Source organism: Alosa sapidissima, chromosome 14 (assembly GCF_018492685.1).
Source record: "Alosa sapidissima isolate fAloSap1 chromosome 14, fAloSap1.pri, whole genome shotgun sequence".
Lineage (NCBI taxonomy): Eukaryota > Metazoa > Chordata > Actinopteri > Clupeiformes > Clupeidae > Alosa > Alosa sapidissima.
The window spans coordinates 35,156,223-35,208,183 of NC_055970.1; the positions used below are offsets into that span (position 1 = coordinate 35,156,223).

The 51,961-nt window shown below is 38.9% G+C and overlaps 1 protein-coding gene across 1 annotated transcript; it reads left to right on the forward strand.

Annotated features, from left to right (window-relative positions):
• Window positions 1–18,915: 18,915 nt before the first annotated feature.
• gfod2 (glucose-fructose oxidoreductase domain containing 2) lies at window positions 18,916–51,260 on the forward strand. The gene is made up of 4 exons (XM_042061066.1): window positions 18,916–19,257; window positions 42,331–42,639; window positions 50,103–50,281; window positions 50,363–51,260. The coding sequence occupies exons 2-4, from the start codon at window positions 42,387–42,389 to the stop codon at window positions 51,023–51,025; spliced, it is 1,095 nt and encodes a 364-aa protein (XP_041917000.1). The 5' UTR covers window positions 18,916–19,257; window positions 42,331–42,386; the 3' UTR covers window positions 51,026–51,260.
• The last annotated feature ends 701 nt before the right edge of the window (window positions 51,261–51,961 follow it).

Consider the following 51,961-nt stretch of genomic DNA (forward strand, 5'->3'; position numbering starts at 1 on the left):
TCCTATGGCAGGTGTTCGGGCCACCTGGACCAACTGCCAGTCTCAGGCTTTAAGCATACAAACTGGCCCTATTAAGACTACACATCCTGTTCAACTGCTTCCTCTGCCAAAAACTGTTTCAAAATAAAAGTCCTCACTACAATATTTCACTGTTAAACAATTCAACCCTTTAAACTACTGAACTTTTTAACTGTTCAGCCATTGTAACTGTTACTTGTCATCAACTATGACTCCTACCCACTGTAGCTAGTTAGCTAAGTAACATGGTTAGCATAGTTAGCATGTTAGCATGTTAGCATGCTAGTTAGCATTTTTAGCAAAACTGCTTAAAATGATTAGCTAAGTTAGCTAAGTCACATGGTTAGCATAGTTAGCATGCTAGCATGTTAGCATGCTAGCATGTTAGCATGCTAGTTAGCATTTTTAGCAAAACTGCTTAAAATGATTAGCTAAGTTAGCTAAGTCACATGGTTAGCATAGTTAGCATGTTAGCATGCTAGTTAGCATTTTTAGCAAAACTGCTAAAAATGATTAGCTAAGTCAGCTAGCAACCACCTTAAGTACCCTAGCAACAACCTAGTAACCACCTAGCAACCACTTTTATAGCATAGCAACCACTATTATTTCCCTAGCAACAGCCTAGCAACCACCTTAAGTACCCTAGCAACAACCTAGCAACCACTTTTATAGCATAGCAACCACTATAATTACCCTAGCAACATCCTAGCAACCACTTTATAGCATAGCAACCACTATAATTACCCTAGCAACCAACCCAGCAACAACTTTGCATGCACTGTATTTCCTTCAGGAAATGCTTTTCTAGTTATTATTATTCTTCCAGGCCCTAATTTGGCTTGAACCGCTTATCGTAGAAACTTGGTTCAAACTTTGATTTTGGTAGCTCTTGAACCAAATTTTCGTTCTATGATTTTTCATATTTCTACGACTTTTACTTTTTGAGATATTAAATAAAAACTAAACTTAAAATCTCCATAGACTTAACATTAGCTTTATGACATCATAATAGGCTATTAAGGAATTAGAATGCAATCAACTGCACCTGTGCTCTCTCACTGACTGCCTGCAGCAACTTGAATGGAACCTCTTCCTGTGTGTCCCTCTCCATTCAACTGAATAGCTCACTTCTCATCCTAACTTTCTTTCACTTCTTTTTCTTCACTCTCTCTCACTTTCTCTATCTATCTATTTCTCCCAATTTCAATTCAAACTTTTAACTATTCTTACTTTTTTTACTATTTACACATTTTCCACCGAGTCCACCGAGCAAGGACACAAGCAAGGCACCTCTCAGATAAGTTTCACTCTTGTCTCACCTTGTCTTGTTAGCTGACAATCCTTCTAATAATGTGCCTTCAACATATCCCTGTATCCGGTCAGGTTAATAAGCGTACTGGTGTTGAAAGGCAACAATCAGTTCAGTAGGCTTTTCCTACTTTTTCTGTAGGGTTGTGGAATTGCCAATCTGCAGTGAATAAAGCGGACTTCATTCCTGCTCTGGCCTCACAGTTATCGCTTCAATTGCTTGCGCTTACAGAGACGTGGATTAGGCCGGAGAATACTGCCACGCCTGCAGCGTTGTCGACCAGTTATGCTTTTTCGCATACCAGTCGTTCGTCTGGTAGAGGAGGCGGGACAGGCTTTCTCGTCTCTGATGATTGGAGGTTTACACAGTTGCTGCCTGCTCAGGTCCACAACTCGTTTGAATATCATGCCATCATGATAACTGAACCATACAAATTATACTTGGTTGTTATTTATCGCCCTCCAGGACAACTTGGGAACTTTGTGAACGAGTTGGACATTCTACTGTCTGCTATTCCAATTGATGCATGCCCATTATTAATCCTTGGCGATTTTAATATTCATTTGGATAACTCGTCTTCAATTGACTTCCTGTCCTTACTCTCCTCATTTAATATCACACGTGTCCACAGTGCTCCTACTCACAAGGCTGGTAAAGATCTTGATTTAATTCTGGTACGTAACTGTAATACAGACAACGTTTTGGTTAATCCATTACATGTATCAGATCATCACTTTATCAGATTCTCTGTGCGTCTCCTGGATAACCCAGCAGCTCCTCCTCCGATAATTTCGTTCCGGCGTAATCTCAGAAGCCTCTCAAGCGACCATTTTGCAACATTAGTAACATCTGCTTTACCTACTCCTAGCTCATTCTTGGCACTTGAGGTTAATGACGCTACAGAGACTCTCTGCTCTACACTGGCATCTTGTCTGAATGCAGCATGTCCTCTTTCCTCAAGACCTTCTCGTTCTAAACCTCGCCATCCATGGCTGACGAACAGTATAGTCTCAGTACGAAAGGAACTTAGAGCTGCTGAGAGGAAATGGCGTAAATCCAGAGATGGAAATGATCTTTGTAACTACCAGTCTTTGCTGTCATCCTTTTCATCCACTGTTACACTTGCAAAAAAGGCATTCTATCAAAGCAAGATTGAGAGCGCCACTGACAGTAGAAAACATTTTTCTACTTTCAAATCTCTTCTCAATCCTCCACCACCACCATCAACTACTTCACTGTCAGCAAATGACTTTGCAACATTTTTCACTGAAAAAGTTGCTAAAATAAGTGCTCAGTTTGATGCTCCTATAAGGAGGGCTTTGCCTTGTGTTATTATGACCGCATCATTTGACTCTTTCTCTCCTCTTGATGAGGAAGCAGTCTCTCAATTGCTTCAGCGATGTCATCCAACAACATGCCCATTAGATCCTGTCCCGTCCACTCTTCTACAGTCTATCTCACCCGCTGTTCTACCAGCAGTCACACATGTATTTAATGCTTCACTCAGTTCTGGAATAGTTCCTTATTCTTTTAAACAGGCTAGGGTTACACCTCTGCTAAAGAAAAGTACACTTAATCCAACTGAGGTGAAGAACTACAGACCTGTCTCCCTTCTTCCTTTCTTGTCAAAGGTTTTGGAGAAAGTGGTCTTCAAGCAAGTTTGTGACTTTCTTCATCAGAATAATCTACTAGACCCTATGCAGTTTGGTTTCAAGAGTGGTCATTCTACTGAAACTGCTCTTCTGTCTGTGACTGAAGCATTGAGAGTAGCTAAGTCCTCTGCTCAGTCATCAGTATTAATTCTACTAGATTTATCTGCAGCCTTTGATACTGTTAATCATGACATTCTCCTATCTATACTATCTGAACTGGGAATTTCTGGAAAAGCTCTTGACTGGTTTGAATCTTACCTTAAAGGGCGTTCTTTCAACGTGTCTTGGCAGGGACAGGTATCTAAGTCTCATGACCTCACCACAGGTGTGCCTCAGGGATCAGTATTAGGACCCTTGCTTTTCTCTATTTACACCACTTCCTTAGGTGATACCATTCGCTCCCATGGATTTGACTATCACTGTTATGCAGACGACACTCAACTTTACCTGTCTTTCCCACCTGATGACTCTAGTGTTTCCCACCGGATTTCTGCATGCCTTAAGGATATTTCAGCCTGGATGAAAGATCAGCACCTTCAGCTTAATCTCTCAAAAACAGAGTTTTTGGTGTTTCCAGCTAAAACAGCTATTCCCCAACAGATTAACATCCAGCTTGACTCAACTTCACTGACCCCAAGTAGATCGGCACGAAACTTGGGCGTTGTAATTGATGACCGACTTAACTTCTCTGAGCATATAGCTTCTATTGCAAAATCATGTCGGTTTATGCTTTACAACATTAGGAAGATCAGACCTTATCTGACACAAGATTCCACACAACTTCTTGTTCAGACCATGGTCATCTCTAAGCTGGACTATTGTAATTCACTATTAGCTGGCTTACCCGCTTGTGTAACAAGATCATTACAGCTGATTCAAAATGCTGGAGCACGCCTGGTCTTCAATCAGCCAAAGACATGTAACTCCTCTCCTAGTTACTCTCCATTGGCTCCCTATAGTAGCCAGAATTAAATTTAAATCTCTCACTTTGGCCTATAGGACACTAACTAGATCTGCTCCTAGTTATTTTAATTCAATAATCAAGCCTTACATCCCCAACCGCCCACTGCGGTCTTCTGGTGAGCGTATGTTGTGTTGACCAGTCATGAAAACTGGGTCTAATTCCAGACTCTTTTCTTCAGTGGTTCCATGTTGGTGGAATGAACTGCCCAGTGCTCTCCGTTCCTGTGGTAGTTTTGGGTCGTTTAAGAGGGGTCTAAAGACATTCCTATTCAACATATACTTAGTTGTTTAAGCGCTTATGTGTTATGGTTTATATAATGTTGTTTTATTTTAATTGGGCTGTTAATTAATTTGACATTATTGTTTATTATTGATATTCTCCTTAATGTAGTCTTAGCATGTCATTGTTTTTATATTATTGATTGAATTGACATTATTGTTTTATTATTGCCTTTACCCTTTTTTACATTGCTTTTTATTAGGCTATTGCTTGAATTGATATTATTGTGTACTACAACTATTCTCCTTACTATATTTGACCTACATTTTAATCTGTTCCCTGTTAATTTTTAAATATTATTATGTTGTTTTGTATTTATGTGTCGTTTTGGACAAAGGCGTCTGCTAAATCCATAACCATAACCATAACCATTTTATAGCATAGCAACCACTACAATTACCCTAGCAACAACCTAGCAACCACTTTTATAGCATAGCAACCACTTTCATTATCCAAGCAACAGCCTAGCAACCACCTTAAATACCCTAGCAACAACCTAGAAACCACTTTCATAGCATAGCAACCACTAAAATGACCCTAGCAACAGCGTAGCAACCACTTTTATAGCATAGCAACCACCATAATTATCCTAGCAACAGTGTAGCAACCACTTAAGTACCCTAGCAACAACCTAGCAACCAATTTTATAGCATAGCAACCACTATAATTACCTTAGCAACAGCCTAGCAACCACCTTAAGTACCCTAGCAACAACCTAGCAACCACTTTGATAGCATAGCAACCACTATAATGACCCTAGCAACAGCCTAGCAACCACTTTATAGCATAGCAACCACTATAATTACCCTAGCAACCAACCCAGCAACAACTTTGCATGCACTATATTTCCTTCAGGAAATGCTTTTCTAGTTCTTCTTCTTCTAACGCATTTAATGCAGCTTCAACCGTTTAACGTAGAAACTTCATTCAAACTGGTTAGCATAGTTAGCATGTTCTCCAACACACATCCTCTACATACTTACAGCACACTGCCCCCACCTACCCACACGCACACTACACACACACACACACACACAGTCACTGCTACACTCCCCTCCCGCCCACACACACATCTTCATCACTCACATACATCATACATACAGTACTCTGCTTGCAATAGTAAGTCCCTTCACCATACTTGCAGTGCACTGCCCCCCCCCCCCTCCCCTACATACACAGCACATTATTTCATCAGGAAGCTTCTCCAACACACATCCCCAATATACTTACAGCACACTGTCGTCTCCCCCCCCCCCCAATACACAGCACATTGTCTCATGAGGAAGCTTCTCCAACACACATATTGCACACTGCCCTCTCCCCACATACACAGCACACTATCACATCTCCCCTGTCATGCCCCCCAACACACACACCAAGACCCCTAGCAGTTGGGTTAGCCCCTTGAGCCGTGGATCTGCCCAAGGTTTCTTCCTTGGTAAGGGAGTTTTTCCTTGCCCCTGTTGCTCTTGGGTGCTCCTTGTTGTTGCCCCCCCCCATTCCAATCCTCCCTCACCTTTCTTATGCAGCCCTTGCCACTTAATCTACTAAACTGACACCAGACATAATTTCACTGCATTTCTTACTTCCAGTAACTATATGCATGTGACAATAAACTTTCTTGTATCCTTGTAGTTAGCATTTTTAGCAAAACTGCAAAAAATTATTAGCTAAGTAATATGGTTAGCATGCTAGTTAACATTTTTAGCAAAACTGTTAAAAATGATTAGCTAAGTTAGCTAAGTAACATGGTTAACATAGTTAGCAAGATAGTTAGCATAGTTAGCATAACTGCTAAAAATGATTAGCTAGGTAAGCTAAGTCACATGGTTAACATAGTTAGCATATTAGCATTGCTAACATGCTAGTTAGCATAACTACTAAAAATGAAAACATTAGCTAAGTTAACTAAGTTAAGTAACTTGGTTAACATTATTATCTTTGATAACATAGTTAGCATAACTTCTAGCAAACATTAAAGCCATTCCAACTGTCAGTTATCGTCAATTATCTACCTAAATAATTTAACCATTTAAATTATCCACCTATTTAACCGTTCAATCATTCCAACTATATTAAACCTTATCTACCAAGCAAATCATTTAACCTTCTATACCCCGTAGCGGCCGTCGACAGCCGTTCTATATTCTCCTGTAACGGCCGCGGCCGGCCGCAATTCTTAAAGAGACATCTGCTACAGTATAACCTTCATACATGAAATAATACAGCATTAGTGGATACATAAACACCAGACTTTTATTTTGACACACTTAAATGGCTAGGTCGCTATTGACATTTCTCCGGTATTTTTGAGTTTAGCCTGTTGACTGACCGGCTGAGGACTTACGGTGCCTCTGGAGTTATGGCTTCTAACAAGCGTCCGCATCTTTTCTCATTAGATGAGATAGTATTGATGTGCATCCACCATGTTTTGATGTAAGTGACGATCATATTGATGTAAGAAAATGACAAAATAAAAACATGAAAGTGTAATATATTTAACGTTAGCATCCTCCCGTTTGTCATGACTGACTTAGCTGCCTCTCTGGCATAAAAAAAATCGTATGGCTGTCACTGTGAAAGTCAGTTTGAGTTTAGCTAGCACCAGCAAAATATAGGCATAATTCAGTGATGGGTCATGGCCTAATTAACAATAAAGTTTATGATAAACCCATGCCAGGTTTATTTGCAGTTATATCTTAACACATAACATTAACATTACCCCTTTCTGGCATGTACAGTAAAGCTAACATTATCGTTATCCCACTTACAGATAGTTATTGCAAACTACTACTTATGTATGTTTTTCTAAATTAGTTTTTGTTGACTAATAACCAAAGCGGGAACCATTGTGTTTTCTGCTTATGGATGTCAGGAAAATGTATTTGTATACAAGTAGGCCAATGTCTCATCATTGTGATTACAAAAAAGCCTGCTAATTTGCTACCTTGACTGATGTAACGTTAGTCTGAGACTCGTGATGTTAGCACAGGATAGGTTGAAGGTTAGTGAACGAGTGCAACAGGTTCATTATCATCAACTGATCAAGTTTAGACAAATTATAAAACATGATGTGCATATAAAACAAAACGTAAATCCATGTCAGGTTTAACAGTCCCTGTTCTTGGTGACATGCTTATCAAATGAGTCACGATTTCATGCGCTATGCTTCTGGCCTACGTTAATTCATATCCTCATCATTTTTTAGCTGTAAGGCTAATTGTATCTTGTTTCCCAGCCTCTAATACAGAAATATGTGAACCATATTTATAACTTTTTTGTTAGTGAAAAACTTTGAGACTGTAAGTGAGTAGGCCTATGGCCGTCTATGGGAAACATGAATATACAATTCTTAATGGATCATATATCATTTGAAAGAGCCATTTCTAATCTTTAAACTGAAAGAAACTTACAATTGACACTTTTCATTAGATTTTTAGTTATTCTTGGTTATTTGAAATGTTTCTCAAATTGCCCTTTTCTCTTAGAATTCCCAGGAATCTGGGGCATTGTTGTAGAATTCCACTGGGGTATAGAGGGTTAGCCATATAAACTATCCACCTATTTAACTGTTCAGTCATTCCAACTATATTAAACCTCATCTACCTAGCAACCAATATAGTTTGTTTTTAGTCTGTATGATATTTTACATCATATTTTTTGCATTTTCATGCACTGTATTTCCTTCAGGAAATGCTTTTCTAGTTCTTCTTCTTCTTCTAACGCGTTTAATGCAGATTCAACCGTTTAACGTAGAAACTTCATTCAAACTATGTTACGTAGGTCTTACTTAGGACAAGAGTGCTATGTATTTTTCATCTTTGTAACTTTTATACTTTTTAAACTATTAATTAAAAACTATCAAAATTTCCCCATTGACTTAACATTGCCCTTTATGACATCACAGCAATTAGAATCTTCTGCCAGGTGGCCAGGCCACCTGGATCAACTGTCAGTTTCTCAGGCTTTAAGCATACAAACTGGCTCTATTAAGACTACACACCCTGTTCAACTACTTCCTCTGCCAAAAACTGTTTCAAAATAAAAGTCCTCACTACAATATTTCACTGTTAAACAATTTAACCCTTTAAACTACTGAACTTTTTAACTGTTCAGCCATTGTAACTGTTACTTGTCATCAACTATGACTCCTACCCACTGTAGCTAGTTAGCATGGTTAGCATAGTAGCATGTTAGCATTACTAACATTGTTAGCATTTTTAACAAAACTGCTAAAAATGATTAGCTAAGTTAGCTAAGTCACATGGTTAGCATGCTAGTTAGCATAGTTAGCATAACTGCTAAAAATGATTAGCTAAGTCACATGGTTAGCATAGTTAGCATGCTATCATGCTAGTTAGCATAGTTAGCATAACTGCTAAAAATGATTAGCAAAGTTAGCTAAGTCACATGGTTAGCATGCTAGAATGTTAGCATGCTAGTTAGCATAGTTAGAATAACTACTAAAAATGATTAGCGAAGTTAGCTAAGTCACATGGTTAGCATAGTTAGCATGCTAACATGTTAGTTAGCATAGTTAGCATAACTGTTAAAAATGATTAGCGAAGTTAGCTAAGTCACATGGTTAGAATAATTAGCATGTTAGCATGCTAGTTAGCATAGTTAGCATAACTAGTAAAAATGATTAGCTAGGTTAGCTAAGTCATATGGTTAGCATAGTTAACATTTTAACATTGTTTACATGCTAGTTAACATAGTAAATTGGTTAGCATTATTATCTTTGTTAACATAGTTAGCATAACTGCTAGCAAACATTGGAGCCATTCCAACTGTTAGTTATCGTTAACTATCTGCCTAAATAATTTAACCATTTCAATTATCAACCTATTTATAGTCATTCCAACTATATTACACCTGATCTACCAAGCAAATAATTTAACCATATCAACTCATCATATTTTTGCATTTTCATGCACTGTATTTCCTTCAGGAAATACTTTTCTAGTTCTTCTTCTTCTTCTAACACATTTAATGCAGCTTCAACCGTTTAACGTAGAAACTTCATTCAAACTATGTTACGTAGGTCTTACTTAGGACAAGAGTGCTATGTATTTTTCAGCTTTGTAACTTTTATACTTTTTAAACTATTAATTAAAAACTGTTCAAATTTCCCCATAGACTTAACATGGGCTGATGACATCACAATAGAGCACTTAAGCAATTAGAATCCTATGGCAGGTGTTCAGGCCACCTGGATCAACTGCCAGTCTCAGGCTTTAAGCATACAAACTGGCCCTATTAAGACTACACATCCTGTTCAACTGCTTCCTCTGCCAAAAACTGTTTCAAAATAAAAGTCCTCACTACAATATTTCACTGTTAAACAATTTAACCCTTTAAACTACTGAACTTTTTAACTGTTCAGCCATTGTAACTGTTACTTGTCATCAACTATGACTCCTACCCACTGTAGCTAGTTAGCATGGTTAGCACAGTTAGCATTGCTATTTTTTTTTAGCATTTTTAGCAAAACTGCTAAAATGATTAGCTAAGTTAGCTAAGTAACATGGTTAGCATAGTTAGCATGCTAACATGTTAGCAAATGATTAGCTAGGTTAGCTAAGTCACATGGTTAGCATAATTAACATGTTAACATGTCAGTTAGCATAGTTAGCATAACTTCTAAAAATGATTAGCTAGGTAAGCTAAGTCACATGGTTAACATAGTTAGCATATTAGCATTGCTAACATGCTAGTTAGCATAACTACTAAAAATGAAAACATTAGTTAAGCTAAGTTAACTAAGTTAAGTAACTTGGTTAACATTATTATCTTTGATAACATAGTTAGCATAACTGCTAGCAAACATTAGAGCCATTCCATCTGTCAGTTATCGTCAATTATCTACCTAAATAATTTAACCATTTAAATTATCCACCGATTTAACCGTTCAATCATTCCAACTATATTAAACCTTATCTACCAAGCAAATAATTTAACTATATAAACTATCCACCTATTTAACTGCTCAGTCATTCCAACTATATTAAACCTCATCTACCTAGCAACCAATATAGTTTGTTTTTACTCTGTATGATATTTTACATCATATTTTTTGCATTTTCATGCACTGTATTTCCTTCAGGAAATGCTTTTCTAGTTATAGTTCGCCTCATTCACACAGAGCACCTTACCATACCTTACTATGCACAGAGAATCACAGGCTCAGTCCCTGCCTCAGTCATTGCAAGCGCCTCTGATTTATTAATCACCACTATGTGGATACTGTTTTTTAGAATTTATTAAGTGTTAGTTAGTATAATTTGTATTTTTGTCATTTGTATTTTAGTATATTTTTATATATTGTATTAAGTGTTAGTATAATTTGTATTTTAGTATATTTAGCATATTCTTTATCTTCTACTCTCCTTACTGCTTAGTTGTGTTTTTATATTATATACTTTAATTACTCTTTCTGCTGTTAAAGAATGTGTTTGTGTTGTACAGTATGTATGCTGCTGAGACCTTGAATTTCCCCTGGGGATCAATAAAGTATCTATCTATCTATCTAAAGTGTCTCATTTTCCTGTGGTCGCCCTACTATTGTCGTCCCTTTCCAGGAACTGTGCCACAGCTATATCATCAGAGGTGGTGAAGGCATTTGACTGTGTTCTCCGGTGGAAAATCAAGGAGCGAGGTCTGGTTTGCTCTCCTCATTTTTAATGAGTATCCAAACTGTTGATGAGCATATTTTCCAAGCCTGTACTTTTTAATTATCTTTCCTGCAATCAGTTTTGACAAGATCTGTTTGTCTTTGGCGCTGGTAAGTGATTTGCTGCTGTCTTTCAGCTCTTCCATAACAGCATTATGAAAAAGTAGCACCTTTCTAATATTGCCACGGGATGTGTGACTCTGTCGGCTGGCTTTGCGGCGTGGTGAGTCAATTGGATTTAGATGCTTTTTTAAGCCTGGAACATCTTTTCTTATATTTTTCCACTTTTGCCAATGCCTTCTTCAGTTTGATATTTGCATTAGTGAGCTCTCTGTATGTTTTTATTTGTCTATTTTTCACTTTTCTGCGCCCTCTCTTCTGAACAGATTGTCCAACCACATTTGGTGAGGTAGGCCTACTATTAGGATCTTGGTGAGAATTCTCAGCCAAGATAGCCACGGCCAGCTCTGGGGAGTCAGGTGGTGTGTTTGTAGCTACAAACTTCTCTGATGCCTCAACTACTTTCTGTTTTGCCCTCTGGTCTCTTTTACTTACTTTCCACTGTCTTCTTTTCTGATTCACCTCTTTCAATCAGTCTTCAGTTGTCCACTTTCCTTTCTTTTTTTGTAACGCTCTCTTTCCTTTTGAAGATACTCTTTATGCTTTTCTGGGTTGTTCATCATTTTTTCTCTGCTTTTCCTTGATCTTTCTGTTGAATTAGGTTTCATCTAGGGTAGCAAATGTGATGTATTACTATTTTGGTTGATATATTGGCAGTACAAGTAGAAAATGAGAAAAGTTAGAAAAACACCTTTTAATATAATGCACTGAACTTATTTACTTATATCAATAATATTATGTATATATATTAGTCTATCAGTCATCTATTATCAAATAATTTCATAAAAAAATTAAACATATATTCTAAGCATCCTGAAAGTAGAGTCCTTGGCAAAAGTGCTGCAAAGTGCTGCGGTAAAGACATGCTGCGGTAAGGACATTTAAGCTAATACTGCAGAAAAATGACACCTAACAAGGTCTGTTGGGTTAGCTATTTCTCACACTATCTGATATACACTAGTTACATTTTAATATGAATTTATTTTTTAAATTTAATGCAAAATACAGAATAACTAGGCTGCCCAGTAAGGACACACAATAAGTACTACATAGGGAGTTATGATCTTTACCTTGATTTCTCCACAGATTGTGGAAAGTCAAACCATGTGCCCAATGTGGTCTCCTGAAGTCTTCTGTTTCCATGGAAACTAGATTTGTTTGGCTTGAGGAAATATGTTTTTCTATGGCATTTCATAAGTGTTGCGGAAAAGACTCAAAAGTTAGGGACAGGTGCATTTTAATTTAAAAATCCTATAAATAATGTTGAAAGGCAAAAAAGAATCTTGAATAGAATACATTTTTAAAATATTTTTTATTCATTGAATAAGCCCTTTTAAAATGTTTAATCATGGATTTTATAGTCCAGGGACACACCCAAAAGGGGTGTTTTGACATATTAAATGACTTGGAAATGTTATTAAATCACATTTTTTGGGGATTATTATTTTTTGCAAAGTGTACCGAATACCAATCCACATACATTTAAAAAACATTTCAGTACAAATTTTGAAATTTATGTTCATTTTCATCCTGGGGACTTAAAAATTCCCGTAGTTGCAGAACGGCCCTTTTGCGAGTTACGTTTGTTTAATCACTGTTTTTATGTTAGCTCGTTACACAATGCATATTACCTGCTACAGTCTGCTAACGTGGCTGCAGGTGTAGCGGCGTTAACTAGTTAGCTTACAGACCTTCATGGTGAATTGACAGAATGAATTTTAACGTGGGTTACCTGTTTGATTGGCAGGAGCTGTGACGCGACTGCCTCGCTCCCTGCCTGATTGTGTTTGTTTTGTCCTATGTTCCAGGTATGCCATGTTTGTTTTATGTACTTTTGTTATTGTCTTTTCACATGTACTTTTATGGCGATTCACGTCGTTAACTGCGTGTCTCCCGTGGTCTTGCCGCTCTCTTTTGCTACTGGCAGAGGAGCTGTGACGCGACTGGCTCGCTCCCTGCAGAGAATGTCTAATGAGGGTAGACGGGCTCTGCTCCCTGCCTGATTCTTCTTCTTCTTCTTCTTGTGGGGTTTTTTGGCGGTTGGCATACACACGGTTGCATTTACCGCCACCAACTGGACATTTATATAACTACAGGTATGGAGTTTCAACGGAGGAGTGACAAAGAAAAACTAGAAAAGCATTTCCTGAAGGAAATACAGTGCATGAAAATGCAAAAAATATGATGTAAAATATCATACGGAGTAAAAACAAACTATATTGGTTGCTAGGTAGATGAGGTTTAATATAGTTGGAATGACTGACCAGTTAAATAGGTGGATAGTTTATATGGTTAAATGATTTGCTTGGTAAGGTTTAATATAGTTGGAATGATTGAACAGTTAAATAGGTGGATAATTTAAATGGTTAAATTATTTAGGTAGATAATTGACGATAACTGACAGTTGGAATGGCTCTAATGTTTGCTAGCAGTTATGCTAACTATGTTATCAAAGATAATAATGCTAACCAAGTTACTTAACTTAGTTAACTTAGCTAATGTTTTTATTTTTAGTAGTTATGCTAACTAGCATGTTAGCAATGCTAACATGGTAACTATGCTAACCATGTGACTTAGCTAACCTAGCTAATCATTTTTAGTAGCTATGCTAACTATGCTAACTTACATGCTAACAATGCTAATAACCATATGACTTACCTAACTTAGCTAATCATTTTTAGTAGTTATGCTAACTATGCTAACTAACATGCTAGCAATGCTAACTATGTTAACCATGTGACTTAGCTAACCAGCTAATCATTTTTAGTAGCTATGCTAACTAGCATGCTAACAATGTTAAAATGCTAACTATGCTAACTAACATGCTAGCAATGCTAACTATGTTAACCATGTGACTTAGCTAACTTAGCTAATCATTTTTAGTAGCTATTCTAACTATGCTAACTATGCATACATAGTGTTACATGCTGAACTATGCTGAACTATGTAACATTTCAAAAGCACACAGTCACAGGCGTTGCTCGCCAGCCATGCAAAAGGGGTCTTAATTAATAGATTTGCAGCCGCCCATTGAGTATGTATGGCTGTCTCCTGGCACGTTTGAGAGGGAAGTACACAGGAGTGCAGCGTAGCGTTTGGATTGTTTATGTTACATAGTTGTCTATGTTACATAGTTCAGCATAGTTCAGCATGTTACATAGTGTTTAAAAGGTTAAATTATTTGCTAGGCAGATGAAGTTTAATATAGTTGGAATGACTGGACAGTTAAATAGGTGGACAGTTTAAATGGTTAAAATATTTTCTAGGTAGATGAGGTTTAATGTAGTTGGAATGACTGAACTAGGTAGATGATGTTTAATACAGTTGGAATGACTGAACTAGGTAGATGAGGTTTAATATAGTTGGAATGACTGAATGGTTAAATAGGTGGATAGTTTAAAAGGTTAAATTATTTGCTAGGTAGATTATGTTTAATATAGTTGGAATGACTGAACTAGGTAGATGAGGTTTAATATAGTTGGAATGACTGAACAGTTAAATAGGTGGATAGTTTAAAAGGTTTAATTATTTGCTAGGTAGATGAGGTTTAATATAGTTGGAATGACTGAACAGTTAAATAGGTGGATAGTTTAAAAGGTTTAATTATTTGCTAGGTAGATGAGGTTTAATGTAGTTGGAATGACTGAACTAGGTAGATGATGTTTAATACAGTTGGAATGACTGAACAATTAAATAGGTGGATAGTTTAAAAGGTTTAATTATTTGCTAGGTAGATGAGGTTTAATATAGTTGGAATGACTGGACAGTTAAATAGGTGGACAGTTTAAATGGTAAATTATTTTCTAGGTAGATGAGGTTTAATATAGTTGGAATGACTGAACAGTTAAATAGGTGGATAGTTTAAAAGGTTTAATTATTTGCTATGTAGATGAGGTTTAATATAGTTGGAATGACTGGACAGTTAAATAGGTGGATAGTATAAATGGTTAAATTATTTTCTAGGTAGATGAGGTTTAAAGGAACCGTATGTAAGATTGTGGCCAAAACTGGTACTGCAATCACTTTCAAATTACTGTAGAGCGGTGTATCCCCTCCCCCCTGACTGGCAGAGCTGGCAACCGGATCCGGATGCCGAAACACTACTGACTTTGTGATTAGTAGATAGGTGGAGGGTGACTCCGGCTAAAACACAACATGACAACATCAACATCAGTTGAGGGCTACAACTTCACATTTTAAATGACAATATCCTGGCCGGACTACTGTTGTGATATAAGTAGGCCTATTTGAAATGAAGATGATTTCTTAATGTCTAGTGACATATCAGGGCCATTTTATGATTAATTGAAATACATTTCTTACATATGGTTCCTTTAATGTAGTTGGATTGACTGAACTAGGTAGATGAGATTTAATATAGTTGGAATGACTGAACAGTTAAATAGGTGGATAGTTTAAAAGGTTAAATTATTTGCTAGGTAGATGATGTATAATATAGTTGGAATGACTGAACTAGGTAGATGAGGTTTAATATAGTTGGAATGACTAAACAATAGGTAGATGAGGTTTAATATAGTTGGACTGACTGAACAGTTAAATAGGAGGATAGTTTAAAAGGTTAAATTATTTGCGAGGTAGGCCTAGATGAGGTTTAATATAGTTGGAATGACTGAACAGTTAAATAGGTGCATAGTTTAAATGGTTAAATTGGTTGTGGACAGAGGAAACAGTTGAACAAGATGTGTAGTCTTATTAAGAGAATGAGACTGTATGCTTAAAGCCTGAGAAACTGACAGTTGATGCAGGTGGCCGGAACACCTGGCCTAGGATTCTAATTGCTTAAGTGCTCTATTTTGAATAGTTTTTAATTAATAGTTTAAAAAGTATAAAAGTTACAAAGATGAAAAATACAAAGCCCACATGTCCTTAGTAAGACCTACGTAACATAGTATGAATGAAGTTTCTACGTTAAATGGTTGAAGCTGCATTAACTGCGTTAGAAGAAGAAACAGAAGAATAAGAAGAAGCCTAGGAAGAACAGTACAGTGCATTTTCATGCACTGTAATAAATAAATAAATAAATAGATGAATAAATAATAATAATAATTGAGGAAAATAAAGGAAAAAGAAAAAATAAATAAATAATACTCTAAGTGAGTAGCATTAACTAAATCCTGACAAAAAGTCCTGTGTTCTTCAGAAATTTAAATACAGATCTCCAGGCAGACGGCACAGAGAAGGAGAGTAAGGTGTTCTACATAGGGAGGGAAAGTGAAAACCAGCGCCCCAAGTGGTTTCGTTCCTATCGAAGAGCAGCTCCAATGTTAAGTCCCACAGACCTATTTTTTTTTTTAAATACTGTGAAGCCAAATCAGCGATCTTATCCACCAAAAATATTTTTCAGTGTCTATACAGTAATAATCTTCTAACTGTGAAAATGTCAGACCATATTTTGCCTTATTTAAAAAAATCGAAATTGGTCCTTTTGTTTCATAAACGAACTACAAAAAAGCCACGTGATTTTACCCTTCGACGTTACTCATGGTAGCATGGTTTGTTTATTAGCCTGGTTAGCATTGCCACTTAACACTTACTGCCAGCTCTTCATGTGAGTAGAAGCACAACACCAGTTATCCAGACATAAAGGTTATCACCACGCGGTTTACATCACCTTCCGTTATTACAAAAATATGTAAACCAGTTAAGCAAATTGCTGTATTGATCAGTTAGAGATTAAGCGCCCAAACCTGTGACGTCACATGCAACTGTAGTTTGTTATCACCATGTTACGACAAAAACTCAAAACAATTCAACTGATCCTAAAAATAAGGTATGACCACTTGAAGCAATAGAGGTGACCCCAGTGCCTAACATATGGAAGGCATTAAATTAAGATCCCAATGTGCACCGAGATATATTTTTTCAAAAAAAAAATCCCATCCCCTCCGCTAAACTCTAGGAACGCAACCACTAGATGGCGATGAGATTACTTTCCCTCCCTATACTCAACGCACCCGACCGGTAGCGTGACACCGAGACGGCAAAATGACGTAGATCTTGCTGGCGCGCCAGGATTTTAGCCAGGTAGCGCACCACTCATTTTTTTTCAGACAAGCGCGACAAAGCGGAAACAGGAAGATGGACTAGTTTGAGGGCAAGCGAGAGTTGCAGTGTTTTGTTACAGTCGTGAATTTGTAATAGTTTGCTGGATAAGTTAATAAAGTTACCAGCGAGAGTTGCAACATGGAATTAAGAGGAAAGAATAGAAACGATTTATTTTCAAACAAAGGATATCTATTAAGGCCTGAACAAAATCTCTTTCCACTTCAGGAAATTACACAAACTCAGCCAGCTGTTAGCTAGCTAGCCAGCTAACTAAACTGTTTAAATTATTAAAATTTCCCTCGGGATGACTAAAGTATCTATCTACTGTATCTATCTATCTATCTATCTACCTGTGCGCACACCTTGGAAACTAGATGATAATGATGGTGGTAGTTGTGAATAGTAGTAACCAAAGTCTGAAGTACCATCACAGAGGCTAGCTAATAGCAGAGCCCGTTTACATTCTCTGCTACTAGTGTTTCTCATAGACAGTAAAAGAAATGGACGAACAGACTCCGTCGTTTTCAATGGGAGGGCACTGAGTCAAATAGAACGATTTTTCAGTTGGTCCCCCCAGTACTGCGCAGACTCACACTTAACTTCGTGACGTTAGCCATCGAACTGAATCTTGTAACTCATATGATAGATACACAGAAATTCTTCTCACACTTCCTTCGCCTTCAAAGTCATCAAAGTTAAACATTTATTTATGTACTAGTATTAATATCATCCTCACCAAGTCGTGTTAATGTTGAAGCTACCATACATGATCATCTTCAAAAACAGTCAACAAAACAAAAAAGTTATAGCCTTGAAGCTAATCTTCTTTCCACTTTTCCGACCTACGGTCAATCCATCGAAAACCTCTGTAATGATTAGTGCCGTTTTAAAAAAAATTAGGTTTACTTTTTTATTATTATTAGGTTGCCTCTGTGTAATGCTTTACCTTAACATATGGTCGTGTATGCTAGGTTTTGCTTATGAGTTACTGTCATAGACAGTAAGGTGGACTGAGCTTCTTATCCAAACAATACGGTTATCTCCCTACGGCGTGAAAGAGAGATTACGTCAAAGCTAGCTTCCCTCCAACCGAACAAGCTAACCATTCTTCTTACGGGTAACCAACGTTACGGATGAGGTAGTGGAGTCTGTTTTGCCTTTGTAGTGTTTATGTGGATTACACAGAAGCTACAATATCGGCACAGGATATATGTTATATGAAGTTATGGTATTTCAAAAAAATCCTAGAATGAATGGACTTCTATGGGAGTTAGCAGAGAGGTGGTCCCTCCAGCCTACGTCGATTCTTCTACTTCCGGGAATTCGCCTGCCCCCTTGGTGTTTCTTAATGCAGCTTCTTCTGCTGTGTAACGTAGTTAGCGTTAATCTTTTCACAACAGCGACACCTCTGTTCAGGAGAATATTGCAACTAGTGTCGTGACCACGACGCGCGAGTATAAATGGTTACGGCGCTTCTGTGACGTCACATTGTCGCGCTACAGGTCGGGTGCGTCGAGTATGTGGCGCACTTAAACCCTCAAGAGAGAACCTGGCCTGCCCCGCTGCCTGATTTGTGTTTGTTTTGTCCTATGTTCCAGAGAGCAATAAACAGTAAAATCAAGGTCGGTTGTGGCGTCCATCCTTTATACACAACGCAGAGTGATCGAGGGAGGGGAGAGACGACCTCTGTTACACATAGGCCCTATTTTATTTTTAGGCAAAGTGTAATACAAAAAGTGTTATATCTTAATATGAAGATTAAACTGGTAGAAATGTATGAGGATATCCATAAAGGAAAAAAAGTCACCTGTAGTGTGATAAAAGTGTCACCTATTTGCCTTATTCACCCAGGGTACACTTGTCATTACACCTCAGTCCAGGAGATGGTGGTAATGCACTCCGTTTGCAAAATGCCAAAAAACTCACTAGACGAAGAAGAAGGTTACTCTGGCAGTTGAGAAATTCTCCGCTAAATGAAGTGCATACAAATCGATACAAATCTAACCCAGGCCCTAGATGAATGTGAGACAATGGGAGCCGTAAATCTGAGACTAGCGGTGACCAAATAATATTTTGCCGGATAGCGTGATGGTCTATTCTTTGATGGCACGCACGTAACATCTCGCACCCTAGGCCTACTTCCGGCTGTTAGAATTACTGAGGGCTTCGTGAGACGGTAAGTCTTTGGAGCAGTATCGTTAATGTTTTTCATTTGAGTGATAGATGGATAGAAGAGAAACAATATATGTATGTGTCGACTACGCGAAACACCCTATTGGAACCCGTTTGGACGGTCCTCTTACAAGCTAGGGTGGATGAAATAAATATCAGGAAGCTAGGTTTTTGCGCAACAACATTTTTATGGTTAACGTACATTGCTGAATAACCTACTTTCATTGTTGAATGTCATTACATAGTTTGTGCAAACAGCTACGAAAAGTGGAAACTACCAATGCCTGATTATTAATGCATTCACCTCGGCTGTCGTCATAGGCTACTGGTAACTTCCATTAGATAGAGCTTTCGACTATCTGACAGGGTTCGATTGCCGAAATATTTAACATAACCCCCGACCATACGAAACATTCCTGATATTATACATGTCAGTGAAGATGGATGAGCTAAGCTCGCGGCTATACTGCCAGTTTGTGGTGTGGGTTTCCCTGTGTGGAAATCAACTTGGCTACTGTTAAATGTTAGCGTGAACTCGAACAAATATAATTTTATTCGCTGAACAAAACTTTGGACTTGTAACGATATCGTATGTTTTGTATTGCTCATTCTCACAAAAGGCTATCTCCTGGTGACACTGGCTAGTTTGTTTGCTTGCATTGTAGTTTAGGCTACCTCCCGTTTCCCCCGGGTTTCTCACGTTCCCCAGCTGTCTTCCCGTTTTAATATCTTACTATAAAATATGCCGTATTTTAATGGTCTCATAACATTTGCCCTACCATCGGGCATGTCTCTGTGATGTAGGTCTACTTAGCTGTAGTGGCATAGCTTCTACGGTGATCAACTCCAAATGTTAATAGGCTACACCACTGCCCCTTTCCGGGTGTAATGTCATATTTAACTACCATATAGCCACCCTAGCAAAAACACTGAGAAAAAAAATAGGTTTCTTCTACAGAAACAAAGCCAGCCTCCCTATGGAAAGTAGGAAACAAGTTGTTGAAGCAGTTTTCATGTCAGTTTTAGACTATGGTGATGTGATATATAAAAATGCTACTGCTTGTTCACTTAAAGCCCTGGACTCAGTCTACCATTCTGCCCTGAGATTCATTACTGGTGATGGCTATAGCACTCATCATTGTGTCCTTTATGGTAAGGTGGGTTGGTCATCTTTGACAGAGAGGAGACAAAATCATTGGCATCTGTTTATTTACAAAGGTATTGTTGGGAAATTACCAGGTTATATTTCAGACATGCTTGTGTGGAATTCTGGTCCCTATCAGACCAGATCAAATGACTGTTTGATGCTCAAGGTTCCTCGTATCCAGTCTGAGTTGGGAAAGTCGGCCTTTTGTTATAGTGCCCCTACTACCTGGAATAATCTTCAGTGTAATATAAAAATGAACTCTATACTTTCCTATAATCAATTCAGATATGCCATCACAAACCTTCCTATGTATTAAGATTTTATGTATTTTCCCCTTCCTCCTCTATAGTGTAATGTATGTTATCTTATTATTTATTTATTTTACTTTGTTTTATTTTATTTATAGGCCTATACCTATACCCAGGGTATGAATTTCACGGCGGCCACGACGGCCATGGCCGCCGTTGCCCCTTGCATTGGCCGTGATGCCCCTTTAAAAAATCTGAGGTTTACAGCCCAATTAAGACCTGTTGCTGGTATGCTTGTACAATCTAGTGTGGATGTGAATGGGTTTGTAGTCGTTGGAATTACGATCTTTCACAGAGGTGGATAAACTGTGTTTACTTGCGTTTAGCCTCCACTACAACCCTGCCCCTATCCCTTCTAGCAAAACAGCTATGTTTTCAAAGCATTTTTTGCTTGCTTGAAGGAGACCAAAGTGCGCTGTGCATATTAGGACATCCTCAGATGGAAAGGCATCAGGTCTCAGGAAAACCTCTGTGAAGTTTATTGGACAAGCGCCACAAAATCGTCATTTCCAGGGAAGCCTGGCATCTCTGGGAGTGAATGGATAAGTGGGATGGCCCGGACACCGAGCTTCTGTATGATGATTGGAGGAACCGTCATAGAGGCTGGACTCTTTTTGATTGACAGCATATGTCACAATCTGGCAGGAAGTGGTTGAAGTTCAAGGGATGCGTTAATGTTGGTGTTGGCAGGTGAAGTTGAGAGGCAAGGCAAGTTGCAGCTCAAATTCTCATAATTTGTGAGCAATAGCCCACCAGGGGAGATTAAAAATAAAACAGCAAGGCAGATGAACACACAGAGAAATAACTCTAGAAGGCTAGCCTAAACTCCCCCCAAGCTGCCATGTCTGCCATGGCAACTCTATAGCCTACTGTTTGGTCTACTTTTAAAGGGACACCAGGCAACGTTTTCATGTTAATTAATCATCTTCGTAAGTCGGTATATGGTTAAATGACTCATTACGGGGCGAATGAAGGCTCTCTCGCCCACCCCTACTGCCTGTAGAAAGAATATCCCACTTGCAAGTTCGGTGTATCCTACCCGCCAACCGAAGCAGGATCAGTTTACAGCACAGCGGTAGGCTAACGAAACGCTAGAGATTGTTGCAAACGTGTGTATAATGGCAGAGCCGGCGAAGAAGCAGCGAAAACCATTGACGGAAGACGCAAAGAAAAGGAAAAGAGCTTCAGACCGAGCTAGGAGGAGTTTCGTAGAGAAAAAGCATCAGGCTTGCCTGGTGTCCCTTTAAAATTCAAGTAAACATTAGCATGTAGCCTACACCGTTATATAGCATGCTACCTAACTTAGCCTAAATACATTGAAACAAAAGCAAGTCACAAACTCTAACTCCACAAAACGGTTTATTTACAGTATGCTATTTACAAAGACAAATAGAAACTGACTATTCTGGGTTTTGGGATAATTTTTGCCCAAAGAACAATATAGCACGTTAATAATATTAATTTAATAATTGACCATTTTTATCAGAGCTTCCCCTATTCCTAAGAGCAGCAACCGCCACCGGTGCATGTATGTGTGAGAGAGAGAGAGAGAGTGCATTAGGACAGTCCTACCTTGTAGCTCCTCTCCTCATCATCCTCTACCAGCATCAACCCAGCATCAAACATTCTTTTTTTATAACCCCCCATGGAAAAAATTCCACGAAACTTGTTATACCCCCAGAGGATGTCAAGTTAATCATACACATGAAATTTGGTGCAGTTCAGAAGATAGGGGCGATTATAGCAGTATATTATTGCATTTTCATTCTTTTCCAGGGGGATGCAAATTACAAATGAGTGGTTATGGTTATGCAGAGTGGCGGCAGTCATAGAAGAACTGGTAGGCTGACTTGGTTTGGATGTCTTTTTTTTTGGACCTGCTGTCTGTCCACAGTCTTAGGTGTGGTTGTAGTCTATCTGCCAACATAGAATTCAGATGTGCTTCCCAGCCATAGGTAAACCGGGTCCCATGCCTGTCATTGCATTAGGCCCACTCAGCAACACCGTTTCCCTGGGTGTATTGAGGGCTAGTAGTAGTGTGGATTATCCATAGCCTAGAAATCTAGGTGCACCCTAGTGGCAGCAAATGTAATTTGCAGCCAGGGTAGTCTAGCAACTCCGTTGGCTTGCGAGCTGGAAAAATGAAACTTCTATCAGGCCAATCACATTGTGTATAGAGTCTGCGACGGTTCCGCATGAATTTCCTGCTACTTGAAAACAAGTAGATGGATGGATGCTGCTGCTTTTGGCGAACAGTAATCTTTGAATTGTGACTCGAGTTAAGCTTTTTTGAAATTGGCAAAAGTTTGATCAGCTAGCCAACTAGCTCCGCTGGTTGGAAAATGCATGGGACTCATGAGTTGTAGCGCTATCCTATTGCGTGCAGAGGAAATTTGAAAGCCAACCGTTTATCCTGCCCCTCTGATTGAGCAGTGGTAAGTTCCTAAACCCTACATCTTGATGTGGGTCTGGCTCGTCAGGCTAGATTATCCATACTTTTGACTAAAGTCCTTAAACTCTGCAGATGTGAACTGTGTGGCGTTGTTACTCACCAGCTCCAGTGGAGTTCCCCATGTCACGAACAAAGTTATTTCAATGTCTTTAGAGTACTTAGCCAGTCACGATAAGGTAATTCCCTTTCTTTAATTGGCACAGATCCACATGCTGCCAGCGACGCAAGCCACTCCTCACCACAGCCTTACCTTTAGATTCAATGTTGTGAGATCGACGCAGACTCTGACGCAGAGTTTGTCTTTCATTGGCTTCAACGGCTACCATCCTGGAACATCAGGCAGTCGGTTGAGTCACTTTCCATTTTCTCTAGCTCTTCACAAACTTTGTCTCTCAGAGGTAGAGGAACCCTCCGAGGTGTTGACAGGGCAGGGGTTCCCAACCTTTTTTGGCAGGTGACCCTATTTTGAAGTCACAAAATGTTGGCGACCCCAGTCATTCACAACATGTGAGAGAGACCGCATTTCATCTCTGCTTTAACATCCCGTTCAGAACGGTATTTTCCCGAAATGTTCTAGCAAGCATTTGTTTGTTTGACTCGCCTGGTTGTTTTGCTACTTTGTTTGGAAAGTGGATCAAGCATTATTACCCATGATGATCTCATGCTTCATGTTTCGTATGTTTATTTTTACATAGCTAGATTGTAATGAAAGATCCGACTTGTTACTTAACTTGGATATCATGGGGGTTTTCTTTTTTATGTATATTTTTAAATGAACTGGTCAATTGTAAGACCCAATATCTCAGCCAACCAATTTGAATTTCAGGCGACATGAGGTCCCAACCCCAAGGTTGGGAAACAATGGCATAGGGTATTGCCCCCTTTTCTATCTCAATGTGGTATGGCTGACCTTACCTGAATTTGGACACATTTTGCGTCTGTTGGCCATATAGCCAGGGGTGGCCAGAGTTTATGTTGTGTTGGCGGCCGCGGCCACCCCTTGGTGGCGCCCTGCCCCCATTGCATAAAGGAGCACATTCACCTGATATGCTTCTTCCTTTTCATGCAGTCCTGACTCAAGGTGGAATCTTTCAAATCTTCTAATCCATTTTGTCCAGTCTGATGGATTTGAAAAGTCGAATGTCTCTGGGTGTGCTATTTGAACTGAAACTGCTATGACATCTTTTCCCTCATAGTTTTATGTTCAGGAAAAACTTTTCCTCACTTGTGTGCATTGTGTCAACTCATGCACTCATTCACTCACTGGCTAGGCTCTCTCCCACTTCGTGAGCGTGCCGTGACCGTTCGTCGCAGTTCTCTGCGTGTAGCCTATATGCACATTTTTCCGCTGTGTCTACTCACTGACAGCAACAGCAGTCCATAGCAATGCATAGTGCAGAGATTTGCATTCTTTGTCACTTTGACACCATATATAATGATGGCAGTATCTCACAAGTAACTTGTTTACTTGGTAAAGTAACTTGTTTACTTGATTCTGATCAGCATCTTTTCAGCAGTATGACATTGCAGAGGCGAACCACTCTCGAAAGCTTCTTTGTGCTGTGATGAACTACGAAGTTGACTGTGATGTATTGAATTACTGTCTGTAGACTAAATAGACTAAATCAGCTGATGAGCTTAACAGTGCTATTTGTTGCCATTAAACCTGAGGAGGAACATCCGAGTTTACCCGACTGCTGTTCCCGCAGTTCATGCTCTCGCAGTTTTTCTTTTTTTCATGCCCGGATAGCTCTGCTCCATCTTCTCGTTAACAATAAAACACTGGCTAACTTGATGCAAGACAGAGGCAAAGGGCCTAGATTAATTTGTGGGTCCCTATGCGGGTAATGTAGGGGTGTATAAGGCGATCCGGATCTGTAGCCTACATGTCAGGTCATCATGTAATTTTCAGGGCTGTGGGGAAAGTCAGCGGGTAGTGAAAGTTAAGTTCTGCTGTCACACAGTGCAGGTTGTTGGAGGGCACAGCAGCTTACAGAAATCAGCCCGGCACTAAAAAAGCCACCGACCAACCGGGAATTGTCCCAATTCTCCCGATTACCATTCCGCTATTGAGAGCTGAAGAAAATCAGTGGCTGAGTACCGCAGGGTCACCATGGCCAGACACAAACTCCAAAACACAATAAGTTGAAGCACTGTCCAATGTGTGGAGTTGGCAGGCTTTTGCCACATCATGCTAGCCTGGTTAAAACTATTGACTACTGGCTATTCACTTTGTGAATAGAGTATGGGGACTAACAATTGGAAAACGTTTCCAACACTAGGATGGTGACAGACGTAGACATAGCGTTAACTTTGAAATAATTTGTCCAGGCTAACCAATCACTTTGATCAGTGATTCCTAACTTCGCCTAACCTTCACAAACTGACAATAAACAGCATCGGCAGTCAGAAAACAATCTATGTAGGCCTACCTTTGCTGTAAATGAATTTACACATTCTTCCGACTGCAATTTTTAATGTTTGCAGGCGTTACTACTACTGTTTATCACTGCCACTTTCGATTTCGGAACTATAGAATCATTCATGTTGCTGATTGGTCAGCGCCTCGGACAATGTGTGCAGAATTATTAGGCAACTATTTGTGTGAAGAATTTTTATGCAACTAAATTAAAAAGTAAACATTTCCCACCTCACTAGTATATTTTTATTTATTTGAGTAAGAGTAACATATGAACAACTCGCTTCAGACATTTTTAAAAAGATATTCAATAACTGTCATGAGCCTTCCATGGAGTCTGTTAGTTTCTTGATCTGTTGATCAGCTTTTTTGCCCAGCAGCAAACACAGCCTCCAAAATGCTGTTCAAAGACATGTATTGTCTTCCCTCGTTGTAAATCTAATTATGAAGGGCCCATAAGTTCTCAATAGGGTTTAGGTCAGGTGAGGAATTAATTTATCTTTAAGGCCTTTGCTTGCTAGCCATGCAGTGGAGTACTTGGATGCATGTGATGGAGCATTGTCCTGCATAAAAATCATGTCCTTTTTGATCGATGTAGGTAGGGCTGCACAATTATGGCCAAAATGATAATCACGATTATTTTGATCAATATTGAGATCACGATTATTTATCAAGATTATGAATTAATTTTAGCGACAAAAATATTTTTTCCCTAAACATATTGGACTTGCTATCTGGCTCACCCAAATTCTTCCCCTCACATTTACACCCCTAAATTACTGCAAATATAGACTTGACTGCGACTTCCAAGCAAATTCCAAATAACTTTTTTGTGCATGCTACTTTGTTAATATTTGGGGAAACGTTAACGGCCCACCGGGAATCCTCCCAACGCTCCCCATTAGCCACTTAAGCTCTGCTTCTTGTTCATGAGTTTAATCGTTTAGTCCAGGGGTGTCCACATTGGGTTTTGAAAATTGGCACACAAATAATACTACTAATAATAATAATAATAACAATAACTAGATGTACCGCATAGCGGTACAAAATATGACCGCCTACTCTTGAAACTTTTGTGTATGCTTGTTTGGCATGCCTGAGTGTGTGTGTGCGGCTGCACAGAAAGTAGCCTACTGGTGCTGAAAAGGTGAATAGATTGTAGAATAGCCAAAGAAGATGTAGCATTGTTATAAAACCTTTAAAATCTCAAGTAGGGCAGTTCATCACAGTTCATCCATTGCAACTGGATTGATGAAAGGTCACTTACACCTGTAGGCTACATTGTATTTGGGAAAAGCAAAAGGTATCAGCATAATTTTATTTATTTATTTATTTATTTATTTATAAACAAAAACATCTCTGTCAGTTCCATGCCGTTTTCAACAGCTATCAGAAACAAAGGTCATTTTTGGATGGATGGATTTTTTGTGAATGTTTCTTCTTCTACATAAGATTTTAGTCATCTTTATTGTCAATGCACAAATTAAGTAACAGTAGTCTGAAATGTTATTGTTAATCAGTGATGGGCAGTAACGCGTTAGAAGTAACGCGTTACTGTAATCCAATTACTTTTTTCAAGTAACGAGTAAAGTAAGGGATTACAATTGCAAAAACAGTAATTAGATTACTTTTACTTTCCTGCAAGCAGCCTGCGTTACTGCGTTACTAAACCGTGATTTTGCCATAGACAGTAAAAGAATTTGGGATTTTGCCATATGGATTTTGTGAGACTAACTCGTGACAATGATGTAGGCTATAGCTGCATGATATAGATGTAAACAACAAACACACGTGTGCAAGACATGTAGTGCAGGAGAGAGCGCGAACATGGAGCATTTAATTCATTGCAGTTCAGACATTAAGAAAAAAACATTAACGCTGTACACTCTTCGTGGGAAGAAAAATGTTGTCTACAGCGAAAAATTCCACCTCAAATCTGAGCAAGCACCTAGCAAGCCGGCACCGGAATGTGAAACTCATTGAGACACCCCCAGATCCCGACATGACGGCTGCAGCAACAGGTGAAAATAGAAGACGTCGCGGGTTCCCTGTAGCCTACTGGCCCGTTATAACAGGAGCCAGGGCATTATAATATTCTGCCTGCATTCACTGTGATTTGGAAAATGGGCAAAATATAATGTGGTCTTTGTCTTTTTGTAATGGGGCTGGTGAGTGTTGAAGTCTTCAATAATTTGTTTCTCTACTGGGTCGCGGAGACATGCCAGGTAGGCCGCGAAAAACAGGAGTTTTTTTAATTTATTTTTTTATCTGTAGCCTAGGCCCAGGTAGCACCCGATGCGCAATGGACGCACTGTGTTATTCATAGGGAAGTGCTCGTGTCAAGGCAGCGTGAGCGCATGTTTGAATCTGCAAGCACGTTCACTAATGAACATTTCTTGAAGCTGGCCTATCTTAGCGATATATTTGGAAAGCTCAATGAGTTAAATCTCCAGTTACAAGGCAAAGACAAGCACCTACCTCACCTAGCAGATAAGATTACTGCATTCACCAAAAAACTTGAGGTATGGGACTGGCGCCTCGATCGCAACAGTATGCCTTTGAGAATCTGAGTGAAATCGCTGAAACGTCTGCTTCGGGAGCCACTCTTGTGATCACATGTATTAAACAGTAGGCCTACATCACATCCCTGCTAAGTTTATTTCAAAAATATTTCCCAACCAGCAGTGTTCAGTATTATGGATCCATTTAATGCAGCATGTTGGTATTTCATTGAATATATTGTACAATGCTGTAAAATATTGGCCTATGCTTCCTAATATGTTGCTGGAAAACAGAAATATGTGTGTTTAATTTACAATGGCACATTATGTATTTATTATTATTATATCTGCAGCACCAGCTGATTTTAGCTCTGCTGAAGAGGATATATTTAGAACTTGTCATTATTTCAATACATTTGTCAATTTTAAGCTTGACCTACCACTTTCTTAGAGCGATGAGGGACAGGTGGGGCTCAAAGGCCCCCTTGATCAAAGTGGGGAATGAAAGAAAAAGTTTGAGAACCACTGCCTTAAACTAAGCATTTACATGAAGCACAGTAGCCTATGCCGATTGAAACACATTCCACTCAGATAGGTGCTACAAGGGCTCATATAGGCTATCACTTTTAATTGCAAACAGAAAATGTCTAGCTATCTGTTTATACCAACTTAATATCATGACTATTGCTAATATAGTGCCAAATGTGGAGTTTGTGGACTAGCCATAGGCTTATATTTGAATGGAGCTGATCATTATGAGAGTTGTGTAGATTTGTGTAGAGTTGTGTAGATGCTCTACACAAAAAATATTTTAAACTAACAGTTCTGCTTTGGGCACCAAAATAGCCAGCAGCGGCACTGCACACACACAGTTCAAACACATACTCTTCTTGACATTAGAACAGCCTAAATGTGGCATGCAACAGCATTTTCTGTTTTGGTAAATGCATTACTCCTCTCTGCACTGCAACTGTTAAAAGATGTAAATGTTAATAGAGACTTTGGTTTTAATAGTTTTTTGCTGTATTTTATTTACATCTATTCGAATGAAGGAGTATACACACCAAAAAGTTAAGATTGAAACTAATAAAACCAAGTTTTAAAAAAGCGTATTCAGGTTGTGTATAGCTAGTGTTACTTTCTTGGATAAGTAATCAGTAATTAGTAACTAATTACTTTTTCCAAGTAACTTGACCAACACTGCTGTTAATGCAAAAATTAAGTAACAGTAGTCTGAAACGAAATGCTGTTTTACATCTAACCAGTGGTGCAAATAACCGACATGTCCAAATGGGCTTTGATGAAATGCGTCGCTAGACTGTTCATACACATTTTAACGGGCCAAAGTTGAATAGCTGTTGTCCGTTATTGTTCGTGCAAATATAGGCTGATTCATGTTCCCTTGCATTGTGTAACTGTTACAACATAAATTGTCAATAGGCTATGCTGGCGATAAAATCTCCTTTGGAAACCAATGGCTTACGCCTTACAGTATCAAGCGGACTTAAATTGCCATATCGTGGCGAAAAGTTGTAATAAAATTCACGCAGCTCCATGAGTCAAGGAACCACTTCTAAATGGGACTCACTAGCCACTTCTAAATGGGACCCACTACACAGTAGCTTAAGGTGTGTTGCTAAAGCAGCCATAATGAAATGAAGGTGTCATTGTTTGGATACTTCACACACACGTGCTTTTTAATTTCACAGACTACAACTACCAAGATGGAATCAAAGCACATCGATTCCCCTCTCACACCCTGCCCGTACTTAAAACAAATAAACATGCGTCTCAGTCTCACGCATGTATAGGCAAAACTGTATCAGACCGGTGTAACGTTGGTAAATCTTCCATTGCACAGAATGATTTTTGTAGCACGTGCAACAAATGACAGTCGAAAGATACAATTACAGTGCTGCTATCAATTTTCTTGGTATAACCGCATTTATAGTTTTCTACAAATGCAATCAATCAAATTGGCCTCCATCACTCAACCAACGCTAACGGTAACATTACCTAGGTCCTTATTGATATTATAAGATTAACGTACCTGCAGTAAAAACCAAACATGTCCGATAAACATCCTCAGATTTATTTCGGCTTCAAGAAGAAATGGGAATTACATTTCATGTGAACATCGTCCTATCCTTATTAGACGTTTTCTGCGGTAAACTACAGTCCTTGTAGGAAGCGTCCATTGTTTTTCCAACCCACTTTTAACTTCCAGCAAAATTACGTCTCACTGCAACGATGCGCCATCTAGTGAACAAACGACTACTTATCGCCAATACTGGAAATGCAGCTATGATGAGGAATATTTATTTTGGCTTTCTTTTAATCCTACTGAATTTGTAATTATGTATCGGCCGTTCTAATACCGTTAGTATGTGGGTGCCTGTGTGTGTGTGCATGTGTATATGTGTGCACCGCCATCTACAGGCCAATGAGTGTACAGTCACTAGTCACTAAATGTACTCATAACCTCATTTTTTTTATACCCCCCCCCCATGGATGAAATTTTACGAAACTTGGCATACCCCCAGAGAATGGCAGGTCAATCATACACATAAAATTTGGTGCAGTTCTGAACATCTTAACTGAAGATAGGGGCGATTAAAGCAGAATAATATTGCATTTTCATTTTTTACCGGGGGGGTGCAAATCACAAATGAGTGATTATGGGCCAGATTGATGTGGGCCCTTGAGACCAACATACCATAAAAGATTCTTCATCCTCAGTGCCACGGTTCAGGTAGTTATTTAGGAAAAACGGCTTTTTTTGCGATTCGTGGGGCCCAGCACGGGGGGGGGGTGGGGGGGAGTGGCCCCCTGGGACGAAACAAAATTTTTCCATAAAAGTCTAGTGGGGCTACATACCCACCAAATTTCATGTGCCCCGGTGGTTCGGTGTCCCGGGTATCGTTGACCAAAAATTCAGGAAGTAGATGACGGGGGGGAAAAAAAAACCTTTGACAATCCCTATATGACCGCTTCGCTAGCGGCGGTCATAATAATACTAATAACGTTTTGTACTATTTATTTTTGTTGTAGAAAATTTATTTCTTAAGAAATACTGTTAATTTGATGCTGTTTAATTAATTTATAAATGGTGCACTGTCACTTTAAGACTCTTTGCCAGCTCCACTCAAATATAGCCTATGGCTAGTGCTTGGCCTTCTACTGTGCCACACATTTGATTTTTGATCGTCGTTTTTTTGTATAGTCTAACTAGCCTACTAATAGTTAAAGGGAAACTTGGCAGGATTTCCCCCTCTGCTGGAGAAATTGTGCATTATGCTATTTCAAACTGTGGAAAAAGGTAACGATAAAGCACATGGATTTGTTTACAAGCTAGCAAAACGGTTAGCATAAGTTCGCCAGACAATGTGGATGTTACAAGGTAAGAAACACGATTTAAAACGAGTTTCTTGTTTCTCACTTCTCTTTCCGGGACGGTAGTCTCAATGTTGCATGGTTGGTTTTCCGCCGGGGGACGCTAGTGGCAGTGGGAAAAGTCACCATTTTCACCGGAACAGGTCATTTAACCATCCAAATGATTTCTAAACGGGTTTATTACGTTGAAATAGTTGCCAAGTTCCCCTTTAATTAGTTAATACTACTAGTCCACAGTGCATCCAAACTGAGCAGTGCATCAGGCTGAGCAGTTCAGGGAACAGCTGTCATTGGTAGGCCGCATGCAGGCACATGGTCAGACAGGTTTAAGGAGCGCTTGATTTGTTTTGTAGCGGAGTGTTCTATGGGTTGCCAGGTTGGTTCTATGGGTAGAGCACGCATTTTTAATGTTGCTCGATCACGCAAATTTGATCGTGGAAAGCCAAAATCGTGGTCGTTATTAAAATTCAATTAATTGTGCAGCCCTAGATGTAGGTGTAACCCTGGTTAGTCAGCCTGTTAAACAGTAGTGAATAGGCATGACATCAGAGCAGGTAGAAGCACTGCAAAAAACAATTCTAAAATTGATCTGCAACTAGATAAACCACAAACGTCCATATTAGAATTAGTTTTAATATTTTAAAAAAAATTTAGAAATGTATTTCTTAATATTTTCTTTTGAAAATAAGTCTATCGCGTGAGCTGATAGTCTTATGCGAGACGTTAGACTCTACTGAACTACTGAACTTTTTAACTGTTCAGCCATTGTAACTGTTACTTGTCATCAACTATGACTCTTACCCACTGTAGCTAGTTAGCATGGTTAGCATAGTTAGCATGATAACATTGCTAACATTGTTAGCATTTATAGCAAAACTGCTAAAAATGATTAGCTAAGTTAGCTAAGTAATATGGTTAGCATAGTTAGCATGCTAGTTAACATAGTTAGCATAACTACTAAAAATGATTAGCTAAGTTAGCTAAGTAATATGGTTAGCATAGTTAGCATGCTAGTTAGCATAGTTAGCATAACTGTTAAAAATGATTAGCTAAGTTAGCTAAGTCACATGGTTAACATAGTTAGCATGTTAGTTAGCATAGTTAACATAACTACTAAAATGATTAGCTAGGTTAGCTAAGTCACATGGTTAGCATAGTTAACATTTTAACATTGTTAGCATGCTAGTTAGCATAGTAACTTGGTTAACATTATTATCTTTGTTAACATAGTTAGCATAACTACTAGCAAACATTAGAGCCATTCCAAGTGTCAGTTATCGTCAACTATCTGCCTAAATAATTTAACCATTTCAATTATCAACCTATTTAACTGTTCAGTCATTCCAACTATATTAAACCTTATCTATCAAGCAAATAATTTAACCATATGAACTCATCATATTTTTGCATTTTCATGCACTGTATTTCCTTCAGGAAATGCTTTTCTAGATATTATTCTTCTTCTAACGCTTTTTCTGCGTTTAATGCGGCTTTAACCGTTTAATGTAGAAACTTCATTCAAACTGCGTTACATAGGTCTTACTTAGGACAGGTGTGGAATGTATTTTTCATATTTGTAACTTTTATACTTTTTGAACTATTAATTAAAAACTATCAAAATTTCCCCCATAGACTTAACATTGCCGATTATGGCATCACAATAGGGCACTTGGAATCCTATGCCAAGTGTTCAGGCCAGTGCCATATGGTTCCGGCCACCTCAACTGTCTGTCTCAGGCTTTAAGCACACAATCTGGCTCTCTTAAGACTACAGATCCTGTTCCTGTTCAACTGTTTCCTCTGCCCACAACTGTTTCAAAATAAAAGTATCCACTACAATAATTCCCTATTAAATAATTTAACCATTTAAAGTATCCGACTATTTAACTGTTCAACTATTCCAACTGTCAGTTATCATCAACTATGCCTCTAGCCTACTATATTAAACCACCACCTACCTAGCAACCAATTTAGCAACCATTGAAATTACGCATCTATGTCAGTTTCCATAGCAACCAAGATGATTATACTAGCAAACCACTGTAGTAACTCCTTTATTTCTGATAGTAGCCACCATGGACACCCTAGCAACAACCTAGCAACGACTTCAAGTACCCTAGCAACAGCCTAGCAACCACATTCACAGTTAAAACCTAGCAACCAGCATAGCAACCACCATAACTACTCTAGCAAAAGTCAGTTGTCATCAACTTTGACTTCCGTCAACTGTTTCCTCTCCCCACAACTGTTTCAAAATAAAAGTCTTCACTGCTATAATCCCCTATTAAATTATTTAACCATTTAAACTATCCAACGTTTTAACTGTTCAACTATTCCAACTCAGTTGTTGACTCCCGTCAACTGTTTCCTCTGCCCAAAGCTGTTTCAAAATAAAAGTCCTCACTACAATAATTCCCTATGAAATATTTGAACCAATCCAACTGTCAGTTGTCATCAGCTATGACTCCCGCCAATTGTGTCCTCTGCCCACAACTGTTTGGCAACCTGGGCTTTTCAGTCAACTAGTGTGATCAACTCCCAATCTACATTCTACTTTTAAACTATCAACTTTTATTAAGCTGTGCAACCACCATGTCTGTCCTAGTGTCATTTTCATGCACTCGTAATTCCCTGGAATTACATTCTCTAGTTATTATTATTATTCCGTCATGGAAGTCTATGGCAGCCCATAGAACCGTCTGGTAAAAAGTTGTAAAATTTGGCGCACAAATTAGGCACAGTCCCATGATTAATTTCACCAAGTTTCAAGTTGCCACCTCGAGCACACTAGCGCCACCAACAGGCCAAAGTTGGACGTGCGTTCATATAAGTAGCTTTTGACCCGTTGGCTCGATTGTCAAATATGAGGTATCGTTGGAATCCTTGGACCAAGCCGAGTTCAACGCCTATGACGTCATTTTCCGCCATGATGGATTTTCCGGCATATTGGATTTAATCAAAAACACCTAAAAGTTTTCACAGGTTACAAAGTTTGTCCGATTGACACCAAAGTTGACACACAATCTTCAGTCCAAGCCTCAAAAAAGTTATCCCTTTTTGTCTTCAAACCTAAAACCGTTCGCCCGTAACAGCTAATCAAAATTGGCGGTGAAGCCACCAAACAGGAAGTGAAGGGATATCTCAGCAATGCTTTCACGTATCAAAACCAAACTTGTTACATGGGCTCAGGACCCAATTAGGAGGAGGCTCAAGAAATTTGGTAATTTTGACCACTGTGTGGCGCTATAATCACAGGAAGTAGGCTCATATCTCAGCAATGCTTACACATATTGAAACCAAACTTGGTACACGGACTTGAGACCCCATCCTGAAGATGCACAATAAATTTGGAGTATTTTGACCACTAAGGGGCGCTATAATCACAGGAAAAAGGGTCATATCTCAGCAATGCTTTCACATATTAGTGTTGCACGGTGTATCGATACTAAAAAGGTATCACGATGCCTTCACGCAAAAAACTATATGATTTCAGACGTTTTTAGAATCGATACTTTATTAAAATAATAAAGTTCTGTATCTGTGTGAACTGCTGCTCTCACTGCTCCTTGCACGCATCTAGGCAAGTGGGCGTGTCAAGCAGGCAGCTCTGAGTGAGTGAGTGCGCAGCCAACGTCAACATATTTCTTTGCCGACAGTTCTAGGCCTTGTGGATAAAACAAAAGGTGCAGTGAAATTTGCAACTATTTCGGATACATCGCGAATAGTGAAGGCAAGCCATCAGGTACACAGAGGCCCGTTTGTAAAATATGTTTCAAAGTCATTTAAAAGCAGTCGGCTACGCATGGAACTTGGCTAAACACCTCGCAGACATATCCCAACATTTTTAAAGAGTTCAAAGAACGACAGGTTAACGAATATGCTATAGAAAACACGATTACATGGTTAGTGCCAAGTTCTTCTCTTATGTTTTAGTCTAGCCTAAGTGAAACGAGTATGGTTCTCTGGGATAAAGCGAACCTTCCTTCATCAATGAATTTTGAGACATAACGAGCTGTAATCATTTTGACGAGACATAACGAGCTGTAATCATAGGGTGCTAACGTGATGAAAGCGCAATGTTAACGCCAGAATAACATTACCATAACTTGTAAACGATCTATTTCATGTTCGGTCAGTACTACTGGTAATATTTGTCATGGCATGTAGACCGCTAATTAAAGCCCACAGCATACCACCAAAGCGTGTTGAGTCCTAATAATAATAACATATAATTATAAAATAAATATGTAAATATAAAAAAATGTAAATAATTATTGTTAACAGTACGTGGTAGCAAATCATGTTATCAAAGAAATAGACGTAATGTAGGAATGCACACAGATATATTGCAACAGGTAATGGTGTAGGCCTATCTGACGAAGTCCTGGTTAGAATGTCGTACTTGTACACTGGGCGCAAAGAAGACTATCCTCACATTTTCCCCTTTGCAACTGTCAAAGAAATCCCATGAACACGGGAAGGCCTAGGGTAGCCTATACTGTACATCAGATGGCCTAAAGATTAGGCCTCTCTGCATAGCATTCAGTGATTTGCATGCAGTAATTTTAACACTGACCTTGATCTAGCCTAGTTTGGCTATTTAAAGCTACTTTATTGCCAAAACACAACACAATGTAAATGAACTATAACAAACAATAAAGGACTTAATCACACAAAGTATGCCTACTATTTTACTGACTATAAAAAAAATAATAATTATGTAGGAAGTTTAGAAGTTTAGAACCCAGAATTGACCTGCACACTACAAAAGTGCACCAAATTCAACACAACGCTAGAGATACAAGAAATTAGCTCATATCTCAGCAACGCCTTTATCTATCAAAACCAAACTTGGTACATGGACTCGGGACCTGATCCTGAGGACACACAATACATTTGGTATACTTTGACCACTAGGGGCTCTATGATTAGCAACACTTTCACCTATCGCAACCAAACTTGGTATTTGGACTTTGGACTACATCCTGAGGATGCACAATTAATTTGGTGTGCTTTCACCACTAGGGGTGCTATAATTATCAACACTTTCACCACTTTAAACCAAACTTGGTATGTGGACTTAGGAGTACATCTTGGGGACACACAATAAATTCGGTGACCTTCGAATCCAGTCCAGTCCAATCCAATCTAACACAACACAGTCAAGTCCAGTCCAGTCCAATCCAATCCAATCCCAGCTCCTGCTTAACTGCCTGGCCCCCTCATTGCTGCTTGCAGCTATATTTTTCAGAGTTAGTACATTTCTCAGGCTTATTTCAGACAAACTATTTCAGGTTTGTTGCTAATTGGTGTCTATTTTTACATTTTGGCCCTTTGAATCAATGGAAATGGTTGTTGAGTCTTTAAATAGAGCCAGTGTGTTTTTGCATGTAAGTGTTCCACAATGTTAAAGTTGTACAAAAAACACATAGTTAAGCATTATTTAGCCTAGGAAAGTGTTTTTGGTGGTCTGATTTAGAAGTCACTGAATCATATACAGTATAGGCCTATTGCCCGGGGGTTGACTGAGAGACTGTCTGTCCAATCAGAGGGGCCTGTATGATGCCTCTTTACTTTACACAATTTTGGCTAAAACAGTAATCAGACAGCACAGTATGTTTATGTAAGTGAATGAATGAAGGAAAATTGTAAAGGCAAAGTTGAAGATGGACATGATAATGTCCAAATTCGACAGAAAGGTGCAGATAACTGCAGCTAGCCTCCAAAGAGGTGACTGTTGTGACGTCTGGCAAAAGGTGGATGCTATACTAATAAATATTTAAGATTAATAATTAAAATGCATGCCTATGCATGGGTCATGGTTTTACCAAAATAATAGAACAGCCAAAACTATACATATTCTAAAAGCATATGCCCTATACATGAAATATAGCATTAATCAACTTATGTCCCATCTTCCTCCATACCATGCATAATACATACTCCTCTATTCTGTATAGGCGAATCAAGTGAACAGCTGATACATTTTGGCCTGCACTATTAAGGAAAACAAATTAAACATCATAAACTATATATTTTCTAAAAGCATAAACCCTCCAGAGGAGATATAACACCATTTAAGATATTTCCCATCTTCCTCCATGCCATGCTCATACATTGCCCTATATTCTGTATAGGCGAATCTAGTATAAAGCGGATACATTTTAGCCTATACTGTCTATGAAAAACAGATTAAATACCCTAAACTATATATTTTCTGAAAGCATATTACTTGTAGATGAGATATAACACCAGTTAATACATGTCTCATCTTCCTCCATGCCATGCACAACACATTGCCCTCTATTCTGCAAAAGCGAATCTAGTGTACAGTGGATACATTTTGGCATGTACAGTCAAGGGAAAACAAATTAAACACCCTAAACTATATATTTTATGAAAGCATATACCCTCTAGAAGAGATATTACACAATTTCAGACGTTTCCCATCTTCCTCCATGCCATGCACAATACATTGCCCTCTATTCTGTAAAGCTGAGTCTAGTGTAAAGTGGATACATTTTGGCCTATAATGTCCAGGGAAAACAGATTAACCACCATAAACTATATATTTTCTAAAAGCATATGCCCTCTAGATGAGATATAATACCAGTTAAGTATTATCTTCCTCCATGTCTTGGACATGATACATATTCCTGTGTTGCATTTACTCTGTATTAAAACACATTAGTGTTAATTTCGTCAGACGAGACGAGAGGAAATATGTTCGTCAACGACCTTTTTTTTCATGACTAAGACGAGACGATGATGAGACGGCAGTAATGTCCTGAAACACTGACTAAGACTTATCTAAGATGCATTATTGTTGACGAAAAAAGATGAAACTAAAATGTTTTGCATGAAATAAAAACTAAGATAAAATCTCTCTTCATTTTCGTCTACAAAATGAGAAGACAGAATATCTAGCTGTTACGTTTCAAAATATTCCAAATGAGTTCATACGCAACAGCTTTTCTGTAGGCCAGTCTATGTGCTGTTGCTGCAACCCTGTGGCTGCAACACGAAACTACATGGAACAAGAACACTCGAGATTTCTGCCAGAGTTAGCAAGATAACTACCTAAGCTTTATTTATTTATGATTTAAACTGGCATATCTTACATAGACAGTGTTGCAGAACTGTTTTTACATACAAGTTGGTTCAATATTGCAAACAACTCATCTATATTATATTTTACCACGTCTGCTCGCGAACCACTTGGGATAGCTTGTGGACCACCAGTGATCCCCGGACCACACTTTGAGAAACACTGGTCTACGAATATGACCGTGGTCCAGTCAAATCTTTTACTGTCTATGGTCAAATCCCAGCCGGGCTATAACTGTAGCTCGACTTACCTGTGCATGTAAACATACTGACTGACAACAAATCAGAATGAGTAATTATAACAGACGAGTAGCCATGTGGACACACAATATTGTTGGAAAATTCAGATGTGTGAAACACTATTTGACTCAAATGGTAATCAGAAATAATTTGTTATAAAAAAAAAGACTAAGATGTGTTGACTAAAACTGACTAAGACTAAGATACTTTTAATTTTCTTTTGACTAAAACTAGACTAAAATGATGAGACTTTTAGTCGACTAAAACTTGATTAACAAAAATTATATTTGAATGACTAAATATGACAAAGACTAAAAAAGACATTTCGTCACAAGACTAAGACTAAATTAAAAATAGGTGACAAAATTAACACTAAAACACATTGATTTTAATATATCGCTGAAAAAGGTAGAGCCTTCCAAAATGTTCAATGTTAACATTTAAAATCATATTATTGTTTAATTTGACCATCATTTGTCCTCAGATTCACCCCTGTGGGCTGAATAGTAATTGAGATATAGGGCTATATTTGTCTAATACGCATGGTCACTAGCAAATAGCTTAGGGGTTTGTCCAGTCCACATTGGGTGTGGTTTTGGTTCCAAAAGTCCGGCAAAAAGGTGGATCTTTCTTATGTTTCTTAATTAGTCATGGGTTTGTTTTGGGCGTAATATCCTTTAAACCAATGAGAGTGACATCTGTCATTCCCTTTAACAGCAAGCAGTGTGACTTCAAAAAGCGCATCGATATTTTGATAGTCAGCGGCGCATTTGAAGGAATCTGCTTGCATGCGAGACCGTATGGAACAGGTATTCCACTAAAATATGCTTTACTAAAACCTAGCAGAGTATAGCCTGCACACATCTGCACTGTGTATTATTTGAACTCATTGTCAAAGTGAAACTAACTTCTCCGTGGTGTCATAGTCAACGACAAAACAGTTATACACAGTTAAATACTTTCACTATTGACTGACAATATGTACCATTGACAAAATAGCCTGAAAAAGGCAAAACTTACCCCAATAGTGTAAATAAGAAACCTAAGGACATTTATCCTGCAGAGGAGGACGGTGCGTCTTCAGATGTGCTCCATATGTGCCTCTCGCCTATTCACTTTTAACCGTCATTATCAATTTGCAAATGATGGTGAATAATTACTCATTGTGAGAGGTATTTCCTGATATCTTTATTATAATTATGTTCCCGATTGTAATCGTGTAATTTGTAATGTTTTGCATGGATGTGCGCTGGGGCACGTTCCTGTGGACGAGAAAAGCAGGGTGTAATTGTGCACTCGCCCATCACTGTTGATAATGCACTCTTAAAGGGACACCAGGCAACGTTTTCGTGTTAATTACTCATCTTCGTAAGTCGGTATATGGTTAATTGACTCATTACAGGGCGAATGAAGACTCTCTCGCCCGCCCCTACTGCCTGTAGGAAGAATATCCCGCTGCAAGTTCAGTGTATCGTACCCGCCGACCGAAGCAGGTTCAGTTTACATCCTGCATCCACAGCACAGAGGCAGGCTAACGAAACGCGATTGTTGCAAACGTGTGTATAATGGCAGAGCCAGCGAAGAAGCAGCGAAAACCCTTGACGGAAGATGCAAACAAAAAGGAAAAGAGCTTCATACCGAGCGTGGGGGAGTTTCGTAGAGAAAAAGCATCAGGCTTGCCTGGTGTCCCTTTAAAATAACATATAAACAATAAAGTTTGATGTTGAACCCTATATTGACCCGCCTAAAGTTACTCAACTTGCACTGGATCATCTTCCTGAATATCAATATATCAAGTGTGGGCAAATTTATAAGTCAGAGGCTACATTCAATGTTTTGCACTTTTATGTCATCACATAACCAAAAGTATTGGTTTTACCAAAAATATTTGTCAATATTTTAAACTACAAAAATACATACCTATAAAGTATTTTGATACAAAATACGAAGCCATTTTATTCAACCCAGTCAAATACAAATTACGAATATACAATATATTTTGTATATGAAATATGGAATACATGTACCATAAATGCTGCTCATCCCTGTAGGCATCACTTGTTTTGAGATACCATGTTTGGTTCAGGAGATATAATGAAGAATATAGGCGTAATTCAGTTATAGTGGAACATTTAATTGTTGCCACGGCGACCATTAGGGTTTTTTGATAATGGTTTTATATCTGAAAATGTTCAGGGCTCCAAACTGTACAAGTTCACCAAGTTTCATGCTTATATGAAAGAATTTGACCTAATTTTCACATATCCCCTGTACTATGAAAGTTCAATAAAACTGCCAAAGCTGCAGCTTTTTCGCCATTGACCTATGCACAAATAATTCCAATTTTGACAATGTTCCATTACTTGGATTTTCATGGACTTTTGGTATGTGATATGGGAAGGTTTCATGAACTGAATACAACAAAAAACATTTCTGTTGCAATTAGTTTTGGGTTGGGTGAAATGTTTTTTTTTTTTTTTTTTCCCCTCATAGATTGCCTGGACTATTAGACTGGGTTTTACCGTAGCTACTGTTACTACGGCTAATTGTTTACATTCGAGAGTTAACGGTGCTACAGGCTAGCGGTGCATCAAATTTAAACAACACATTTTAGCCTACATTTTTTATCTTTTACATGGATTTGATTGTTTGCTGGTGAGCCTCCCATGAACCTGTGAAGAATTGCATGCGAAGAAAGAAGACTCTTTGAACTTTGAACTGTAGATTAAGTAACCTTTGAACTCTGAACTGTAGAATAAGAAAACTTTGAACTGTAGACTTAGAACCTTTGAACTGTAGATTTACTCTTTAATCTGTACATTTGGAATTTAGACATATTTTTACCATTTTGTTTATTATTTTGTTACCCGGGTAATACTTCTTTTATTTTTGCTTTAATTATTTATTTTCATAGTTTAATTATATACATCTTTTATATTAAAAGGAAGTGGTTTACTGCCCTTCCAAAGATAAACTACTGTGTTGAGTGTTCTATCTGGTAATATTGTTTTGTACACCTGGCTCTGTAGGCGTTCCTAGAAATTCTGACTGGTCCCAGTGCGTATTTATAATTATTCTTTAACCTTACAAAGACTTACCCTTCCTCTATTTGTCAGCCTTTTGTGCAAAGGAGGGCTACATAGGCCTAGACTTTTTCCTGTACCACTTCTTGAAGAAAGTATCTTCTAAAAACTGGCAGTTGTTTTAGGAGTTGGAAGTCCATCTTCAACCCGAAAAGTTCCAACTAGCTCAATAATAGCCTTAATAATAGCAGCCCATACCAGTACCCCTCCTCCACCTTTCTGGCGTCTGACTTGAAGTGGAGCTCTGAGCCCATTAATGATCCAGCCACGGGCCCATCCATCTGGCTCATCAAGAGTAACCCTCCTTTCATAAAACATAAAACCTTTCTGCAATTGGAATTTCTGCATTGGAAACGACCCCATTCTTATTGTTGTCATGTTATAGAACTCTGGTGTTATCAATCAACACTGTTTTCTTTCTGTTTAGGCTGACCTTGGGTTTGAATGTCCTAAGCGCAATGACGTTGTGAGTGCATCATTGCCATGCTGCCAGGAGTGGGTGTTTTTGGGACCGGTCGGACTGTGCGTGTTCTGATTCCATTGCTACGAGAACAAGGATTCCCTATACAAGCGATATGGGGCCGTAATGAAGAGGAGGCAGAATCTTTTGCAAAGGAACTGGACATACCCTTTTTTACAAGCCAGTCAGATGATGTTCTTCTTCATCCGGATGTGCATCTTGTATGCATCTACACCCCACCTCCACACACACGACAGATTGCAGTGAAGGCTTTAGGTAAATATTACCAATATTTCTCAGTTTCTAGCCTTTGGTTCATGTATTTGAGGTAAGTCTACATAAAAGCCTGCCATTCCATTCTGTCTCAAATATGCGGTCAAGGTAGTTTTTATACTCTTATACTTTTTTGTCCTTTTTCATTTCATTTTAATGGTTTAAAGCAGTAAAGCTCATTTGTAAAACAAATACAGTTAGAAAATGAAATCCAAAGTAAAATAGAGGCAGTCACATTTACCCATAGAGCTATGTTTTGCCTAATTCAGTCTGGATTCTAGGGACAAACATTTGTAAATTATCGCAGGCCATATTGATTTTGGTTTTTCGTGTAGTCATTATCCTTTCACCCAATGCCTCCCACCTGACCATCTCAGAATTTCCTGAAAAAATTCTAGTAAAAAGATACACTTCTTAATAAGAAAAATCGTTTTCTCATTAAAAAGTATTGAATGAGGGGTATGAGGGGCATTTCTTTGGCATCATACTCTGAAAAGCCATTTTTAAATAGAAATATCAGGAAAACTATCTCACCTGTAGCCTTCAAATTTTCTACAGTCAATATCTGTTACTAATAGCATCCAGACATGAAATGTCAGGGGTGTAGCTCAAGTATAACCTAGTTATCAAGTAATTGAGGGCAAATCAATCCGGTGTTGCGGATCTTAATGGGATGCATGTTAACTGGGGATAAACAATTAACACGTTATCACAAGCAGGTAGTTTACCTTATTTGCTGCAGATGTGACTCTGATTCAATAAACAGGTCTGTGCGAACATATGGTGTTGACGTGTCCATAATAAAATAACAAAATCTAAGCATATTTTGAGGATTAATTGAAGACGGAACCAAGCGCTGCTCAGTTCCCATGCAACTTCGGAGAGTGGCTAGCCTGTTAAGCAGCTCATGTTGTGGAGGTGGAGAGAGAGCCTCGCTTCAGTAGGCCTATACTTATTATTTTGAATGGCTGCTTTAGAGTATGTTGTTAGGAAGAGTTCAAATTCAAATACACAATGTATTGAAAAGAAACCACTAGATCTATCCGAGTTTAAACCCATACCAGGCACGACATATCTGCATGGCAGGCAGACGCTAGCAAGAGCACCACTGCAGACGTGATTTGTCTTGAACTACTACTTCATCAGTTCCCGCTGGTTACTGTTATACTTACTTTAAATGTGGGCAATGTAGTAGGCCTAATATTGGTGACTTCGAGGCTGTATATAGTCTATACAGCAAGGCATAGTTTTTTCGCACATGATTTGATTTTTAGAAGACATTATCTATCTTGGCTAGCTCTCGTTCAGCCATCAAGATAATGCAACAGAGTAGGTTGTGTTTGTGGAAAAAAAACTATTGTTAGCTTATTTCTGTGAACAGTCTTCTGTCCCAACTTAAACATGGGAAGTTAGCTTTTGCCTAAAAGCTGAAAGTATTATATTCTTGTTGTGTGATTGTTGTGTTAGCGTGTCAGACTTCCAATCGTATGTGCCATGAGTGTTCAAGTTCAGTTCCTGCAAGGTAGGTTAAGTGGAATTTTTTGCGTAGGCTTATGTCGTCCATTGTAATTTCAACATTGGAAACCAGGTTTAGTTATGTTTTTGTTTGTAGTTATGAACACAAATAAAGGGTACATTTTCGTACAAACTCAGATTTTTTTTTACTGGAAAGTAGCAGCCTATCATAGATTCAGTGCAAAGTTATGTGTGGTTAACGTTTCACTCGGTCAAGGTATCAGATGTCACTTCTACAAGTAGCCTACCCCAGGCATATATAGATATTATTTGAACCTTTTTGAGTTCTTTAGTTATTTAGTTACTTAGGCTACTCACAAAAGAAGCATAGCATTCGCATAACCGTCGTATTGTCATACAGAATGGACATTAAACAATTGCTCACGTACTGTCAAGAAGCTCTTGCATTAGTGGAATAGAGTTCTGAATGACCCACAAACCCTGTTTCACAAGCGCTATAGTGACGTCCATATTGTAAACCGTATTGTCTGAATCAAATAAACGTTTGTTCATTCACAGGGAGTTACACTGCGTTCCAAATTATTAGGCAAATTTTAGAAACGAAGAAACGAAATTATTAAAATAGATTAAGAAAGCCACTGCTATGGTGATTTCAATGGTAGATTGATTTGTTTAGATCCAGTGAAATTGCTGCCTTGACAACGCTACGTCATGGCTTTGGTACTCTATGGAACTTCTTCTCTGTGTCTCTATTGAACTGGGTAGCTCACTGACAACTTCAATGGAACCTCTTCTCTGTGTCTCTCTCCATTGAACTGGATAGCTCACTTTTCTTTTCTCCACTTTCTTTCACTTCTGTTTCTTCACTTCATCCATTAAACTATCTACCTATGCACATCCATTAATTCACTATTAAATAATTTAACTGTTTTCAAATAAAAGTTTGTTTTGCATTTTATGTTAATATGTGTTTTGCATTTTCATGCACTGGTAATTCCTCGGAATTACATTTTCTAGTTCTGTTCGGTAACACTTTACTTGAAGGTAGGTAAGGTAACTTTATTTATATAGCGCACTTTTGCATGCACAGAGTGCAACCCAATGTGCTCCACACACAAGACATTGACACATAAGACAAAAGATGCTGGATGGAGCGACGTAGTCGCCAGTGTACCCGTGACACCAAGACATAAACAAACAAATGTACAAAATAACAAACACACAAGACAAGAGTTGCCTAACGGAGCGGCAATCGCCAGCGTACCAGAGACACCAATACATAGGCCTACAAGGCAGACAATAAACAAAATGAACAAATAATAAAATAAGTAAATAAGAAAAAAATCCATGTTTATTCCAGTTGGTTGCATCTAACCGGCTGATGTGATGTCCAAGGGCAATGATGATGATGATGATGATAACAGCGCACAGCTGTGTCTTTAGGCCTATAACAGACCAACCCGGAGGATGTAATGTTACTGGCTTTCTGGAGAGCACTGGATTTGGGAGGCCAAACAATTCAAAAGCTTAAGCAAAAAGGGCACCACCCATCCAGCTGGACGGAGCTAGCGACCCAATTGGGCAGCGTGGCGCTATCCGTTCGAACTAAGTTTATGCAAACAGGACACAACCCATCCAGCTGAACATAGCGAGAGATCCAAAGGGCAGCGCGGCGCTATCCATATTGGAACGTTTGAACATAGGAGAGATCCAACTGGGCGGCGCGACGCCAAAGATTGTTAAGGTGGAGCAAGATATTTCATCAGGAGCCACTTCCGTACGCTCATCAATACGTCATCGACACGCCTCTTTATGCAGACAGGATTCGATCCCCATTTCGCGCCCATAGACATGAACTACAACGAAGTATCTTGCTCCGCCTTAACAATCTTTGGCGACGCTATCCATATTGGAATGTTTGAAATTAATTAATAAAAAAGATTACAAAATCTTTTCTAAAACGGTTACTATAAACATATAGCAAAATGTCATAAAAAATAAAGCTACAACAACGACAAATTGAATGGTTTATTCATAGATAATCATTCATTGTTTCACCAAGAAATATTTCCTCTATCAGAGTGGTTGCCAAGCAACGCCTAGACTCAAGACGGGAGATTCTTTAGAAAACACAACCGCACGTACCCCATAAGTGTAGGCCTATTTAAATGATCGCTATACAAAACAAATGACCTTGCAGTGACTTGAAGAGCTGTAAACAGTGTTTGAGGCTGCGTGTACACAACCGCTTGTAGCTCCAGTGAAATTTTTATTTTGCGACGAGAAACTGTAACACATCTAGTTTTAACGTTGTTTTGAGTTTTCTCCCCAAGTAGGCTAGTTGAGTTTTCTGTAGTAGCCTAGCCTAGGCTGCCTAGTTCTTCACTGGTCTGAGCTAATGAGCGAATTACCTAGTGAAGTAGCTAGGCGTCGCGACAGCTTAAAAAAAATGTAAAAGTTTTCTAACTTATCTCTAGTCTAACTCATGGTGGGCATGTTAAGTAAGTTAACCACAGCATTACCTTCACAGTAACCCCATAATGCGAGTGATCATAATAAAATATAAAACGTGTAAGTCCTGCAATAAATGAACGAACATCATTTGTCACCGTGCTGTAAATAGTCTACCATATTAAGATGCTAGGCTAGAGCTCAAAATGGGATTCAGACAGATAGGACCTGGAATGGTTGTGTCAGAAAATTAAGTAAGAAAGTAATTTGATCAGTTATCATGCATCAGCGCAAGCTTGGTTGGAAACTTTCTGGGGATGGGGATTTTACACGATCCTTCATCACTGGGCTAGTGTGCCCTGCTGTGTTACTGTAGATAGATAGATAGATAGATACTTTATTGATCCCCAGGGGAAATTCAAGGTCTCAGCAGCATACATACAAGACAAACACATTCTTTAACAGCAGAAGAGTAATTAAAGTATATAATATAAAAACACAACTAAGCAGTAAGGACAGTAGAAGATAAAGAATATGCTAAATATACTAAAATACAAATTATACTAACACTTAATACAATATATAAAAATATACTAAAATACAAATAACAAAATTACAAATTATACTAACACTTAATCTAAATCAATTCTAAAAACAGTATCCACATAGTGGTGATTAATAAATCAGAGGCGCTTGCAATGACTGAGGCAGGGACTGAGCCTGTGATTCTCTGTGCATAGTAAGGTATGGTAAGGTGCTCTAAGGTGCTCTGTGTGAATGAGTGTCATGGTGGTAGTGAAAATGAGTAAGTCAACAGTGCAACAATGCAGAAATAAAGTAAAATCTATATATCTATATATTTAACTATTTAAGAAAATGTATAAGTGTGGCCACAGTTCGGCTGTGGCATGGAGGGGGGGGGGGTTATGCATATGTGCTAATGTGCTAATATAGCACGCAAACAGTGAGGCATAAAGACAGTGGTACAAGTGACTAGTGGACAGACAGTACCAAACATGGAGGGGATGAAGAGGCAGACAGACTATGCAGAGAAGTCCATCTCTCCTCTTCCCTTAAGTGAGGCATTGAACAGTTCAATGGCCCTGGGGACAAATGACTTTCTCAGTCCGTCAGTTGTGCAAGGCAGTGAGCGAAGTCTCCAGCTGATCAGGCTCTTCTGTTTAACAATAGTGCTGTGGAGTGGGTGACACTCATTGTCCAAGATGTTGATCAGTTTGTTCAGGGTCCTTTTGTCAGATAGTGAAGTGATACACTCCAGTTCAGCTCCCACTACAGAGCCAGCTTTCCTTACCAGCCTGTCAATTCACCCCACATCCTTCTTCCTTGTGCTTCCACCCCAGCATACTACTGCATAGAAGAGGACGCTGGCAACAACAGACTGGTAGAACATCCTGAGGAGCTTACTGCACACATTGAAGGACCGCAGCCTCCTCAGGAAGTACAGCCTGCTCTGCCCTTTCTTGTAGAGTGAACTGTACTATGACCGTGCTGATGCTAACAGCTGCAGCTCCCTCAAATTGTTTCTCATGCATATTAGGCTAGCTTTTGCCAATGAAAATGAATGGAAAATAAAAAGTCCTGCTGAAGAAACGTTTACGTTACGAACAAACAATGTTATCAACAAACTCAGCTTCACTGCTGCAAGTAGCCAACGTTGGCTGTAATATGCTTCGCCATAATGAACCAGCTAGCTTTGTGATGACAAAATCTTACCTTATTTGTTTAGTCTGCTGAAAGTTATCCACATATCAAACTATTAAATCCACAGTTATGGAGCAATTGTTTTGGGGAAGCAGTCGCACTATATCCCTCTTTTGCAACATCCTACATCAGGGCTTTAGATTAAAAGATGTGAATTGCCCCACTTCATTATGAGTTGTTTTCATTGATAATAATATAGCGTAGCCTATCGTTTCAGTAATCTCCCAGTAATCCATGTTCAAATTAATATATATCTGAGTCGTGATCCGTTAGATGGGAATGTAACTTACTTTGTAACATGTGACTTTCTACACACATTGAAAACATTGCAATTCTGTTATTGATATTGTAACAAACTGCAAAGTTGTCTCAGAATGGTTTAATTGGTTACGCACCAAAACACACGAACGTCATTACACAGGCAACACAAGGGAGGTCAATTAAACAAGCACGATACACAAACAGGGTAGTCACATACAATACACAGGGTAAACATATGAGGTACAACATAAAGAAAGACTATACCAGCTAACACATACATGACAAGGTAAACGCAATTACTCTCACTAAAACTAACATCAACATTACACACACACACACTGCACAGCACCATGGGAGTTCAGTCATGACCCAGCTAGGCTCAGTTCACTACAATATTTTAGGCAGCGCGAGATGATTATAGCACAATTTGACTAGGCGGTGTCTGTGTTGGCCAACTCGATAGCGCAGTTGTTGGACAGCGCGCGATGGTCTCTGGTTATGTTAGCGCAGATTGAATAGGTGGTGTCGGCCAACTCGATTGCACAGTTGTAACATTGGACAGCGCGCGATGGTCTTAGGTTAGCGCAGCTAGCGCGAAGTGCAACTGAATGGGTGGTGTCTGTGTTGGCCAGGCTTTTGATTTGTTTGGCATACTGCAATACACACGTTAACGTCACACACACACATGCTGTTAGTCCATGCTTATGGTGAGCAACATGGTGTGTTTCAGTCACTAGTTTGCTGCCACTGTAGCAGTGACGCTACTTAGCTACCCTAGTTGAAGAAGGCCAAATCAGAGCGAATCAGAGTCGGTCAGATCATTTTGAAAGTAATGTAATTTGTAACGTTAGGTCTTCCACTGCAGCTTTGCTTAGCAGCAACCGATTTGTCATTTTAAAATTTACCAGTTCACAGTACATTTAAACCGATCCAGAGGTTCGCATACCAATGCACTCACATCTTTAACAATCAAATCAATTACCAATACATATCTGTGAATATTTACACCTTAACCGCTTAATGTAGAAACTTGGTTCAAATGTTGACATAGCAACCACTTTATTTAGCATATGAATCACCATATGTACCCTAGCAACCACTGCAATAATGTCATCCTAGTAACCAGTATAGCAACCAACTTGATTACCCTGGCAACCAGCATAGCATCCACTTTATTAAGCATAGCGCCACCTTGTCTACACTAGCAACTATCTCTGTGCTTGCATCTGTTTTTACTATATATTATATTTTAAATTGCATTTTCATGCACTGGTAATACCTTGGAATTGCATTTCTAGTTATTAATGTTAGTTTTTATTATAGTAAAAAGCACTAATGAAATAATTTTTAAAATAAAATAACTGATGAAATTCTGGGTTCAGATGTTTGAGGCTACATCGAGACCTTAGCCTCTAAACTTTGCCAAAATACAGTATGTCATTTGTTAACCATTGTTTAAAATGAATTAACTCTTATTATTACAGATAATAATTTATTTTTCCATCCATATGATGATTGGTTTATCTCTGTGTACACAATGTGCTTTCCTTCCATAGGCATTGGGAAGAATGTTGTTAGTGAAATGGCAGCGTCTTGTGCTGATGCTCTACAAATGGTTGCTGCAGCAAGATATTACCCTCAGCTGCTGAGCATTATGGCTAATGCTCTGAGATTCCTTCCAGCATTTGTCCTTATGAGGAAGCTTATAGAAGAAGGATATTGTGGTGCATTACAGGTATATATTTGCACATGCTTGCACACACATGCACACGCACACCCTCACATACATGCTCAGAATGTCATTTTATTTCTGCAGGTGTGCGAGGCACGTGTGTACGGTGGATCTTTGCTCAGTCAGTCATACAGCTGGGCATGGGAGGAGTTAATGGGGGGTGGCGGACTGCACATCATTGGCTGGTGCATCATTGACCTACTAAGCCACCTGATTGGTTCTCATGCCGTTCGTGTGCATGGAATACTTCGTACATTTATGAGGAGGGCTGGGCCTGGCATCCGCTCTGTCACATCAGATGATTATGCTTGCTTCCAGATGCTAATGTCAGGAGGTGTGGTCTGTAGTGTTACCCTCAACTTCAATCTGCCAGGTTCTACTCACCATGAGGTAATGGTTGTGGGCTCCTCAGGTCATTTGGCTGTGAGGGGGACAGAGCTCTGGGGACATCGCCATGGTGACACAAGGGAAGAACATTTGCTAAGCGATAACTCTGCAGCTGGACCTGCTGTAAGAGGGCTTATAGCTATGGTTACACAGCTGCGTTTGGCATTTGAAACACAAAAGGACCGCTGCTCATGGGAACGGCCACCTGTTGCCATGGCAGCCTCCTTTGAAGATGGGCTGTATGTACATACAGTTGTGGAGGCAGTAAAACGTGCCAGTCGAAGTGGAGAATGGGAGTCTGTAGAGCTTGCAACAAAGGAAACACAGTCTAATCACATTCAGCACACAGTGTCTCAGTAAGAGCTGGATGGATTTTATGACACTTGCCGGTGAAGTTGCTTCTTTCAGAATTAAGAATTGATTTCTGAACATTTCTGTACATGTGTGCAAGTGTGTGTGAATATAGCCTTTGCTCTAACCTGTGAAAAGTAGATGGATAAAAAAAATAGTTGGAGTAAGTTTCTGTAAAAGGAGATTCCCTCAAATATATGTAATGTTTAACTGGAACTGAAATAAAAGTGCATTTTCTACTGTTTACATGACTGTTCTCCAGATAACAAAATGATCTATTGCATTCATAACATGAGGAAATGATATTTTGATCATTCACTGCATTGTCTGTCTTGCTTGTATGTGCGCAGCTCGATGGTTTTAGGTCTCCACCTTGTAAACACCCCCTCATCAATATTATTAGCATATGCTTTAATGAAATCAATGGCCTAAAGCTGTATCTAAATATAAACATTGTATAGGCCTAGCCTATGCCATCAGCTGTTAACTAGCCTATGTTAATGCGCTGTCAGTTTGAATTGACCGTTTCAAGAGAGTTCCATTATCAGCATCTTAGTTGTTCCCACAAGGCTTCCGTTTTAACCTGTTGAGGAGTAGGGTCACAAATATGTGATTAGAATGTTCGCAATCCGAAAGTTCCATATTATGATGCGACAATTACCCTCAGAGATTTTCCCCATAGTCTGTATAAAGAACACTGAAACTATAGATCGTTTGCGTAGAGTTCTAGAAGGAACCAGGAAAATAATTCACTCCTCAACAGGTTAACATTCCTTATTACACGGCTCTTAAGAGTGCTGCAGAATGCTCCATTCACTTGAATGGGCCTTCCCACCGTTCGGTGGTCTGCTAATTGTCAATAACAGACCGTTGCTAAGTATAACAGACTGCTGTCAAGGAAAATGGGCTTTGTGCTTCTAATTTACGTCTTTCATATTACTGCGC

Coding starts and splice junctions, on each gene's coding strand:
- gfod2 (XM_042061066.1), top strand. CDS start 42,387: ATGCTGCCAGGAGTGGGTGTTTTTGGGACCGGTCGGACTGTGCGTGTT. Junction 42,640..50,102: donor GATTGCAGTGAAGGCTTTAG/GTAAATATTACC, acceptor TTCCTTCCATAG/GCATTGGGAAGAATGTTGTT. Junction 50,282..50,362: donor GATATTGTGGTGCATTACAG/GTATATATTTGC, acceptor TTATTTCTGCAG/GTGTGCGAGGCACGTGTGTA.